The 70,792-nt window shown below is 50.2% G+C and overlaps 1 protein-coding gene and 2 long non-coding RNA genes across 3 annotated transcripts in view; all 3 read right to left on the reverse strand.

Annotated features, from left to right (window-relative positions):
• LOC105464346 (NFAT activating protein with ITAM motif 1) overlaps window positions 1-6,293 on the reverse strand; it is a 49,073-nt gene extending 42,780 nt beyond the window's left edge. Inside the window, exon 1 of the mRNA XM_011712158.3 lies at window positions 6,117-6,293. Coding sequence (XP_011710460.2) covers window positions 6,117-6,240 — 124 coding nt within the window. The 5' untranslated portion in view covers window positions 6,241-6,293. The remainder of the gene's footprint in view (window positions 1-6,116) is intronic.
• Window positions 6,294-17,698: 11,405 nt separating this feature from the next.
• LOC139358960 (uncharacterized) lies at window positions 17,699-22,288 on the reverse strand. Its single transcript, XR_011614455.1, has 3 exons — window positions 21,864-22,288; window positions 20,446-20,581; window positions 17,699-18,762 (listed from the first exon to the last, which is right to left on the reverse strand). It is a non-coding gene; the product is annotated as an uncharacterized lncRNA (long non-coding RNA).
• Window positions 22,289-22,385: 97 nt separating this feature from the next.
• Window positions 22,386-32,348, reverse strand: LOC105464345 (uncharacterized). Its single transcript, XR_976786.2, has 3 exons — window positions 32,067-32,348; window positions 25,551-25,701; window positions 22,386-22,508 (listed from the first exon to the last, which is right to left on the reverse strand). It is a non-coding gene; the product is annotated as an uncharacterized lncRNA (long non-coding RNA).
• Window positions 32,349-70,792: the final 38,444 nt, after the last annotated feature.

Below are 70,792 nucleotides of genomic sequence, written 5' to 3' on the forward strand. Positions count from 1 at the left end.
GTCAGCATTCTGTCTCTTCTGGGCACCCTGCACAGTCCCCAAGCCCTAGAATGAAGCCCCCAGGTGCAACCACTCATCAAATAGACCATCAGCAGCCAAGCACGTCCAAGTCCCAGCCAAGACTCTGCAGCCCCTCCTCTGTGCCTGGCCTAGTGTGCTGGACGCGGCCTCAGAGAACCAGCTTGGGCGGGGCCTGGCCCTCCAGGAGCTCTGTTTTGGCAAAGGCGCCATCAGGGCTCTGGCCTGAGTGTGTCCAGGGACAGTGAATCACCCCTGCCTGCGGGAGAACTGGGGAGGCCATGGTGACCCCTTGGCCTGTGAGGACCTGAGTCTCGGAGTGCAGAGGAGTAGGCAGGGCTGGTGGCTGGGCCCAGAGGAGCCTAGTGGGCAGGACACCCACGACCCATGACCAAAGGTGAGCACTGAGTCCCCTCTCTCGCTGTGCCCTCGAGCCCTGTCCCCAGGGCCAAAGCCTCAAAGACCCTCCCTGAGGGGTCCCAGGTGCCAGGCCCTGAGGCCATCATGGTGCTGGATGTGCCTTCCTGTTGTGTCTGGGAGGATGCTGAGCACCCGGGCAGTGGGGCTCGTGGAGGTTCAGCATGCTCCGGAGACTTGGCCAAAGGCTCCCAGGACCCAAATCCAGGCTGCTCAGACCTCACTGGGAGCCCAGGCGCCCCGCCTGCCAATTTCATGTTCATATCCCTCCCCTCCCTCTCACCAGGCTCACCCCGTCCCTTTCTCTGGCTTCAGCCCCATCTGGGTCCTGTTGCCCATGTCCCCACTAGGGTGCGGCTTTGCTTAGATCCACAAGGAGCAAGCAGAGGGTCAGATCCTGCCTCGAGGTCCACATTTCCCCAGGATGCCTGTGTCCTCTCTACCATTCACTATACACGGGGTCTCATTACCCTACCAATGCTGGAGAGGAGCCAGGGCTCACGGAGGGCAGAGGGAGGGCAGAGGATGACTACCCAGCCCTTCCATCTCCTCCCCCAGGCGCCCCTCCTGTGGTATCGCGTCTCCACCCTGCTCAGAGCTTAATTCATCCTTGATTGTCACCATTTCCTGAGCATCCGCTGGGTGCCGGCCCCGTGCTGGGAGTCGAGGATTAGAAGCCACATGAGTCTGCACAGTCCCTTTTGATTTTTTCAACCACTTAAAAATATAAAAACCATTCATAACTCACAGGCCATACAAGAGGCAGTGGGCTGGGTTTAGCCCACCGGCCGTGGTTTCAACTCTTGCTCTATCTATAGCAACAAAAACGAACTTCAGCCATAATGTGGACTGGATCTACCTTAAAAAACATAATGCTCAATGAAAGAAACGGGTCGCAGGAGAAGACACACAGTATCCTTCAACTATACAAAGTTCACAAACAGGCGAAGCTAGTCCATATGGTTTAGGGATGTGTAGTAATGATAAAACTACAAAGAAATGCCAGGAAGTGATCCCCCGACAAGCTGGGATGGCGGTACCTTTGGTGGGACGAGGAGAGTAGAAGGGGCTCTGAGGCACTGGGATGTTCCCATTCTTGACCTTCTTGACCTGGTGGGAGTCACACAGGACTTTGTTTTCTAGTGCTTACCACGCAACACTGCGTTTTTCTGTGTGATAGTTCACGATGACAGAGGAGACAGCAGTGAGACAGGACCCGCCGGGAGTGTGCCCGGACCCCTACCTGAGGGGCATTTGTGATCCACCCAACCACAGTCTGCATCCCACTGCTGTGTCAGACTTCCCTGTGGTCAAGTTGAGCCTCTCCCGGCCCTCCTGGCCCTGCCTTTTAGGCCCTCAGCCCTCATTCCCTCAGCCACCTCCCGCTCTGTCCCCACTCCCCGGGCAGCCTTTCCAGCACTCCCCTGCCTCTCCCCGCCCGCCTCTGCCTGTGCCTCGAAAGCCCTTTATTGGGATTAGACAAAGATGAAAAACAGAAGCTACTCCTGACAGAGGTCCGGAGCGGCGGGAAGGGAGGCAGGAGGCCTCAGCCTGGAACAGGCAGGCGCTCCTGAACATCTTTTATTTTATTATTATTACTTTTTTGAGACAGAGTCCTGCTCTGTCACCCAGGTTGGAGCTCAGTGGCACGATCTCAGCTCAATGCAACCTCTGCCTCCCGGGTTCAAGCAATTCTCCTGCCTCAGCCTCCTGAGTAGCTGGGATTACAGGCACCCGCCACCTGGATCCAGAACAAACCTTTCTGGTAACTCCCGCCGAGGCTCATGGTCCCACCAGGCTGAGAGTGGGGCCTATGGCTTGTTCACCTCTGGGTCCCTCTGGTGCCTAGAATCGGTCCTTCTCAATGGATATTTGAGAAATAAATACAGCCCAGAGTTCTGGAAAGGCCACAAAGAGAGAGGGGACTGACATTTGCAGAAGACACTAAGGTGCAGAGAGCTTAAGTAATTGCCCGAGGTCACACAGCCGTCACCAGAAGGCAGCAGGCCTGAAACTCAGGTCTGTCCAGCCCCAAAGTCCTTGGGGAGGACTGAGGCCCATGGAACCTGAGTTGCAGCTGCTCCTGGAAAAGCCAAGTCCCCAACAATTCCCCCCTTGGGGAGACCACCAGTGGCTGCCTTTGAGAAAAGCAGGCTTTGCAGAGGGGTCAAGAAGCCAGAGGGCAGGCACAAGTCCTGGCTCAAGTGGGAGGAGGAGGATGGCTGGGAGCAGGAGTGGGCACCCAGGATGAGCTGGAGGCCGTGGGCTCAGCAACTGCACCTCAAGTTTCCATGGCTCTGGCAAGGCTGGCAGGCGGCTGACTCTCACTGAGCACTAATGACAGCATGCTGGGCACTCAGTCCTCAGGATGTGCTATGAGGTGGGCAGTGTTATCACATCCGTTTAACAGAGGAGACAGTTGAGGCACAGCGATAGAAGTAATCTGCCCAGGATGCCTGGGCAAGTAGCAGAGCTCAAATTCAAACTGGGCCAGGCATGGGGGCTCATGCCTGTAATCCCAGCACTTTGGGAGGCCAAGGTGGGTGGATCACCTGAGGTCAGGAGTTCAAGACCAGCCTGGCCAATGCGGTGAAAACCTGACTCTACTAAGAATACAGAAATTAGCCAGGCATGGTGGTGGGTGCCTGCAATCCCAGCTACTGGGGAGGCTGAGGCAGGAGAATCGCTTGAACCTGGGGAAGTGGAGGTTGCAGTGAGCCGAGATGGTGCCACAGCACTCCAGCTTGGGCAACAGAGCGAGACTCCATCTCAAAAAAAAAAAAACATTCAAACTGAAGATAAATGCCCCTGGCCTGTACTCCTAAGCCAGCACCCTATCGCAAGTTCAGGGATACGGTGCAGAATCAGGGACGCTGGCCTTCAGACACCCCTGTGGATGCAGCTGAGGGATGCAAGCTGGGTTGGTACTGACAAGTGGCAGAGCTGGTTGCACCAGGCTGATGGTTAAGGCTGATGGTTGTGGTCACGGGAGGTTTGGAAGATGTGGGAGAGGCAAGATTCCTTCCAGCAAACCCTCAAAGCTCTGAGACCAGAAAGCAGGGGTGTGACGTGGAGTGACAGACAGATGAAGGGAGATGCACGGGGTAGGACAAAGAGCGGGTTGGGGATCAGGCGCAGTGGCTGACGCCTGTAATCCCGGCACTTTGGGAGGCCAAAGTAGGTGGATCACCTAAGGTCAGGAATTTGAGACCAGCCTGGGCAACACTGTGAGTCTCTATCTCTAAAAACAATTTAAAAAATAGCTGGGTGTGGTGGCACATGCCTGTGGTTCCAGTTACTCGGGAGGCTGAGGTGGGAGGATCATCTGAGTGAGGGAGGCAGAGATTGTAATGAGCTGAGATTGTGCCACTGCACTCCAGCCTGGGGGACAGAGCGAGATCCTGTCTCAAAAAAATAAAAACAGGGCGGGCACAGTGGCTCACACCTATAATCCCAGCAATTTGGGAGGCTGAGGCAGATGGATCACCTGAGGCCAGGAGTTCAAGACCAGCCTGGCCAACATGGCAAAACCCTGTCTCTACTAAAAACACAAAAATTGGCCGGGCGCGGTGGCTCAAGCCTGTAATCCCAGCACTTTGGGAGGCCGAGACGGGCGGATCACGAGGTCAGGAGATCGAGACCATCCTGGCTAACACGGTGAAACGCCGTCTCTACTAAAAAATACAAAAAACTAGCCGGGCGAGGTGGCGGGCGCCTGTAGTCCCAGCTACTCGGGAGGCTGAGGCAGGAGAATGGCGGGAACCCGGGAGGCGGAGCTTGCAGTGAGCTGAGATCCGGCCACAGCACTCCAGCCTGGGCGACAGAGCGAGACTCTGTCTCAAAAAAAAAAAAAAAAAAAAAAAAAAACAAAAAAAAAAAAAACAAAAAAAAACCCCACAAAAATTAGCTGGGCATGGTGGTGGGTGCCTGTAATCCCAGCTACTTGGGAGGCTGAGGCAGCAGAATTGCTTGAACCCAGGAGGGGGAGGTTGCAGTGAACCAAGATGGCGCCACTGCATTCCAGCCTGGGTGACAAGAGTGAAACTCTGCCTCAGAAAAAAAAAGCGTGGGTGGGGGTCTGTCTGCTGCTCCAAGGGACTCTGGGACACCATAAGGGTGTTTTCACCTCTTGTGAAAGAGCAGTTTCTCTTTTATGTAATGTTTGTTGCAACACCGGGTGGGAGGGGATGGCGCTGGGAATCTGTTTTTGTTTGCAGTTGAGGTTGTTACAAAAGAGCTTTTCCTCAGTCACACCCCGCAAAGCCTCTTTTACTGCTTGGTTACCAGGGTGGGCTGGGTGTCTTTTGGGGAGGAGGACCCACACAAAGGGAAAGGATGGGAATCGGGGGGGAAATTAAGTTAAAAATGACTGTGAGTTGAGACACACTGACACTAACGGGCTGCGTTTCCGGGGTCTGGCTGTGTTTGCACCAACTGTCTGGGGTGTTGGGGGAGGCATGCATAGGATTAAAGGAGATGGTGTCCTAGGGCTCTGGGCTCCAGCCTGGGGAGGTACACACAGGTCAGCCTTTGCCTCCCCAGGGTAAGTTTCGGTGAAGAACATTCTTTGCAAGTAAGAGGAGCCTCTGAGCCCACTGGCCGAGGGGCCCAGCTCGGGGCTGGCCTCTACTTACCGGCTAGGCCTTGAGCAAATGAACCGGCTTCCCTGGGCTTCCTTTTCCCTGTCCTTAAAATGGTGCAGGTAAGGACAATAGGGACCCCAAGGGGTGCTGTGAGGGTGGCCAGCGTGCCCTGCTAAGGGCTCTATAAAGCCTAATTCGCCGTATTGAGAGGGGGTGCAGCAGGACAGGGTGGGGGAAGCTCCTGGAAGCCTCATAAGCTCTAAGAGAATAGAAAGGAAGGCATCCTGTCTCCACAGTGGCCACCCTTTGGCCAGAGGGAGGGCTGGCTGCTGCCCGGTCAAGGAGGAGCAGAGAGAATCTGGCAGAACACTGAGCCCTGGTGCTGGCAGCCCTGGAACGGGACCCTCCTGGGCCTTCCCTGGCCTAATGAACTGGCCCTGAGGCCACCTACCCCACAGCCTGGCTCGGATCCTGGCCACCCAGCTTTCGAGAGAGCCTGGGACCAGGAAAGGAGCGCCGCTGGCCTGGAAAGACACACTCGCATCCTAAAACACTTGGCCTCTGGTTGTATTTCAGGAACTGGGAGGTGCGACCCTTTCTGGTGACTGACAGTTTTGTGCCTCTGGGCACAGCGCCCTGTGGTTGGCCCTGGTATCCCCCTCTCCCTGGCCAATGCCAGCAACAACCCAGAGAGTAGCCCCGCCACTTGCCAGGTTCAACACAGGCTCCACCGCAGCAGCCACATGAGGTTCCTCAGGTGGGGAGCTGTCCCTCCCCACTGCCCTGCCCCCAACCCCAGCCATACAGTGCCCACCCTCCTTGTTTAAGGGCCAGGAGGCCAGACTGCTGGGGGGAAGCTGTCACAGCAGCGAGGGGGAGAGCGCTGTCCCTCTCCCCTTCAAAAGCCACCTTGGCAAGGTATTAGCTAAACATCTTCTCGGTCCCAGAAGGCTTCCCCTGTGAAGTCTGCAGCGTTCAAACGACAACCAGCAAATCCCCAGAGACAGGTCCCTGGGAATTAGCTGCGCCAGGCGGGATGAAAGCCGCTCTGATGTTCTGGAGCGAGAGAGTAGAGAGAAGGAGGAGGACAGACACTACCTGCCAGTCGTAGGGTCCCGGGCAGCAGCAGCAGCAGGCCAAGGAGGAGCCGGGGGGCTGCAGGGGGCCCAGGAGGGCGTGGGGGGTCCGGCAGGGCCCGCCACCTCGGAGGCTGGCTCTCCATCTGGGGGCCTCCTTGTCCGCGGCAGCTCTTTAGTTCACAGGAGGGACAGCGGGCGCTGACAGCTTCCCCTTTGCTTTCACCACGAAGCTCCTCCCTGGCAGCCCCTGACCTTCCGCTCAGAAGCAAGGCTGGAACAGCCCGGCCGGGTGGCCGCCAGATGAAGAACCTAGCACTGAGACTGGTCCAGGCCACACGGCCAGAAGAAGAGCTGGAGATGGGGACCTAAGCCTCCCCAGTCCAACTCCTGGTGGGCTTCACCCCATCTCGGCCCCTTTCCAGTGGGGACCCCATCCAGCAGACACTGGTAACCATGCAGAGGGGTCACAGGATTTCCACGAGGAACTTCAGGCCTTGGTTTAGCCTCTCACTTCTGAAACACTTTTAAAACGACCACAAGCATGTTCACACAAACTTCTCTAAACTATTCCGAGAATCCCTTAATAATGTGTTTACCAAAGAGTAGGTTTTTGGGTGGGGGGCGGTAGGGAGGCTGGGGTGAAGGGCAGGAGCCTCATGTTCCCAGCCCTAGAGAGGGCCAAACACCCAGGGCGGGTGAAAGGCAGGCTGCCCATCATTCACCCAGCGAGAACCTCTGTGGGTCCCCTGCAGAGGCCCAGGGGACGCCCCCTCCTTGGTCCATCTCTAGCGTCAGCTCCTCCCTTGTGGCTTCCCTAAAGCTTAGCTCACTCAGCCTCCCACCTGTGAGACCCTCGAACTGTTTCCCCATTGGCTGCAAGTCACAGCCCCTGCTCTCACTTCTAGCAGCATCAGCTGGGGACAGGAATTGTTTGCTGCCGGGACCCCCTTCCCCAGCAGACTGGGAGCCTCTCACCCTTGGCACCCTTGGCACCCACACATCTGCCCGCATGTCTGGAGTGGCAGAGGAAAGGGGCTGGGGTGTGGTGATGGCTGGTGGAGCTGGAGGCACCTGGTACGTGGAGGACGCAGGTGGGAAGGTGGCTGAGTTTCAGCGTGTGCTGAGCGCTTACCTCCCTTCTCTGCAGGTGTCCCTTCACTCACCAGATAAATATGATGATCCCAATTGTACAAAAGAGAAGACCTCAGCCCCAGGAGGCAAAACAACTTGCCCAGGATCAGGGCAGGCCCATGGGGTGGGCATTTGAACTGCCCGTGGTGTGATGTCCAAGCCTCCCACTCCCCTGCTGCTTGCTCAGGTGTGTCCGGCCGCAGCCCCTGGTGACGGCATCATGAGGTCCATTTCAGTTCTTTGCACACACACTTTTCCCTGGGCTGCTCCAAACATGAACAATGAAAACCGAAAGACGTTTCCACCAATGCCATGATCACTGCGAGGCTGGCAAGAGCAGGGGCCGCCCACTGGGGCAGGAAGACATATGAACAGGAGACGTTTCCTACCGCACAGGGGGCAGGCGGGGACCCCAGTGGTATTGACTGTTGATCCATCACAGTGATACATGCTCACATATGTCATAGTGAGATGCAGATTGGCTGCTTCACGCTATTCCCTGCTCCTGGGGGTAGCAGGTTGTCTAAGCACCTCGATGCCATGGTGATAGACCTCATGTCAATGCCTCAGGGCACACAGGGAGCACTGGAAAAGCATCGGTCTGTGCCTCCACAAGTCTCGTTACGACTTGGCACTGGGAGGCAGCTGAATGCCAAACTGCCTTGGAACAAGGGAGCTGCTCTTCCAATACCAGTGCTGCCTCTGCTCCTGCCCCTGTGCCAGCTCACTGCCCCTGCCTCTTAGACAAGCCCCTCAGCCCGTCACGGTGCCCCCCACACTCCAGCTCTGCACCCCGGACTCCCGGGAGTTCTGCCACCTCTGAGTCTTGGTCTAGCCTGCTGCACACCTGCTTTCCACGCTTGCCTGCCTGAGTTGGCTATCTGTCTTCCTCCCCTCTCCTCCTTGAGCCTGGCCCAGGGGGTACATGAATGGATGGATGGGTGAGCATAAGGCAGGGCGAGGCCTTCCTCCAGGCTCGATGTGAAGGCAGGTGCCGAACATCACGCTGGTGCACAGGAAGCCTTGGGGCAGGGGTAGGGCTCTGGGAGGCAGGGTGAGAGGAGGCCTGCACACTCCCCAGGCAGGCCCTGGGCGGCGGAGCGCAGACATGACTGGACAAGAAGCGGCTGAGGGTCCCAGCTCATTGCCAAGTTTCTGAGACACTCTGCAGCCGTGCAGCCTCCTGGTGAGAGGCAGGGATAGGCCTTGGCAAGGAGCCCAGCAGCCCTGGCTGTGCTGTCAGGGCCTCATGTCTGGCCCTGATCCTCCTCAGGAGCCAGGGGGATAGAAATAAAACTGCAGTGCATCCAGGAGCCTCATTTCTACCAAAACTTTCTAGCACCTCTCATGTGCTTCCTCTTCTGTGCCCTCAGCCAGAGCTGTGAATAAATAGTAAAGGCCCCAAAGGCTGAAGGCGGAGCAGAGGAATGGAAGGAGGCTCTGTGGGCATCCCAGGGGCAGCTGCAGTGGCACAGCCTTCGAGCTAGGCCTTGGCAGCTGAATTTGCAGGTGAGGTCCCTGGGGGACCACACCTCTCAGACACTGGCTTTTGCCCAGGCCTCCATCCATCCACCCATTTGTCCGTGCATCTGTGCCTCACAGTATACTGAACACCTGCCCTGCCCTGGGCCCTAGCCTCACAGAGGCCGTAGAAGTGAAAGAGCCCAGCCTCCCTGGGAAGCCCGCGCCTGGAGTAGGGGTACAGCAACCTCAGCAGAGTGAAGCAATGACAGAGCAGTTCCGGGCAGCTTTCAAGCGCCTGACACTGCTCCAGGGGACCTGCTCTCCTTGACAGTTTGATCCTCACTGCAGCCCTATGGGGCAGGTACTCTAATCACCTCCATTTTACAGAGGAGAAAACTGAGGAACAGGGAGGTTAAAGTAATTTCTGAGTGGCTGCCCAGGAGGGCTTCATGGAGCAGGTGACAGCCCTGAAGGACGTGGCAGCTGGGTGGGGAAATGGGGGAGACCAGGCATCCCCTGCAGTCCCCAGAGGCCTCCTCCATGCCAAGACTAAGGCTTTCCAAATGAGACCACAGTCACTGGCCTCTGTTTGCTTTTTCTTTTCTTTTCTTTTCTTTTTTTTTTTTGGAGACAGAGTTTTGCTCTTGTTGCCCAGGCTGGAGTGCAATGGTGCGATTTCCGCTCACTGCAACCTCTGCCTCCCGGGTTCAAGCGATTCTCCTGCCTCAGTCTCCCGAGTAGCTGGGATTACAGGCACGTGCCACCATGCCCGGCTAATTTTGTATTTTTAGTAGAGATGGTATTTCTTCATGTTGGTCAGGCGGGTCTTGAACTCCCAACCTCAGGTGATCCGCCCACCTCGACCACCCAAAGTGCTGGGATTATAGATGTGAGTCACTGCTCCCAGCCGGTCTCTGTTTTCAGTTTAGTTCCACAAACACTTATTATGTGCCTACTGCATGCCAGGCACTGGGCAGACAAAACATAAGTCATGGTTTGGCCCTCAAGGCACTCCATGTCTAGGGAGGAAAACAGATCCCCTACCTACTACCACCTCCAAGATTTTCTTTTCTTTTGCTTTTTTTTTTTTTTTTTTTTTTGAGACAGAGTCTTGCTCTATCCCTTCATCGTGCAGTGGCATGATCTCGGCTCACTGCAATCTCTGCCTCCCTGGTTCAAGCGATTCTCCCGCCTTAGCCTCCCGAGTAGTTGGGATTACAGGCGCCCGCCACCACACCCGGCTAATTTTGTACTTTTAGTAGAGATGGGGTTTCACCATGTTGGCCAGGCTGTTCTCAAACTCCTGACCTCAAGTGATCTGCCCGCCTTGGCCTCCTAAAGTGCTGGGACTACAGGCATGAGCCACCACACCTGGCCTCAATCCAGGATTTTCAAATGCCCCAGAGAGCGAGTGGCGGCTGACGGGCCTCCAGTCGGGACACGGTGAGGTCCTGGGCTCTTCGTGGTTCCTTTCTGCACAGGAAGCAGAAGTGCCATGGGAAGGGGACCCCTCTGCTCCCCGCTGCAGCTGCGGAAATCACTTCCTTCCTCCCCAAAGACTCCAGCACCGAGAGGAGTGGAGCTGACTAGCAGGAGGGAACCCTCAGAATGACCCTCTGGTCTGGCTTGGCTGAGGCGAAAAGGGTTGCAGGGTACTCGGGGGCTGATCCATCCTCTCTCTCAAACACCCCCACTGTCAAAAAGGGCAGCCTCCATCCTAGGAGCAGCCAGGTTTGCCTCTGGGGCCATCTTGTGCCCCACAGTGGCCCTGCAGCTGGGTGGTGCTGACCCCACCAGAGGCAGGCAGACCCACCTGGAGGCCATCTGCCCGCAGGCTGCCTGGGCTGGAAGCCTGGCCTGGCTTGTCTCCAGAATCCCCTCTCAGTTCCAGCTGCTTGTATTTTTGGCTCTTAAGCATTTGTTTGATGCCGGACACAGTTCTAAAGGCTTTTCTTGTACTTCGGCCCTCACAGAAACCTTGTATGGGAGGTGTTATGACTGTTCCTGCTTCGCAGATGGGGAAACTGGAGTTCAGAGAACACAAGCCACTTGCCCAAGGCCACACAGCGAGGATGCAGTGGAACAAGGGCTCCAGCTCCCGGGACCTGGCTTTAACCACTGTGCTCTCCTGCAATTCACCTGGTCCTTTAATGAGGGCAGATATTATACACCTCAGCTGACATATTTAGTGAGGGAGAAAAACAGAGTGACTCACCTGCTTGAGGTCACAGACGGGACCAGGGCTTTCCTACTGGACACATACCATGGTCCTCTGCTATACTCGGTTTCCGGGAGGCAGCAAGGAGCTAATGCCCACTCCCCAACCCCGCCACACCAAAAGGAATCTTCAATATGGAAGAAACAAAAAACAAAAGGTGGCATGATTTTTTTTTCTTTTTCTTTTCTTTTTTTTTTTTTTTGACATGGAGTCTTGCTCTGTCGCACAGCCTGGAGTGCAGTGGTGTGATCTTGGCTCACTGCAATCTCCTCCTCCCAAGTTCAAGTGATTCTCCTGCCTCAGCCTCCCAAGTAGCTGGGATTATAGGCGCCCACCGCCACACTCGGCTAATGTTTGTATTTTTTAGTAGAAACGGGGTTTTACCATGTTGGCCAGGCTGGTCTCGAACTCCTGACCTCAAGTGACCTGCCCGCCTCGGCCTCCCAAAATGCTGGGATTACAGGTGTGACCCACCATACCCGGCCGCAATTTTCAACATTTATTTCACGTCCACCATGTGCCAAGGTTCTGGGAGGCTCGGGCCCTTGACACAACCGTGTCCCTGAAAGAGACGAGCACAGAACCAGGAGGCCCTCAGACAGCAGACGCCAGAGCCACCAAATGCCCCACTAACGGGGCCACCCACTTCCCTCCGGCCACGCAGGACAGCCCCAGGGTTGGCCTGTGCTGATGGTGCCACCTGGTGGTAGACATGGGAACGCCCTCACCTGAGATTTCCTCTCCGTGACCCTTTTTCCCCCTGTAGGGCTCCTGGGCTGCCCTGGGGCCACCGCCCAGCAAGATCAGAATAGGTCTTGAGGGGCAGTGGGATAGGGCAGCGGGGGTTCCAGGGGTGTCCGGTGCAGGCAGAACCAGGAATGTGCCGGCGGAGGGCTGTGGGTACGGGGTGCAGGGCGTGGCGGCTGCAGGACCTCAGCTCGCCTCTTTAAATCCCTTCCTGGGCACCCCGGTGGCCCGGCCCTTTCCCCTCATGCTGTTTCTGCTGGGAACGCCGCACAGTCTCCTCTACGGCAGCCTCCAGCGGAGACGGTTATTGGCCGCCAGGCAAGCCAGTCCCATCCTTCCCAGCACCTGGGACTTTCCAGGCAGGGCTCCCCAGCGCGGGTTCAGCTAATTAAGGAAGCAATTAAGCTCCCCTGAGGCTATTCATGCTTCCTCACCCACAGTTCCCAGGTTCTGTGAGACCAGAGCCTCAGTCTCCCGTGGGCAGAGGGTATGTGGCTGCCACTAATCTGCAGACGCTGGTTCCACCCCAAAGAGTTGCAGGGCCAGGAAATCTGCATTTAAACAGACCCTGGCCCTCCCACTTCAGAAACTGCTCGAAGCACCTCCTAAATCTAGGACTGGTTTGATACTCCCTCCCCCTCTCCGTTCCCCCACTTCTCCCTTCTTCGCCCTCCTTCCCACTTCCTCCCTCCTCCCTGCTTCTGCCCCCCACCTGCCCTCCCTCCCTTCCTTCCTTCCTTCCCCACTCCCTCCCCTCTCCCTCCTCCTTGGAGGGTCAGCGCTGTGTCCTGGGAAGGGCAGGGGATCTGGTGTGAGCTGAGTTTGCATCCCAGCCTTGTCTCCTCAGGCATTGGAGTGGGGGGCAGTTTCTGCATCCACAAAATGGGGGTGAAATACCCACTTTGTAAGGGTTTCGTGAAGAACAATGGAAGTAATCGAATTGAGAGCACTCTGCAAACAGGAAGATGTTGATAGAAAAGTAGTTTTAGGCCAGGCGTGCTGGCTCACACCTGTAATCCCAGCACTTTGGAAGGCCGAGGCGGGCAGATCACCTGAGGTCAGGAGTTTGAGACCAGCCTGACCAACATGGAGAAACACCGTCTCCACTAATTAAATACAAAATTAGCCAGGTGTGGTGGTGCACGCCTGTAATCCCAGCTACTCAGGAGGCTGAAGCAGGAAAATCGCTTGAACCCGGAGGCGGAGGTTGCGGTGAGCCATCGCGCTATTGCACTCCAGCCTGGGCAACAAGAGTGAAACTTTGTCTAAAAAATGAAAAAAAAAAGAAGAAGCTTCCGGGAGGAGACAAGAGTGCTCGCAGGAGGGACTGGGGTGTTCCTTCCTGGCTGAGAGGCAGAGGCTGGAGAGGGACCCAGGGGAAGTGGAATGAGAAGGCCTCCCTCCTCACCTGGGTCTCCTCTGATGAAAACTGTCTTCTCTCTCCAGCAGCCACAGTCAGATGCATAAAACCATTTATTTTTTCTGTTCAGAAATTACTGGTATTGCTACTAGTATCGATTTTTACTGTTTTCATTTCACATGTACGGATTTGCAGCTGCATTCAGAGTTCAGAAGCTTTCAGGCAGTTCCTAGTAGCCCGATGTCATTTATAGTCTGGTTTCTGAGTGGGAGCGACTTTCTCCAGGAGGCAGCTCCTTGGGCAGTTAGAGACTTCCTGCACTTACTGGACTGGAAGGTCGTTCTGTACAAAATGCCCCGCAACACTGAAGAGATACTGCTTTGTTTTTGTTTGTTTGTTTGTTAATTTTTTTGAGACAGAGTTTTACTCTTGTTGCCCAGGCTGGAGTGTAATGGCGCCATCTCGGCTCACTGCAACCTCCGCCTCCCGGGTTCAAGCAATTCTCCTGCCTCAGCCTCCTGAGTAGCTGGGAATACAGGCGAGATGTTGTTTTAGGACCAGAAATCTCCCAGGGGCGCGCAGATCAACAATAATCCCAGCCTGTCCTGAGTCATCGGAATAGAATCAGAGGAAGGGAAAATCCGCCTTTGGATCTCTGGACTGTGATCTTTCCAGCAGGTCACACGAAGGCTTCACTTGTCAGAAGCTCCCTCCCCAGGAAACTCCCCTGGGGCAAAAGGAAAGTGTTTTGGGCTTTTTCGTCTGCCTGGAAGGGAGCCTGTGCCTGAGTCACTGTTTCTCTTGGGCTTCCCTTTTCCTTTCTTTCCTCCCGGTGTCTGCTGACTTTGTGTCACACAGGGAGCATGGGGCCAGGCCATCTCTGAGCTGCCTGTGGGATGGGGACTTGGGCACTTGCCAGGAGCAGCTGTCCTAGGAGTGGGCGGGAGGCCCTTGGTCACCCACCCCAGGGCCTGGCTCCAGGTGGCCACAGCCTTCCGACTCCCTTCTGGGCACTGGGCCACCAGCTGCTGGGCATGGCCACTGAGTGAGGGTGAGGGCAAGATGAGGAAGAGGTGGCATCAGGTAGGAAAGAATTACTTGCCAGACACTTGGCTGAGTCTGTTTTCTAAGCCGTGCTGTGAGGCAGGTGCTATTGTGTCTGCAATTTGCGGATGAGGAATCTGTGGCTCAGAGAAGGGAAGTTGCTGTTTCAAGGCGACATGGCCAGTGGAGGTGGGGCTGGGGTTCGAATCCTAGGATTAGGCACACTGCCTGGGGATAACCTCTAGAAACGTCTGTGCTTCCCGGCTAGACAGGAGCTCGCTGCAGCCCCTCACTTGCCCCCGCGACCTGCAGCAGGCCCCCCTTCCTCTCTGCAGGTGCTTAGGCCCAATCCCAGGAATCTCTTGAATGAACACATGAAGGTGGAGTCCTTTCCTTTAATGCGCAGGTGGAAAGGGCACCTCAGTGGATTCTACTAAATTTAATAGAAGATAAGTAGGGCCTGACTTCCACTTTCCACAAGGCCTCCGGCTTGTGGAAAGTGGAAGTCAGAATCTGACAGGCTGCGTTTGGCCCTAGATAGGAAGGTGCTGGCTAGCGGGCAGAGGAAAAAGGGCAGGTGGCTTCAGATCCAGGTTCTCTCTTTTGTTCAACTCCATGAGTGTTAAGGGAGACCCGGGCAAGTGCTGAGAGCACCTGGAAAGAGAAGACCCCGCTGGACCTTCCTATCCCCTTGCTTCGGGCTGCACAGGTGAGGCCCAGCCACCTGGACGCAGGCCTGGAAGCCCAGGAGGCAGGCTAGGGGAAGGAGGGGTTTCCTGGGTCACCAGCCCCTCCCTACAGGGTCCCTGGTTCGCCCAAGGCCCCGCAGCTTGGTCCCCTGACCACTCCCTCTGCTGTGTTCCCCCATTGCCCACAGCCTGGCCTGGTTAACAGCCCTTTCCCTGGGAATTTCTCCCCAGTATCTCTGGTAGGTGTGGATGGGGGTTTGTGGCTGCCCAGCCTCCCCTTCTCCAGGCCAGGACATCCCTGGTCCTGTTTGTCCTCCCAACATAGCTTCCAGACCCTTTTCCATGGGGGATCCCCCAGCTTGCATTCCCTGTGTCCAGATGGAGTCTAACCAGAATGGAGGTTGGTGGAACTGTGGTCCCCTCCCCATGGATACATGGCTCCTGGGAGACCCCTGGCTCCTTTCGGGTCCCCCATTTCCTTCCAGCTGGGGTCAGAGCCAGCCAGCTGCAGGAAGCCCTCTGCTGTGCCCCTTCTGGGCCCCAGGAGGCCCTTCCTTAGTCTTGAGATGTGGGCGCCATCCCTACATGGTTGTCTTGTGATGCTGAACCACCTGTGCCTCCCTCATGGCAAGGCCCTTCCTTCCCCACAGGGACCCATTTGGGGTGACCCTTAGGCAGGGAGCTGTTTTGGAAGACCCCTCGACTGCCCTTCCCCTCTGTCCCATCCTCATCCCAGCACCTTTCTCAGTAGCTGAGATTGTACACTCATTTTGATTTAGAAAAAGACATGATCAGGCTCTGGATCTACTCTCCCCGAGGACACCTGGCCAGGGTAACAGCCCTGCACTGATCAGAAGGCCTGGAGACCACAGGGTGGGCCACAGAGCAGGAAAGATCAAGGGGAGCGGCAAAGAATGACAGAGGTGAAGGACTCCAGAGTCCTCCAGATGCTGCACACACCAGACCTCACAGCCCCCTGTGGAGCTCAGATTATCCCCTTTTTTTTTTTTTTTTTTTTTTTTTGAGATGGAGTTTCACTCTTGTTGCCCAGGCTGGAGTGCAATGGCACGATCTCAGCTCACCACAACCTCCGCCTCCCGGGTTCAAGCGATTCTCCTGCCTCAGCCTCCCGAGTAGCTGGGATTACAGGCATGCGCCACCACACCTGGCTAATTTTGTATTTTTAGTAGAGATGGGGTTTCTCCACGTTGTTCAGGCAGGTTAACCCCATTTTATAGACAAAGAACTTGAGTCTGCAACAAGCAAGTCACCCAGGATTCTCAGGGCGAGGAGGAGGCTGAACCAGGATTTGGACCCAGATATCTCTGGCTCTCAAACCCCCTTTTTTCTATAAACCACCTGTTTACAGCACAGAGGGAGCTGGTCACTGGGGCCAAGCTGGATTTATGGTATCTGAGGCTTACACAGTTTCAAGAGGACTCTCACTTAAAAACAAAACAAAATAAAACAAAACAAAACAAAAAACACAATTACAAAACCAAAATTAGGCATGACAGTGAATTTTTTTGTTTTGTTTTGTTTTGTTTTTGAGATGGAGTCTTGCTCTGTCGCCCAGGCTGGAGTGCAGTGGCCGGATCTCAGCTCACTGCAAGCTCCGCCTCCCGGGTTCACGCCATTCTCCTGCCTCAGCCTCCCAAGTAGCTGGGACTACAGGTGCCCGCCACCACGCCTGGCTAATTTTTTTGTATTTTTAGTAGAGACGGGGTTTCACCTTGTTAGCCAGGATAGTCACGATATCCTGACCTCGTGATCCGCCTGTCACGGTCTCCCAAAGTGCTGGGATTACAGGTGTGAGCCACCACGCCCGGCCGACAGTGAATTTTAACTGCCCATTCTAAGAAGAATACCAATCACACTACAGATTTTAGAAGGCTGGTGAATATCATAAACATCAAACCACTCAGAAACATAACAGGGCATTTTGTATCAACGACTCGACCACCTCTAATATGCATTCCCTATGTTTTTCTTTTTCTTTTTATCTTTTTTTTTTTTTTTTTTTTTTTTTTTTTTTGAGACAAAGTTTCATTCTTGTAGCCCAGGCTGGAGTGTAGTGGTGCGATCTTGGCTCACTGCAACCTCTGCCTCCTGGGTTCAAGTGATTCTCTTGCCTCAGCCTCCTGATTACAGGTGGGATTACAGGTGCCCACACCATGCCCGGCTTTTTTATTTTTAGTGGAGACAGGGTTTCACCACATTGGCCAGGCTGGTCTCGAACTCGTGACCTCAGGTGATCTGCCTGCCTCGACTTCCCAAAGTGCTGGGATTACAGGCTTGAGCCACCGCGCCTGGCTTCCCTATGTTTTTCTATACCCTGATCGCTTCCTTGTACAACAAGGATTTTGTAATGCCATATTCTATAGAGAAAACACAAACTTTGATCAAATTTCTTTGATACAGTAGCAGGAAGAGTTCACGGCATGGCTGTGTCAAGTTTTCTCATGTGGGACCTGACCTTAAATGCTCCTTGGATGGACCACACTGGTTACCAAGCAAGGCTTGATGCTCTCATCACAGAGACCTGTTCTGAGTTTTATGTTGTCTTTGTTGGTGTCAATATTTTATGCCAAATCAGCAAGAAATTTAAATCTTTTTTCATCATGATCATTGTATTCATTCTCCTTCATTCATCGGTGGGAGTGTTCCTGGAAGCCATCTGTACCCTTGGACGGCCAGCAACGACTGAGCTACACATGGATAGCACCGTGAACCACACGAAATACCCCTGAATTCTGAACTATTTCCATGTCACCTTCTCTCAAAATACCCACAGCCAGTTCAACACCATCCAACTGGATGGGAAGGGGGGAAGCGGGGAATCAGAGTGGAAAGAGACTGAACTGAGTTATTTTTACTATTTTTAAAAACCTTATTCATAGACATACATGTATATTTAGAGACGGAGTCTCTCACTACGTTGCCCAGGTTGGATTCTTTTTTTTGTTTTTTCAGAGACAGGTCCCACTCTAACCCAGGCTGGAGTGCAGTGATGCAATCCTTGCTCATCACAGCCTTGAACTGCAGGTCTCAAGCCATCCTTCCACCTCAGACTCCTGAGTAGCTGGGACTACAAGCATGTGCTATGCCACCAAGCTGGCTTGGTGTGACTAACTGATGTCTCACCTTTGCAAACTTTACAGAAACATGACATATGAACACATTGCAATTACATAGTGCAGTTCAGCAGAAAAAAAAAAGACTTTCTTTTTACTGAATGACACTGACTTAGCAGGAACATAGAAGCAAGTGAAGTCTGGGGACCACTTTTGGCTGTTCTAGAGAAAGTGCCCCAAAGAGGGTTCAGCAGCCAAACTCCTGTTAGTTTTATCATCTCAGAGGGCTCAGCCTCTGAAACAGCTGTTCCAGGACTTGGAGGCAGGGGATCTGGGTTAAAGGCCCAGCTCTGCTGCTTCCTAACTGTGGGGCCTTGGACAAGTGCAGGTCCTGTGAGCTTCACCATCCTCATTAGCAAGAACAGGTCATATTCCCCCGCCACAAAAGTGCCGTGTGAACTAGAATAGGGCATGGGCAAGTACGGGGTTAGTCTTGCTAACAGGCCAGTCAGCTTCTGTCTGGGCAATTCCATCATTCAGGGTTTTGCTGAGGTGGCCCCGGGAGCCCAGTTTAGGAGTTCACCTATCTCCCCAGGCATGGAGAAGGGGTGGCGTTTCTGAATCAGGATTCTGAGCTGAACTGCAAACCGGACTGTGTTCCAAGTTTCTTGGACCAGCAAGCCCAGCTTCCAGAGTCCTGCCGCCCTGGCCTGAACCCGCCCCTGCACACCCCAGGCTCTCAGCAGCTGGGCTTGCAAGGAGGAGGCACCGATGAGCCTTCTTGCATTTCCCACTTCAGACTTGATAGATGACAGAGGACTCCTGCTCCAGCTGTGGGGAACTCCAGCCCGCACTTTGCATCCAGCTCGATGGTGCAAGATCCAGCTTCTCTTCATCCTGGCATCAAACGTCTGTTTGATCAGCTTTTCATCCATTTTCTGAAAATGTGGTGATTGAGAGATGTTCTGAATCTTGCAGAATTCTGTGTCGCACCCTGACCACACATCAATGCAGCCCTGAACCTGACCCTGGGTGGACGCCCTGCTCTCTGCCAGCCCCTTTCTCACCCCTGGGTCGCCAGGGCCCCTGGCTCTCTCCCCTCTGCTAGAATCTCGCGCAGGGACTGGGGAGGGGGGTGTCACACACTGGGTGGAGATCTGGTGCCCCCTGGAGGCCGGACAGGAAGGGCTATGGTGGACAAGGTCTTTGAGAACTTTGGCATCCCGTTCCTGACGGCCTGGGTCCCACCGCCCCTCCCCCAGCCTTCCTGACAGCAGAGGAGATTGATGGGGCGCTGCTCGAATGTTCCTCATCTGCGTCTTCAGTAATAAGCTTCCCCATTGGGTAACCAATCCTAGTTTTGCAAAACCGTTTGTCAACCATTTTCTCCCTTGAGCTTCATAAGAACCCCATGGGAGAGAAGAGAGAGGGGGCCCCCAGGGATCTGAAAAGCTGTGCCTCAGCCAAGTTCATGAGTCACTGGGGAGGAGGCCTGCAGGTCAGTGAAGCCTAGGTGGTCAAGAGTGCCCACGTGGGGACCTATGGGCCTCAGGGCCACAGGTTGCTGGGTTGGACCCTGCCTCAGAGCTCAGGATGGAAACCCGGAAACCCAGAATCCCCATAGGCAAAGAAGGAGGCGGAACAGAACAGGGCAGAACCAAGGACCCAGTGAGGGTGGCTGGCGTCAGAGCAAATATCAGAGTTCACCAGGTGAAATAATCCCAAAATCTATACAGAAAAAGCTAATCATTTCCTCCAATCTCTCCCCCAAAAGTGTCTACTCCTGCAGGCTCACCTGTAACCTTTGTCACTCACTCTTCTGATTCTGCAAACATATAAATCATGGAGTCACAGCCAGGAGAATGTGGACTTGTTTTGCCTGAAATAGGATATCCTAAATCCATGGCTCAGCACTGTGCCATTGTCTTTTTTTTTTTTTTTTTTTTTAGGAGTCTCACTCTGTCACTCAGGCCGCAGTGCAGTGGCATGATCTTGGCTCACTGCAAGCTCTGCCTCCCGGGTTCACACCATTCTCCTGCCTCAGCCTCCCAAGTAGTTGGGACTATAGGCGCCCGCCACCACGCCCGGCTAATTTTTTGTATTTTCAGTAGAGACGGGGTTTCACCGTGTTAGCCAGGATGGTCTCGATCTCTTGACCTTGTGATCCACTTGCCTCAGCCTCCCAAAGTGTTGGGATTACAGGCGTGAGCCACCGCACCTGGCCCCCCCCCCCTTTTTTTTTTTTTTTTTTTTTGAGACTAAGTCTCACTCTGTTGCCCAGGCTAGGGTACAGTGTCATGATCTTGGCTCACTGTAACCTCTGCCTCCTGGGTTCAAGTGATTCTCCTGCCTCAGCCTCCTGAGTAGCTGGGACTACAGGCGCACGCCACTACACCTGGCTGATTTTTGTTATTTTTAGTAGAGACAGTGTTTCACCATGTTGGCCAGGCTGGTCTCGAACTCCTGACCTCAAATGACCCACCTGCCTTGGCCTCCCAAAATGCTAGGATTACAGGCATAAGCCACAGCGCCTGGCCTCACTGTACCCTTTTCACTGGCAGGCATTTTAGTGTCCCTATAGACCCAAGACAGGGGATGGGGGAGACATGCTTTGTGCTCACCTGGCTGGCTCATGGGCAGGTGGCCCGGAGGACCCAGCCCTGGCAGCTGTGGGGTAGCTCCAGCCTGGGCCGGACAGGTAAGCGGAATCAAGTTCCTGGTCAGGGTCTGCAGAAAAGCAGGGTTCTGCTGGCTGGCCTGCAGTGGAAAGAAGACAGAGGGACAGGGAACTGGGGGTAGGGACAACCTTGTTCTACTAATGACTTTGAGAGGACGGGAGTTGCCACAGGAAAATCAGGAGGCTGTTCCTGGGGCTGGGGTGGGCTGTGGAGAGGACACTGGACCAGCAGAACCTGGCAGAACCACCCCAGTCATAAAAGGATATGGTTTTTTTCTTTTGCTTGTTTTTGTTTGTTTGTTTTTGAGACGGAGTCTTGCTCTGTCGCCCAGGCTGGAGTGCAGTGGCGTGATCTCGGCTCACTGCAAGCTCTGCCTCCCAGGTTCACGCCATTCTCCTCCCTCAGCCTCCCGAGTAGCTGGGATTACAGGCGCCCACCACCACGCCCAGCTAATTTTTTGTATTTTTAGTAGAGACGGGGTTTCACGTGTTAGCCAGGATGGTCTCAATCTCCTGACCTCGTGATCTGCCTGCCTCGGCCTCCCAAAGTGCTGGGATTACAGACGTGAGCCACCGCACCTGGCCAAGGATATGTTTTTGTCGAGACTTTTCTAAACCCATTATCATCTCCCTCCCATGTCTTGGTTCAGCTTCTTTCATCGCAGGCACCACCAGGGACATTGCTGGGAGGAAGAGGAGGGGGGAAGCGATGGGCTTCATTAGGAACAGTGAGTTTGTGACTCTGCTGCTAAGTGGCAGCTCCAGCTCACCCCCCCAGCTCCCTCCCACAGGCCACGGCTGGTCATGGAGAACTGGTGACTTCAGAGGCCTGGACAGAGGAGACAGGGGAGAGTGAGGGGCTGCCCTGCCTGAGGTCCGAGGTGACAGCAGAGGACGGCAAAGGAGTGCAGGACCAGGTTGCCTTGCCCTGTCTAAGAGAGTCTTACTGGATGTAGGGGTTGAATTGTGCTCCCCAAGAGATATGTTCACATAGTCCCATCTACTCAGGAGGCTGAGGCGGGAGAATGGCATGAACCCAGGAGGCGGAGCTTGCAGTGAGCCGAGATCACGCCACTGCACTCCAGCCTGGGCAATGGAGTGAGACTCCATCTCAAAAAAAAAGAGATTCCCTCTGCTGTTATGTTCAGGGTGGGATGAAAATAAATATAATGTTTCATGCAAAGCAAAAAATAGGATATAATAAGGATTTTGGGCTGGGCTGGGTGGCTCACACCTGCAATCTCAGCACTGTGGGAAGCCAAGGTAGGAGGACTGGTTGAGCCTAGGAGTTTGAGACTAGCCTGAGCAACATAGTGAGACCCTATCTCTTTAAAAAAAAGGTGGATTTTTAAAAAGTCTTACTTGACCATTACTGTTGATTCCCCATTATTCGAGATTCGATCATCCAGTTTGAGGACCGTTGAAGCCTTTCCTAGGCTATTTTGACTCATCTTTTCATTCTTTCACTAATATTGGCATTTCCTAATATTCATGAAAATGAAAGGAAATGAGAGTAAAACGAATTTACTTTCCTCGATGAGTTTCTGAGGGAAAAGGAATGGACAGGAGCAGGTTGGGTGACCAGCTGGCATTCGCCCCTTCATCAGGTGACCTCGACATCCCCGCATTGCAGAAAGGACCATGAGAGCTGAGCATGCCTGTGAGCATCTCCCCAGCCAAACCTCTCAGCAAGTCTGACTTACAAACCACTAGAAACCCAATCGGCACCCAGAAACCCCACTCCCACGTATTCACCCAAGAGAAGTGAAAACTTCTATTCACACAAACACGTGTGCATGAATGTTACAGCAGCTTATTCATAATCATCAAAAACCTGGAAATCGCCCACATCCTTTACCTGGTGAATAGATAAATAGACCACAGTCCATCCAGACAGTGGAACACTACTCAGCAATGAAAAGGAACCGTACGACAATGTGGGTGAACCTCAAATCATGATGCTCAGCGAAAGAACCTGGACTCGCAGGATTCCACTTCCAGGACTCGCTGGAAAAGCAACGGGAGAACAGAGCAGTGGTTGCCGGGGCAGCACGGGGCGTTCTGGGAGTGATGGGATGTTCCCTATCTTGGCTGTGGTCATGGTGATAGGACTCTATGCATTTGAACTATATACCAAAAAAAAAAAAAGAGTGAATTTTACTGTGTGTACATTTGAAAGTATTTTTTAACCATTAAAAAAGAAAAAATGGAGGCCGGGTGCGGTGGCTTATGCCTGTAATCCCAGCACTTTGGGAGGCTGAGGCGGGCAGATCACCTGAGGTCAGGAGTTCGAGACCAGCCTGGCCAAGATGGTGAAACCCCATCTCTACTAAAAATACAAAAAGTAGCTGGGTGCGGCAGCTGGCACCTGTAATCCCAGCTACTCAGGAAACTGAGGCAGGAGAATGAACCTGGGAGGTGGAGGTTGCAGTGAGCCGAGATTGTGCCACTGCACTCCAGCCTGTGTGACAAGTCTCAAAAAAAAGTTACTTCAATTTTTCCTCCTCCTCCTCTTGGCTTGTAAAATGGTTGCCCCTGTGTGGCTTCAGAGTGTTTAAAATTGCTTACTTCTTCTTGAGGAGGTTCAACATTGTTTCTTTTTTTTTTTTTTTTTTTTTTTTTAGACAGTCTTGCTCTGTCACCCAGGCTGGAGTGCAATGGCACGATCTCGGCTCACTCCCACCTTCACCTCCCAGGTTCAAGGGATTCTCTTGCCTCAGTCTCCCGAGTAGCTGGCATTACAGGTGTGCGTCACCACACCCAGCCAATTTTTGTATTTTTGCTGCCCAGGCTGGTCTTAAACTCCTGGACTCAAACAATCCACCCACTTCAGCCTCCCAAAGTGCTGAGATTACAAGTGTGAGCCACTGTGCCAGGCCTCAATATTCTTTCTAATAAGCTCACTTGGGTTTTATTCAGTATATTCATTTTCCCAGGTTGCTGTAACAAAATAACATAAACTGAGTGACTTAAGACAACAGAAATTGACTTCCTCCCAGTTCTGAAGGTGAGAAGTCCAACACCAGGGTGTCGGCAGGGCTGTGCTCCCTCTGAAGGTTCCAGGGAAGAATCCTCCCTCACTTCTTCTGGCGTCCAGTGGCCACAGGCATCCTTTCCTTGGCTTGTAGCCTCACCACTGCCATCTCTGCCTCCATCTTCCTATAGCCCTCTTTCCTCTGTGTCTCCTCTGCTGCTGCTGCTTCTTTTTTTTTTTTTTTTTTTTTTTGAGACGGAGTCTCGCTCTGTCGCCCAGGCTGGAGTGCAGTGGCGCGATCTCTGCTCACTGCAAGCTCCGCCTCCTGGGTTCACACCATTCTCCCGCCTCAGCCTCCTGAGTAGCTGGGACTACAGGCTCACGCCACCACACCTGGCTAATTTTTGTGTATTTTTAGTAGAGATCGGGTTTCACCGTGTTAGCCAGGATGGTCTTGATCTCATGACCTCGTGATCCGCCCGCCTTGGCCTCCCAAAGTGCTGGGATTACAGATGTGAACCACTGTGCCTGGCAGCAGAGGGAATTTCTAAAGGCAAAGACTGTTCCTGAATTAGGCGAAGGCGTGGCAGCTTCACCTCTTACTGCCTGAAGTTGGGTAGTTCTCTGCAGAGCAATTATCAAGGAGATGTCTTAGCTTGACTTGCCCCAAAATAGATGGGGAGCGAGTCCCATCTGCCCCATCTAATTACCCTGAGCCCTGCTTCTACCTAAATGCAGCCCTGACTCAGCTCAGGCTGAGAAATCCCAGGATCTGCAGTCAGCAAGCAAAAGAAAACCAGGAGAGCCAACAGTGTCATTGCAGTCCAACTCCAAGTTCAAAAGGAGGAGAAGACCAGTGTCCCAGCTCAGCTCATAGTCAGGCAGACAGAGCGAATTCTATCTTACTTTTTCTTTTTCTTTTTTTTAAGATGGAGTCTCGCTGTGTCACCCAGGCTGGAGTGCAGTGGTGCAATCTCAACTCACTCCAACCTCCACCTCCCGGGTTCAAGCAATTCTCCTGCCTCAGCCTACTGAGTAGCTGGGATTACAGGCACGCGCCACCATGCCCAGCTAATTTTTGTATTTTTAATAGAGACAGAGTTTCACCGTGTTGGCCAGGCTGGTCTCGAACACCTGACCTCAGGTGATCCACCAGTCTTGGCCTCCCAAAGTGTTGGGATTACAGGAGTGAGCCACTGCGCCCGGCCTTTTTTTTTTTTTTTTTTTTTTACCCTAGAGACAGGCTCTTGCCCTGTTGTCCAGGCTAGGGTGCAGTGGTGTGAATGTGACTCACTGTAGTCTTGATTTCCTGGGCTCAAATGATCCTCTTGCCTCAGCCTCCTGAGTAGCTGGGGCTACAAGTGTGCCTCGCCTGGCTAATTTTTTTTTTTTTTTAATTTTTTTGTAGAGATGAAGTCTTGCTGTGTTGCCCAGGCTGGTCTCGAACTCCTGGGTTCAAGCAATCCTCCTGCCTCAGCCTGCTGTGTAGTCGGGACTACCAGCGTGCATCACCGCACTCAGCTTACTCTGTCTTTTGTTCTCTTCAGGCTTTCGATGGATTGGACTAGGCGCATCCACACTGGAGAGGGCCACCTGTTCTACTCAGTCAACTGATGCAAATGCTTATCTCTTCTGGAAACATCTTCACGAAGAGACAGACCCAGAATAATGTTGAACCAAATACTGGGCACCTCATGGCTCCAACAAGTTGATGCAAACAATGAACCATTGTGGAAAACAAAGAACAGTCACCAACTCCCACCCAAGCGGCTGGCTCATTTGCTGGGCTGCCCTCCTCAGAAGGTGGCACAGGAATCCCTGCCTTGGCAGGGAGGAGGCCTGGGGTGTGTGCAGGTGCCCCTGGGAAGTTTCTTTGCCATGGGGAAAGCCAGAGCGACCCCTTGCTTGAACACGAGAGGCGGAGGTTGCAGTGAACTGAGATTGCACCATTGCACTCCAGTCTGGGCGACAGAGTGAGACTCTGTCTCTAAATAAATAAATAAATAAATAAACAAATAAATAAATAAAATAAAATAAATAGAATTTAATGTAAATAACTAGAAATTTTTCAATACCTTGCATCTCTGCAGGTTACCTCTGGAAGCGTGGGGCTTTGTCTTTTTGGGTTAACTCAGAAATTAGACCTTCAGAAACACCATCAGCTCTGATTCTCTACACCCTTGATGCTGCTGGTGGGGACTGATGCTTCCTGATGGAAATCTAGACCTGAACATAAGTCACAGAAAAATGCAGACTTGAGTTAGAGCTAAGCTGAGTCAGGTATTTGGAGATCTATAATCTGAGCGGGGAGCAGAGGGATTCCAAGATATTTGCGTTCAGTGGCTTTTGCATACAGCAGAGCCTGTGCTGAGGGCATTTCTAGGGTCATTACTCATAATCTGCAGTGTTTCCTTCCAGGGTTCCAGGCATCTTACCCCAGAGCTGATTTCCAGATTTCAAGAAAAACCCAGGATTTAGGGCTGGCACGGTGGCTCACGCCTGTGTTCCCAGCATTTTGGGAGGTCAAGGCGGGTGGATCACTTGAGGTCAGGAGTCTGAGACCAGCCTGGCCAACATGGTAAAACCCTGTCTCTACTAAAAATACAAAAAAATTTAGCCGGGTGTGGTGGTGCATGCCTGTAATCCCAGCTACTCAGGAGACTGAGGCAGGAGAATCACTTGAACCTGGGAGGCAGAGGTTGCAGTGAGCTGAGATTGTGCCATTACACTCCAGCCTGGGCGACAAGAGCAAAACTCCATCTCAAAAAAAAAAAAAAAAAATCCAAGATTTAGATCCCCTCACTGCAGCCCCCTCATGGCCTGGTAGCCTTAGCAAGACCTCCTCCTCCTCTCCTTCCTCCTCCTCCTCCCTCCTCCTCATCCCCCCCTTCCTCTTCTATGTACAGAGGATGAGCAGTGGCTTCCCCACACCATCCCCTGCAGCAGAGGCCCCTCTTCCCTTTATTCCCCACTCTGCACGGATGCTATGGGAGCTTCAGGTTCCACACTCAGGACCCCAGTCCCTGAAACATAAAGCTGAGTAAGACAGAGTCCCTGGGCTGAAGGGGCCACTGTTGGCCATGGCGGCAGAGTAAACAGAGTGGCGCTGATGTAAAGGTGAGCTGGGGTGCAGTGGAGGCACAAAACGGGCAAGGATGGGGCCCTGGGTGACAAGGTGGGGCAGACAGGCAGAGCTCAGACTGGGTCCTAGGCAGGGGGGAGTCACCATTTTAGAGCAAGGATGGATGTGGTCAGATCTGGGCTTTAGAAATCCAGCTCTCTAGCCTAGGCAATATAGTGAGACCTTGTCTCCGCAAAAAACTTAAAAAAAATTAACCGAGTGTGATGCCACATGCTGGTAGTCCCAGCTACTCAGGAAGCTGAGGATCCCAAGTGGAGGGATCACTCTAGCTCCGGAGGTCGAGGCTGCAGTGAGCCATGATCGTGCTGCTGCACTCCAGCCTGAACAACAAAGCGAGACCCTGTCTGAAGAAAAAGAAAGAGAGAAAGAAAGAAAGAGAGAAGAGAGAGAGAGAGAAAGAGAGAGAGAGAGAAAGAGAGAGAGAGAGGAAGAGAGAGAAAGAAAGAAAGAAAGAAAGAAAGAAAGAAAGAAAGAAAGAAAGAAAGAAAGAAAAGAAAGAAAGAAAGAAAGAAAAAGAAAGAAAGAAAGAAAAGAAAGAAGGAAGGAAGGAAGGAAGGAAGGAAGGAAGGAAGGAAGGAAGGAAGGAAGGAAGGAAGGAAGGAAGGAAGGAAGGAAGGAAGGAAGGAAGGAAGGAAGGAAGGAAGGAAGGAAGGAAGGAAAGAAAGAAAGAAGAAATCCGGCTCTGGGGCTGCCTGGGACAGGGTTGGGGAGTCTCCTGACTAGCTGCCAGTGAATGTTTACCTTCTGTGGCCAGGCCTTGCCTGGGCGGGGTGGACAGGGCTGAGCGAGGCAGATGGGGCCCCTGCTCTCAGACTGCTTTTTCGAATGTCATCTTGACGCTGCTTAGGTTTGGATTTTGGTTTTCATGGAAGTCAAGTATGGTCCTGACATGGCCACCTCTGCCTGAGCTGATGCACGGCCTAGGGAATCCTATGGTGCTTCACCAGGTGGCAGGGCTCAGCTGCACCTGCCCAGGCCCCAGTGCCACCTGCCACTCCTCCTCCTCCCAGGCTGGGGTTGAGAGTGGGGCCTGGAGCCAGGCTGCTGGGTGGACTCCCAGCTCTATAGTTGGCCAGCTCTGGGGCCCTGGGGAGATGCCCACCCTCTCTGTGCTTTAATTTCTTTACCTGTGAGGTGGGGATGGTAATACCTCCCTCACGGGGTGGCTAGGGCTGTGAAATGAGGTAATGTCTTGGTGTTAGGCAGCTTCCAATATGGCTCTCCAAGAGTGCCTCCTGGCCTTCATAGCCTTGTGGAACCCCGTGCCCTGTGTATGGGTTGGACTCACTGGCTGCTTCCACCCGAGAACAGGGCACAGTTGATGGGGGTTGCTTCTGAGACTAAGCGATCAAGACTGGGGCTTGCTGGGTCTCTCTGTCTCTGACTCTGTCCTCCTCTCTCTCCTGCTCACTTGCTCACCCTAATACTATATCAAGAGCTGCCCTAGAGAGAGGCCCCGTGGCAAAGAACCAAGGGCACCCAGCAACACGAGTGAGGGTGGAAGTGGCTCTTTCCCCAGTCCAGCCTCGCGGTGACCACAGCCCTGGCTGACACCTCGATTGCAGCCTGGTAAGAGACCGCAGCCAGAGGACCCTGCTAAGCTGCACCCAGGCTCCTGACCCACAGAAACTGTGAGATGATAAATATGTACTGCGTAAGCTGAGATTCAGGCTAATTTATTATACAGTCATAGACATCATTTTTTGTTGTTGTTGTTTTTTGAGACGGAGTCTCACTCTGTCGCCCAGGCTGGAGTGCAGTGGCACGATCTCGGCTCACTGCAAGCTCCACCTCCCAGGTTCAAGCAATTCTCGTATCTCAGCCTCCTGAGTAGCTGGGATTACAGGCATCTGCCACCATGCCTGGCTAATTTTTTTGTATTTTTAGGAAAGCCAGGGTTTCACCATGTTGGCCAGCTGGTCTCAAACTCCTGATCTCAAGAGATCTGCCCACCTTGGCCTCCCAAAGTGCTGAGATTACAGGCATGAGCCACCGTGCCCGGCCTGTTACGCAGTCATAGACATCTATAAAATACTCAGCACGGTGCTGGCACATGGCAAGCACTCAGTTACTGACCATGGTGACCCTTCTGTGTACACCAGGGGGACTCAAAATACTCAGGAAATCTAAGTATATAAACCTAGTCACCAGGCTGTCAACATGACCCTTCACAATGAACCTGTGTCTTTTGCCACCTCATGACATCATAGAGGAAGAGCAGCATCAATGTTAAGAGTCTGGAGGAGGGACTGGGTACTGTGGCTCACACCTGTAATCCCAGCACTTTGGGAGGCCGAGGCGGGTGGCTCCCTGAGGTCAAGAGTTCGAGACCAGCCTGGCCAACATGGTGAAACTTTGGGTCTACTAAAAAATACAAAAAATTAGCCAGGCATGGTGGCATGTGCCTGTAATCCCAGCTACTCAGGAGGCTGAGGCAGGAGAATCTCTTGAACCTAAAATCTAAAAAATAAGACCACACCAAGGGAAAAAATCAGTAACAGTGTAGAGGGGATAGAAGCAGACCTCTTTAATACACCTTGTTCTTCAGTTTTGACTTTGCCATCATGTAAATGCTTTATTTCGTTCTAAGTCAAATTTAAATTGAAAAAAAAAAAAAAAATTCCCAGGCCAGGGCAGCGGCTCACGCCTGCAATCCCAGCACTTTGGGAGGCTGAGGTGGGCAGGTCAACTAAGCCCAAGAATTTGAGACCAGCCTGGGCAACATGAAAAACCCCATCTCTACAAAAAATATAAAATTAGCCAGATGTGGTGGTGTGCACCTGTGGTGTACAGGTGCTTGGACGCTACTTGGGAGGCTAAGGTGGGAGGATTACCTGGGCCTGAAAGGTGGAGTTTGCAGTGAGCAGTGAGTCGATACTGCAGCACTGCACTCCAGCCTGGGTGACAGAGTGAGGCCCTGTCTCAAAAAAAAAAAAAAAAAAAGTATTTCCCGGTTGATTTTTGTTCAACTTCAATTATTCATAATTTATTTTCTTCCTTTCTTTCCTTTCTTTTCTTTCTCTCTCCTTCTTTCCTTCTTCCTTTCTTTCCTTTCTTTCCTTTCTTTCTTTCTTTCTTTCGAGACAGTCTCCTCTGTTGCCCAGGATGGAGTGCAATGGTGCAAACTGCAACCTCTGTCTCCTGGGTTCAAGCAATTATCCTGCCTCAGCCTCCTGAGTAGTTGGGATTACAGGTATGCACCACTACACCTGGCTAAATTTTGTACTTTTAGTACAGACAGGGTTTCACCACGTTGGTCAGGCTGGTCTCGAACTCCTGACCTTGTGATCCACCCACCTCGGGCTCCCAAAATGTTGGGATTACAGGCGTGAGCCACTGTGCCCCACCAATCACAGTCTACCTTTAAGTGATAATATAGTCCTTTTTTTTTTTTTTTTTTTTTTTTTAGACAAAGTCTCACTCTGTCCCCCAGGCTGGAGTGCAGTGGCGCAATCTCAGCTCACTGCAACCTCTGCCTCCCACGTTCACACCATTCTCCTGTCTCAGCCTCTCAAGTAGCTGGGACTACAGGTGCCCGCACCACACCCGGCTAATGTTTTGTATTTTTAGTAGAGATGGGGTTTCACTGTGTTAGCCAGGACGGTCTCGATCTCCTGACCTTGTGATCTGCCCACCTCAGCCTCCCAAAGTGCTGGGATTACAGGGTGAACCACTGTGCCCACCCCAATATACTGCTTAATATAAAACATAAGAACCTTGGCCAGATGCGGTGGCTTATCTCTGTAATCCTAGCACTTTGGGAGGCTGAGGAGGGTAGATTGCTTGAGCCCACAATTTTGAGACCAGTGACACCCCATCTCTACAAAAAATGTAAAAAATTAGCTGGGTATGGTGGTACATGCCTATAGTCCCAGCTACTTGGGATCGCTTGAGCCCAGGAAGTCAAGGCTGCAGTGAGCCATGATTGTGCCACTTCACTCCAGCCTGGGCAATAGAGCAAGACCCTATCCCCACTCCTCCCCACAAAAAAGAGCCTAAAAGTAGTGTATTTCTGATTCTCCACACACACACTCCACCATCTATTTTAAAAAAACTACAATAAATACAATGAGTTCAGGCTGGACACGGTGGCTCATGACTTTGTAATCCCAGCACTTTGGGAGGTGGAGGCTGGTGGATCGTGCCACTGCACTCCAGCCTGGGTGACAGAGCGAGACTCTGTCTCAAAAAAATAAATAAATAAATAACAAAATAAAAAGTAAATGGTCTAGGCCTGACCAACATAGTGAAACCCTATCTCTACAAAAAATATAATATTTAGCCGGGCGCGGTGGCTCACACCTATAATCCCAGCACTTTGGGAGGCCAAGGCGGGTGGATCACCAGGTCAGGAGATCGAGACCATCCTGGCTAACGCGGCAGAACCCCATCTCTACTAAAAATACCAAAAATTAGCTAGGCGTGGTGGCAGGCGCCTGTAGTCCCAGCTACTTGGGAGGCTGAGGCAGGAGAATCACTTGAACCCAGGAGGCAGAGGTTGCAGTGAGCTGAGATCGCACCATTGCACTCCAGCCTGGGCTATACAGTGAGACTCTATTTCCAAAAAAAAAAAAAAACAATATTTAGCCAAGTGTGACGGTGTGCACCTGTAGTACCAGCTACTGGGGAGGCTGAGGCAGGAGGATCACTTGACCCCAGGAAGTGGAGGCTGCAGTGAGGCACAATTCCGCACTACTACACTTCAGCCTGGGTGACAGAGTGAGACCCTTTCTTAAAAAAAAGCAAAGAAAAGGTCTAAATTTAACGGCAGATATTTTTTGTATTTTTAGTAGAGACAGGGTTTTGCCATGTTGGCCAGGCTGGTCTCGAACTCTTGATCTCAGGTGATCCACCCGCCTCAGCCTCCCAACGTGCTGAGATGACAGGCTAGAGCCACCGTGCCCAGCCCAATTCTTGAGTATTAAATGCTTAACTGCCTTGTTATCCCTCCTATACTAAGAACACTAAAAAGGTAGAACATTTAAGACAAGAAACCTAATTAAAAAAACAAACAAACAAACAAAAACAGTTCCAAAGCATTTGGGAGTGATTCAGAAAACCACAGCTCCGGAACTATCCTCTCTGAAGATGCAGGGCCTGGACCTCTCTGCATTCCCCCATCAGTGTCTGCTGAAGACAAGCATCTGGAGAAATCGCAATCTATACACGGGCCGGGCTCACTGAGACTGTTCCTTTTCCCTACATCCTGGTGATGGGCGCGCAGATGCCTGAGGCGTCCACGCTCTCAGGCACTGAACTCGCTCCCGTGTCTTTATGTTTCACGATCGTATATGAGAGAGGGCGCATGGCCTGGAACTGTACACGAAACGTGACTGTAAACTGCCTCTCGCTGTTTCCAATTAAACAACCTGCTCGAGCCTCCGGTCTCTCTCCACCACTTCCTGTCTCAATCTCACTGACATCCTCTTTTTTAGCAAAACGCACTTACATTTCAAGCAGAAGATCAATGGTTACATTTTAAAACGCTAAATATCTTCTCTGCACGGCCGAATGGGGGTGTTTCTCCCATCCTTCCTCTCTGCACGTCTTGTCATCTTAAAGCGATGGAATTGAGCTCTGTGAAATCCGATCTGGTTTTTAAGCTCTGATTTATAACAAATTACCTGTGTGGCACTCAAGAAGGAACTTGTATGTCAGATAACACTGGAGTTTGATTTCACCACCCTGCTCCCAAACCTGTTTATTCATTCATGGTGGGGAGAGATCCAGAGGGCCGGAGCAATTTCATCAGCCCTGGAATTCGCGCCCGGAGCCTCCTCTCCCCAGACCATCCTGCTACCATAAATAGACGTCACGTGGCCTCCTTTTATGATAAGGTCAGAGGAAACGAGTGCATAGGGAGAGGCCGTTAGGAGAGTCGGAGCTCTAAGTTTCAGGTATAAAACCTGAATAGTACCAGTCCTCTTGCCTGGGGCCGGATCAGACAGGAGGGACGAGGTGGAAGGCAACGGTTCCACCTGCCGAGGTGATTCCTTTGGAGGCCTGAGCGATTCCCTGGCTCCCAGCAGCGAACTGTGTTAGGGCTGCAGCCTTCCCTCCCTACCCTGCCTTGCCAGGCTTTGTGGCTCCCCCAGCTCATTTTCTGATAGAGCTGTCAGTTTTTATTGCTGATAGGAGAAATCATTTTCTTTCTTAGCTGAATGTTAATTGGCTCCCCTCCCCCATTCACTTAGTACATACAGTCCCCTAGTTTTTTACCCCAAGGAAAAGGTACCTTAGCAGAGACACATTTTGGAAAGACAAGGAAGGTGGTTCTTGATAAATTGCTAATTGGTAACTGTGAAATCAGAGGTTAAGAAAAAGCTAAAGAGGAGGGCGAGGAAGGAATTAGGACCACATGTTTCTGTAGCTCCAGGTGAGCTGGCGCTGCCTAAACGCTCCTCGGATGCAGCACCTGCAGGCTCAATGTTCAATAGAGAGACCTACGAGATCAGCTGGGGCCAGTTGAGCAAACATGGACATCTTGGAGGTACCAGGCACCAAGACAGGTCCTAGAGAGGCAAAGGTGACTAAGACCCTTTGACAGTCCTAGGGGACAAACTGTCAATTTGATGTGATGGGAGCAGTGGCAGAGGTAAGCCAGGATACTGTGGAACTCACTGAGGGTCACAGAAACTTCCTGGAGAAAGAGAAGTTGGAGCTAGGCTTTGCACGATAGCTAGGAGTTGGCTAGGAGATGGTGGCGGCAGTAACATCCCAGGTAGATGAGACAGCTTGTGGAAGGTCATGGGCGCCGTGGAGCATGGTGGTGCCTGAGAGGAGCAGAAAGAAGTTTGCTATGGCTAGCGATTAAGGTCACATGGAGGACCAGCTCCAGCAGGGCTTGGGTGCCCTGCAGGTTTTCTCCCTATAATTCTCATGCACTTAAAAAGCAAACAAACAGACCAAGCATGGTGGCTCACACCTGTAATCCCAGCACTTTGGGAGGCCGAGGTGGGAAGATCACCTGAGATGAGGAGTTCGAGACCAGACTGGCCATGATGAAATCTTGGCTCTACTAAAAATACAAAAATCAGCTGGGTGTAGTGGCGTGCACCTGTAATCCCAGCTACTTGGGAGGCCAAGGCACGAGAACTGCTTGAACCCGGGAGGCGGAGGTTGCAGTGAGCCGAGATTGTGCCATTGTGCCATTGCACTCCAGCCTGGTTGACAGAGTGAGACTCCGTCTCAAAACCAATAAACAGCTTTATTTAGATTTAATTTACATACTGTAAAATGCACCTGCTTAAAGTATGCAAGTCAATGGGTTTTAGTATATTGACAGAGTTGTGTCACCATCACTAACTTTAGGACATCCCACAGAAAAGCCCTTCTGAGGAGGGTTTTTGACAGGGTCATGGCCTGCCCAAATTACGTCTCTCACCAGTTTGGCAGCACAGCAGAGACGGGCTTGGAGGGGACAAGTGTGGGCCCTCATCGAGCCAAGAACATGAGCAATTGCACAGCAGTGATTGTGCACAAGGGCTAAAGATTTATAGCAGTGATGGGGGAAATATACTCCATCTCTTAGATTCTTCTTTGCCAGGAAAAGAACTAGGTTATGAAGACGCAGGTCATTTTTTGCTGGCTGGCTATTTAGTGGCAGTTCTACAAATCAGTATTATGGATGATATTGCTTATTTACAAAGAAAAAAATGACAGAGCGGCCATATCACAGCGAAATCCAGAATGCTGAAGTTTCTGCAAAATGGGAGCAAGACAGAGCACTGTCCAGCAAGTTTCGTGCAGCCAGAACCGCAGCTGGTCTGGACCAAATAAAGGGCACGGGCTCCGTCCTCAAAGGCTGCATTCAGACTGAAGTGCTGAGTCACCTGTGAATCCTGGGTTGTGAGCAGGCCTGCCTCTGTCCAGTGCAAGCGCAGGCTCCTTAGCGACGAAAGGCTCAGAGAGAGACAGGTGCAACTCTACAGCAGTTTTGCTGTCTGGTGGGTCTGATCTGAGCCTGTTGCTGCAATCACTGATCAGTTAGGTTTTTTAAATTGCAAGGAAGAAATAAAACCAAATTAAACTGGCTTTACCAATGAAAGGAACTCCAGTCTGACATCGTATTTGACTAGGGTCATGGAAGAAACCTCTCCCTACAAAAACATAGAAATTCATGATAAAATCTCAGTAAATAAATAAAGTGCCAGTGTGTGGATGAGTTAGCAAGAAAGAAAGGAATATCCCCAGGGGCCCAAAACAAAGAGAGAAAAGCCAGAATGGTAAGCACAGGGTTCTGTCCCACAGCTGCCTCCAGGAGGCATGTAAGAGAAGGCAAGGGTTATCAGAGCCAGCAACCAGGGACCTTGGTTCTGGTGGCTATGTTGAGGCTGGAGATAAGATCTTCAGCTGACAGGAGTAGAGAGTTGAAACTATGCCTCCTTGCAAAAGCCGGACTCCTCTGAGGGCAGATCTCTCAGTGAAAGATGGGCTAGAAAAAAACCTACCCTCTGGCACAGGGAGATAACAAGAAAGCTTGTTTATCATAGCAGGGGCATAGAGCAGTGGAAGCCTGGGGGACATGCTACAAAAGGATCCCTTGAAAAATCCAAGCCTCATATCTGTGCTTTGAGAGGGTTTGAGGTCCAAATTTGTACTTCATGCATGGTCTGGGATTCCTATCCCAGAAGAAAATTGGTACCAGGCTGGCAATAACCCTGGGCCACCTGATGAAGCAGCTGCAAAATGGCTCTTGAGGGGCATTTTTACAACTCCAGCAGCAGGAAATTCCCACGCGAAAAACATGCTCCACTGAAGATGAGCTCACAATCAAATCTCAGTACACACAAGGAAAGGGGTCACCTGGAGCACATGGACAGACGGTACACACAGAAGGAATAGAGGCCAAGACTCTGAGATAACAGAATAGCAGGCCAAAAGAGAATATCGAAGAAGAATGTTTGTGATGATTAAAGGCCGAAATAAAAGACTCAAACTCTCAAGATAGACATCATGACACCAAGAATAGACCATTTTTTTCCTTTTTTTGAGGTGGGGACTTGCTCTGTCACCCAGGCTGGAGTGTAGTGGTGCAATCTCGACTCACTGTAACCTCTGCCTCCTGGGCTCAAGCGATCCTCCTACCTCAGCTTCCCTAGCAGTTGGGACTACAGGCGCATGTCACCATGCCCAGCTAATTTTTTTTTTTTTTTTTTTGAGACAGAGTCTCACTCTGTCACCAGAGCTGGAGTGCAGTGGCATGATCTTGGCTCATTGCAACCTCTGCCTCCTGAGTTCAAGTGATTCTCCCGCCTCAGCCTCCCGAGTAGCTGGGATTACAGGCGCCTGCCATTATGCACAGCTAATTTTTTGTATTTTTAGTAGAGATTGGGTTTCACTGTGTTGGCCAGCCTGCTCTTGAACTCCTGACCTCGTGATTCACCCGCCTCGGTCTCCCAAAGTGCTGGGAGCATAGGTGTGAGCCACTGCGCCCAGCCGCCCAGCTAATTTTATGGATTTATTTTTGAGATAAAGTCTCAATCCGTCACCCAGGCTGGAGTGCAGTGGTGCGATCTCAACTCACTGTAACCTCTGCCTCCTGGGCTCAAGCGACCCTCCCACCTCAGCCTCCCAAGTAGTTGGGACTGCAGGTGCAAGCTACCAACACCTGGATAATTTTTGTATTTTTTCTAGAGACAGAGTTTCGCCATGTTGCCCAGGGTGGTCTTGAACTCCTGAGCTCAAGCAGTCCACCCACCTCAGCCTCCCAAAATGCTGGAATTACAGGCGTGAGCCACCACACCTGGCTAGAATAGACGGATTTGAAAAATACTTATGGATGAAATGATGTGGTGTCTGAGATTTGCCTCAAAACAATCTCAGAGTGGGGAGCTGTAGGAAGGATCATGGATGAAACAAGATGAGATATGGGTCGATACTTGTTGAAGGTGAATAATAACTACACAGGGCCAGGCACCATGGCTCACACCTATAATCCCAGTGCTTTGGAAGGTCAAGGTGGGAATATTGCTTGAGGCCATCAGTTCGAGACTGCCAAACTCTTTTTTATAGAGATGTCATCTCTATAAAAAATAAATGAATAAATAAGAAAAAAAGGTTAATAAATACAGAAGTTTATTCCATTGTCTCTAATTTTATATACATTTGAATTTTCTATAATAAAAATTATGAAACAAAACATAAAGCTCCAAACAGAGCTTCTAGAAATGAACAATATCAATAATGAAATTTAACACTTAGGACAGGCTTAATGGCAGATTGGACACAAATGAAGAGATAATTGATAAACTAGAAGATATGAAAAAAAATATCTAGGCCAGGCACAGTGGCTCAATGCCTGTAATCCCAGCATTGTGGGAGGCCGAGGTGGGTGGATCACCTGAGGTCGGGAGTTCGAGACCAGCCTAACATGGAGAAACCCTGTCTCTACTAAAAATACAAAATTAGCCGGGCGTGGTGGCACCTGCCTGTAGTCCCAGCTATTTGGGAGGCTGAGGCAGGAGAATCACTTGAACCTGGGAGGCGGAGGTTGTGGTGAGCCGAGATCCGAGACTGTGCCATTGCACTCCAGCCTGGGCAACAAGAGTGAAACTCTGTTTCAAAAAAGAAAAAAAAAAAAAAATATCCAGAACGCAGAGTGGAGACAGAAATATACCAAAAAAAAAAAAAAAAAAGTCAAGAGAGATTAAGAGACACAGGGAATAAATCGAAAGGCATGCTGCTCATTTAATAGGAATTCCAAAAGAAAAGGAGATAGGCGCAGTGGCTCACGCCTGTAATCCCAGCACTTTGGGAGGCTGAGGCGGGAGGATTACCTCAGGTCAGGAGTTCAAGACCAGCCTGGCCAGCATGGTGAAACCTCATCTCTACTAAAAATACAAAAAAATTAGCCGAGCGTGGTGGCACATGCCTGTAATCCCAGCTACTCTTGAGGCTGAGGCAGGAGAATTGCTTGAACTGGGGAGGCAGAGGTTGCGGTAAGCCAGGACCACACCATTGCACTCCAACCTGGGCAACAAGAGCCAAACTCTGTCTCAAAAAATTAAAAAAAGAAAAAAAAGAAAAGAAAAGAAAAGAAGAAAAAAGAAAAGGAAGAAGTGAGATTCAAAGAAATCATAACGGACAGTTTTTTGAGAATTGGTGGAAGACCTAACTCGTCCAGTTCAAGAAACAGAAACGGCTCTGAGCAATAAGTAAGAATAAATTTACACCTCGGCTCGCTATAGAGAAACTGTAAGCTACAAAAGACAAAAAGATGAGCCGGGTGCGGTGGCTCATGCTTGTAATCCCAGCACTTTGGGAGTCTCAGACGGGCGGATCACCAGGACAGGAGATCAAGACCATCCTGGCTAACATGGTGATGCCCCATCTGTACTACAAATATTTTTTAAAATGAGCCAGGCGTAGTGGCAGGTGCCTGAGGCAGGAGAATGGCCTGAACCCGGGAGGCGGAGCTTGAAGTGAGCCGAGATTGCACCACGGCACTCCAGCCTGGGCGACAAAGTGAGACTCTGTCTCAAAAAAAAAAGACAAAAAGACAACCATAGGAACAACTAGAAAAAAAAGGCACCTCACCTACGGGTAACAATTCTGCTGACAGAAGATTTCTCAACAGCAACCAAAATCTCTGAAGGCAGCTAAGCAGTGTTTTCAAAGGAATTGTCGACCTAGAATCCTATGCTTAGCTTAATTATTGTTCTAGGATGAGGGCAAAAATATATATATTTTAGAATGAACACAGAGGCTGTTTGCCATGCTCACTGAAAGTGCTGTACTGGTAAAAATGTGCTTTATGAAAGAGAAGAGTCAACCCAGAGAAAGAAAAGACTTGGAAACAATAATAATAAGTCTCATTTATTGAGTGGTTGTTGTACACCAGGCACTGTTCTAAGGTTTTCTCTACAAAAAATTTGAAAATTAGCCGCGAGTAGTGGTGGTGTGCACCGTTCCTTAATTCTTTCTTTTTTTTTTTTTTTTTCCGAGACAGAGTCTTGCTGTGTCGCCCAGGCTGGAGTGCAATGGAGCAATCTCAGCTCACTGCAACATCTGCCTCCCAGATTCAAGTGATTCTTCTGCCTCAGCCCCCTGAGTAGCTGGGATTATAGGTACTCACCACTACACCCAGCTAATTTTTGTATTTTTAGTAGAGACTGGGTTTCACCATGTTGGCCAGGCTGGTCTTGAACTCTTGACCTCAGGTGATCTGTCCGCCTTGGCCTCCCAAAATGCTGGGATTACAGGTGTGAGCCGCCACGCCCAGCCTCTTATTTATTTAATTCTCATGTTAACCCTTAGAACTGGGTGCAATTACTATCATAGTCCCTTTACAGATGGGGAAACTGAGTCACAGAGGGGTTAAAACTTGCCCTGGTCACAGGTCAAGGTTTGGCTACAAAAGCCCACATTCTTAAACACTATGCTATACCAGCTGGAGAAGCAGTAGTGGAGAGCCAGGTGTTGTGGCTCATGCCTGTAATACCAGCACTTTGGGAGGCTGAGGCAGGAGGATCATTTGAGGCCAGGAGTTCCAAGACTAGCCTGCATAGCATAGTGAGACCCCATCTCTACAAAAATTTGAAAATTAGCTGAGCATGGTGGTGTGCACCTGTAGTCCCAGCTACTCAGGAGACTGAGTCAGGAGGCTCCCCTGAGCCTGGGAGGTTGAGGATGCAGTGAGCCATGCATTGTGCCACTGCACTGCAGCCTGGTCAACAGAGTGAGACCCTGTCTCAAAAAATTATGACATTGGCCGGGCGCGGTGGCTCAAGCCTGTAATCCCAGCACTTTGGGAGGCCAAGACGGGCGGATCACTAGGTCAGGAGATCGAGACCATCCTGGCTAATACGGTGAAACCCCGTCTCTACTAAAAAATACAAAAAACTAGCCGGGCGCGGTGGCGGGCGCCTGTAGTCCCAACTACTCGGGAGGCTGAGGCAGGAGAATGGCGTGAACCCGGGAGGCGGAGCTTGCAGTGAGCTGAGATCCGGCCACTGCACTCCAGCCTGGGCGGCAGAGCGAGACTCCGTCTCCAAAAAAAAAAAAAAAAATTATGACATTACTGCAGCTCTCTTTTGACAGAAAAAAAACATTTTTAATAGAAGCAATAGTGTGCTTTTCAAGTAAGCAGTATTGCCTCAAGTGGATAAAACTGTTTCCAAATTCTGACAGATACTAAACTTTAGGATTCAGGAATAAGAAATCAGAATTCCCAGGAACTCTTGGGAATTCCCCAAATCATAAGTTATTCCTAAAATGCTTCCAACATGGTTCATACTCTTTTTTTTTTTTTTTTTTTTTTTTTTGAGACGGAGTCTCGCTCTGTCGCCCAGGCTGGAGTGCAGTGGCGCGATCTCGGCTCACTGCAAGCTCCGCCTCCCGGGTTCACGCCATTCTCCTGCCTCAGCCTCCCGAGTAGCTGGGACTACAGGCGCCCACAACCGCGCCCGGCTAATTTTTTTTTGTATTTTTAGTAGAGACGGGGTTTCACCGTGGTCTCGATCTCCTGACCTTGTGATCCGCCCGCCTCGGCCTCCCAAAGTGCTGGGATTACAGGCGTGAGCCACCGCGCCCGGCCACATGATTCATACTCTTAACCCAATCACCTAAAAATGTATTTAACAAATAAGAAACATTAAACTTAATACTATTTATAAAGAACTATAGCCTATAGGGCATATTACAACACAGGAAAAACCAGTGACTACTGTTGAGCGAGATTCAAATAATGTAATATTTGGATTTCCTAGCAAGGTTAATAGTACTTCATGAGTCACTGCAAATAACACTTCATATGTCAAAATTTTCAATTTTAAGACTTATTTTGATTCCCAAACTTGTTCTTGGAACACTATTGATATGATAGAGTTTATATAAAGTATATTATGCATATAGACAAGTTAATAATTATTTTATTTGCAAGAATGACTTACAGCAGCAGACAGGGCCATCCATGTTCACAACACGGGAACAGTTGTGAGAAAGATGACTTCTTTTTTTTTTTTTTTTTTTTTTTTTTCTGAGACAGATTCTCACTCTGTCACCCAGGCTTGAGTGCAATGGCACAATCTTGGCTCACTGCAATCGCCACCTCCCAGGTTCAAGTGATTCTCCTGCCTTAACTTCCCAAGTAGCTGGGAGTACAGGTGCATGCCACCATACCTGTCTAATTTTTATGTTTTTTTTTGTTTTTTTTTGTTTTTTTTTCGTTTTTTTTTTTGAGACGGAGTCTGGCTCTGTCGCCCGGGCTGGAGTGCAGTGGCCGGATCTCAGCTCACTGCAAGCTCCGCCCCCCGGGTTTACGCCATTCTCCTGCCTCAGCCTCCCGAGTAGCTGGGACTACAGGCGCCCGCCACCTCACCCGGCTAGTTTTTTGTATTTTTTAGTAGAGACGGGGTTTCACCGTGTTCGCCAGGATGGTCTCGATCTCCTGACCTCGTGATCCGCCCGTCTCGGCCTCCCAAAGTGCTGGGATTACAGGCTTGAGCCACGGCGCCCGGCCAATTTTTATGTATTTTTAATAGAGACGGGGTTTTGCCATGTTGGCCAGGCTGGTCTTGAACTCTTGACCTCAGGTGATCTACCCACCTCAGCCTCCCAAAGTGCTGGGATTACAGGTGTGAGCCACTGCACCTGGGCAATTTGTTTTGTTTTTGTTTTTTGAGACAGTCACTCTGTTGCCCAAGCTGGAGTGCAGTGATGTGATCTTGGCTCACTACAACCTCCACCTCCTGGGTTCAAGCAATTTTCCTGCCTCAACCTCCTGAGTGGCTGGTATTACAGGTGCCAGCCACCACACCCAGCTAATTTTAGTATTTTTAGTAGAGACAGGGTTTCACCATATTCGCCAGGCTGGTCTTGAACTCCTGATCTCAGGTGATCCTCCCGCCTCAGCCTCCCAAAGTGCTGGGATTACAGGCGTGAGCCACTGTGCCCAGCCTGAACCAGAAACATTTCTATTTTGATTAAGCTTTAATTCTCATAGGGTTTTGTAATCCTTTTCCCCAATTTCTCAATTTATTTTTCTTGGGTTTCAGCATTTGAAAAAAATATAAATTTGTGAAAAAATGTTGAGAAGGAATTCCCAAATGAAAATAGTAGTGAGCAAAGACACTGAAAAAAAAGTGAATGGACCCAAACAACCGCTGACCCCATCAAACAATACTAACAGCAACAATTAGGGTATAAAAACAATGGCAGTATTCAGTACATGATATTGGGACTATTTGTTTTACAAATGGGAGAAAATAAAATTGGATTTCTGCTTCATACCATATACATAAAAATATCAGAGGCTCAACTGTGATCAATCTTTTTTTTCTTTTTGAGACAGGGTCTTGCTCTGTTGCCCAGGCTGGAGCACAGTGGCACAATCAAAGCTCACTGCTACTTCAACCTTCTGGGCTCAAGCGATCCTCCTGTGTCAGCCTCCTGAGTAGCTGGGACTACAGGTATGCACCACCATGCCCAGGTAATTTTATTCTATTTTTGTGGAGATGGGGTCTCGCTATGTTGCCCAGGCTGGTCTTGAACTCCTAGGCTTAAGTGATCCTCAACCACTCAAATTGCTGGGATTACAGGCAAGAGCCACCATGCCTGGCCAGGATAAATTTTTACAACTTTGGAGGAGCAACAGATTTCTTAAAGAAGACACTAAAAGCACAAGTTGTAAATTAAATGAGTGAAAAATCTGACTATATTTACATTTTAAAAAAACCTTTCTGCCTCAATTACAAGATAAATTTAACAAACCATTGATTAGGAGAAGATAGAACACATATGTAACAGACAAGGAATTCATTTTCAATATACACAAATAATTCACAGAAATAAAAAGTCAAACAGTTTATTAGAAAAATTGGCACGGGATAACAAAAGCCAAATTACAGGAAGGAAATCTTACGTGGCTAATGAGAAGATGAAAAGATGTTCCACTGTGTTATGGGAACCTAGGAGGGTCACTTCACCAGCTGGAAATCTCCATGGCCAGTGGTGCCTCTGACCAAGTTTTGCTCTGGCCTGCTGGGCGCACTTGGCCTGGCAGGCTGCACTAAGCTGACACTACTGGCCTGGATTCCATGCTTGCCAAGGGGTGTGGGAGCGAACAAGTGTGGAGTCCAGCCACTGCACACAGCTAGGCATTCTGGCTGTGGTGGGGCAGGCAGTTCCAAGGGTTGGCATGGGTGCCAACTTCCTGTGAGGCTGCGGCTGGATCAGGCATACCTCAAGCAGCTTCCACGGCTGACACTGGGGAACACAGTGGCACCTGGAAGCTTGGAGATGTCAAGAACCACAGAGCCCCAAAGAGAGTGTCACAGCCCTGGCCTGGGGAGCTCCTAGGTCTGGGATCCCTGAAGCATTGCAGTTCTTCTCTCTTTCTTGTCATCCACAACATGATGAGCAAGGGGCATGTTTCTGCCCTGTTTTGTGTTATAGCTCTTTCAGCCCCGCCATTTGGCAGGTCCCAAGTTCTTGTCCCGTGCCCAGGAAGAATGAGGTATGCAGACAAGTGGAGGGTGAGCAAGATGAACAGGAGATTTACTGAGGAATAGAACAGCTCAGAGGAGGCTTGCGGTGGGTAGCTCCTCTCCACAGCCAGGGTGTCCTAATGAGCATTCAGCTCTCAGCAGAGAGGAAACCCTGGAGTGGGTAACCCCTCTTTGCAGGTAGGTCTTCCTGTTGTCTCCTGGAGTCTGGCTGAGTCTGGGGTTTTTATGGGCTTCAGAGGGGAGGAATTGCATGCTGATTGGTCCATGGGCGGCTATAGGCGGGCCTGGAAAAAGCATTGTAAGTTCCCATTCTGGTCCATCAGCCCAGCCCAGAGGGTTCAGGCCATCCCTGGCTTGAAGGTGGGGCTTCACCAGGGACCCTCCCCTTTCTGCCTAGAAGCCTGTCTGCCTCCTGCCATCACCCAGGCTTTTTGTGATGAGACACATCTCAGCACCCTGCTGCCCTTAGCACCCCGCTTGGCCTCCCTCTCATGCTTGTTGGTGTCCAAAGTCTGGAAGGGGCCCAGGTGGCAGGGGGCTGGTGTGTAAGTGCTGCCCCAAGCATGTGTACACCTGGCTGGTTGTGACAGCCTCTGGGCTTGGCCTCAATTCTGCTCTAAGACTTGAGCGGGTGCTGGGAGCAGGGAGAGGCCAGGCAGTGGCAGCAGACACCTCCAAGCCTGCAGGGACAGGGGAGGCTTTCCTGAGCCCCAAGAGTGCAGAGATGCCTGGGTCTGCAGCCACAGCTGGGTGGCCTCAGATGTGCCTGGGAGGGTGGGACTCCTGCCTGCTTCCAGCCCCCAAGAGCACAGGGATGCCCAGGTCCGCAGCTGTGGCTTGGACAGCTGCAACTGTGCCCAGGGAGCCCAAGGCTCCCGGCCTGCCCATTCAGAAGGGGCTTCCACCCATTCCCAGCTCCTGCCAGTTCCGCTGAGCATGCAGCCCTGGCCGTGCTTCCCCCACTGTGGCTGGCGTCATGGCAGTGGCTGCTCTAGACAGGCCACTGGTGCCATCAACTGCACTGATATTAGAGGAAATGAACATTTAAGCGACAACAAACAGGCTGGGCACCATGGCTCACACATGTAATCCCAGCACTTTGGGAGATGGAGGCAGGCAGATTGCTTGAGCTCACGAGTTTGAGACCAGCCTGGGCAATATGGTGAGACCCAGTCTCTACAAAAATAGAATAAAGTTTCCTGGGCATGGTGCATGCCTGTAGTCGCAGCTACTCGGGAGGCTAAGGTGGGAGGATTGCTTGAGCCTGGGATGTCAAGGCTGCAATGAGCCATGATCACGCCATTGCACTCCAGCCTGAGTGATACAGTGAGACTCTGTCTTCAATAATAATAATAATAAGCTGGCCTGATGCAGTGGCTCACACCTGTAATCCCAGCACTTTGGAAGGTCAAGGCAGGCAGATTACCTGAGGTCAGGAGTTCAAGACCAGCTGGCCAACATGGTGAAACCCCATCTCTACTAAAAATACAAAAATTAGCTAGGCATGGTGGTGCACGCCTGTAATCCCAGCGGCTTGGGAGGCTGAGGCAGAAGAACCACTTGAACCTGGGAGACGGAGGTTGTAGTGAGCTGAGATCGCGCCATTGCACTCCAGCCTGGGTGACAAGAGCAAAACTCCATCTCAAAAACATACATACATACCTACATTAAAAGCCACAATAAGATAGTATCAGATTGTCAAAAATATCAGAGCCTAATATTACCAAGTATAGGCAAAGATATGGAGACAAGAAAACCCATATCTATGCTAGTTGTGTGTAAATAAGGACAATCACTGTAGAGAGCAATTGGACATTTTTTGTATTGAAGATGTACATGTGCTATGACCTAGGAGTTTTATTGCCAGGCAAGTATCTTAAAGAAACTTTTGTATATGAACACCATGTTCTATGCATAAGAACGTTTACAGCAGGCTGGGCGCGGTGGCTCATGCCTGTAATCCCAGCACTTCGGGAGGCCAAGGCGGGCGCATCACCTGAAGTCGGGAGTTCGTGACCAGCCTGACCAACATGGAGAAACCCCGTCTCTACTAAAAATACAAAATTAGCAGGACACATGTGGAGGGTGAGCATGCAGGTGGGGGTGCATGCCTGTAATCCCAGCTACTCGGGAGGCTGAGGCAGGAGAATCGCTTGAACCCGGGGGGCGGAGGTTGCAGTGAGCCGAGATCACGCCATTGCACTCCAGCCTGGGCAACAAGAGTGAAACTCCGTCTCAAAAAAAAAAAAAAAGAAAAGAAAAGAAAGCATAGTCTGGCCGGGCGCGGTGGCTCAAGCCTGTAATCCCAGCACTTTGGGAGGCCGAGACGGGCGGATCACGAGGTCAGGAGATCGAGACCATCCTGGCTAACACGGTGAAACCCCGTCTGTACTAAAAAAATACAAAAAAAAACTAGCCGGGCGAGGTGGCGGGCGCCTGTAGTCCCAGCTACTTGGGAGGCTGAGGCAGGAGAATGGCGTAAACCCGGGAGGCGGAGCTTGCAGTGAGCTGAGATCCGGCCACTGCACTCCAGCCCGGGCTACAGAGCGAGACTCCGTCTCAAAAAAAAAAAAAAAAAAAAAAGAAAGAAAGCATAGTCTACAGCAGCATTATATGCAATAGAGAAAATTTGGAAATAAGTGAAGTGTCCTTCAGTGACAGAGCAGATAAATAGATTGTATTTTATTCACATAACAGGTTAATATAAAGCAGTAAAAGTAAACTGCAACTACATATATCTACATGAATAAACCTCAAAAACATAAATTGGAGAGGAATACTTCAAAACAACTTTAAAGTTGAAAAAATATAGAACAAACTATGTATTGTTCAGGGGCATAGACACTTAATAAAGTGTGCTATTAAGAATTAGGAGGATTATTATATACAATAATGGAAACAATTCATCAAGAATATATAAGAAGTAGAGCTTTTATGTACCCCAAGATATGTCAAGAATTGTCAGAATTGCAAGAAGAAATGGACAAATTCCCTGTGTTAGTTTGGATTTCAAGAAATAAACACCAAGACGGCACTAGATACACAAGAGATTTGGCGAGGGATGAAGGGGAGAGAGTGCAGAAGCAGGCTAGGGGCTGGGCATGGTGGTTCACACCTGTAATCCCAGCACTTTGGGAGGCCAAGACAGGAGGATTGCTTGAGGCAGGGGGTTGAAACCAGCCTGGGCAACATAGGGAGACCCCATCTCTATGAAAAATAAAATAATTAGGCATCGAGGCACATGCCTGTAGTCCCAGCCACTTGGGAGGCTGAGGCAGGAGGATCACATTGAGCCCTGGAAGTTGAGGCTGCAGTGAGCAGTGATCATGCCACTGCCCTCCAGCCTGGGAGAGAGAGTCTCACTCTGTCTCAAAAAAAAAAAAGAAGCAAAGAAGTAGCAGGCTGGGAGAGCCTTCAGCCCACAACAGCAGGCCTCCCGAGTAGCTGGGATTACAGGCAGGCTCCCCCACCCGCATGATCACCTTCCACATGTGTCCTGCTAATTTTGTATTTTTAGTAGAGACAGGGTTTCTCCATGTTGGTCAGGCTGGTCATGAACTCCCGACCTCAGGTGATCCGCCCGCCTTGGCCTCCCGAAGTGCTGGGATTACAGGCATGAGCCACCGCGCCCAGCCTGCTGCAAACGTTCTTATGCATGGAACATGGTGTTCATATACGAAAGGAGGGAGGGAGGGAGGGAAGAAGGAAGCCTCAGGACTCTGAGCAACTTGGCCAGGCAGATGGTGAGTCTCTGAGCAACGACTCCTCATCAGAGTCTTGCACCAGGCAAATGTGGTCAGGCTCCAGCACTCCCTTGGTGATTAGTCATTGACTGGGAGCAACTGGGGTCAGAGGGACAGGAATGTGGTTTTGGCTTGAATACCACAGTGTTCTGAAGGCTGTTGGCCAATCACACTCCCTGCAGCAGGTCCCTTTGAAGGGGAATCCGAGCAGTGTAAATCCATGGCCACCACATGTAATATTACAGTAGAAAGCCATAATCTGCATCCTATCCATCTCTCAGGAATTGATAGACCAAGCAGGCAAAAATGGAGATATTCTCCTAAATATGAATGGGCAATAAGAGACTCCTATACCCAAGAATTAGAGACTGTATCTTTCCAAGCACACATAGTACTTTTACAAAAATTGTACATGTTGTCTTTGAAGAAATAATTTTAAGACTGAAATTTTTTTAAAAGTTTTTTTAGACTGCATGTGTAGCAGGTTGCAGTGTCACACTCAACACGTACAATAAATTGGTAGTTGGCTACAATGCAGTCAGGTTAGAAATAAATTATAAAACGATTTTTTAAACCCATATATTTTAGAATTTAAATTAGTGGATTGCCTAACATAAAAGTTAAAGAAGATATCATACGGGAAATCAGAAAATATTTAGAACTGGAAGATAATTAAGTCACTGTGTGATAAATCTCGAAGGATACCACTAAAGGAGTATATAGAGGGAAATTTATAGCCTTAACTGTGCACATCGGAAAATAAGAAGATTCAGCTAGGCATGGTGGCTCACGCCTGTGATCCCAACACTTTGGGAGGCCAAGATAGGTAGATTGCTTGAGCTGGGGAGGTCGAGGCCAGCCTGAACAACATGGCGAAACCCCATCTTTACAAAAATTAGCTGGGCATGGTGGTGGACACCTGTAGTCCCAGCTACTTGGGAGACTGAGGCAGGAGGATCATTTGAGCCCAGGAGGTGGAGGCTGCAGTGCACTGTGTTTGTGCCACTGCACTCTAGCTTGGGTGACATGACAGAGTGAGACCCTGTCTCAAAAAAAAAAAAAAAAAAAAAAGGCTGGGCATGGTGGCTCACGCCTGTAATTCCAGCACTTGGGGAGGCCGAAGTGGGTGGATCACTTGAGGTCAGGAGTTCAAGACCAGCCTGGCCAACATGGTGAAAGCCCGTCTCTACTAAAAATACAAAAATTTGCCAGGTGTGGTGCCTGTAATCCCAGCTACTCGGGAGGCTGAGGCAGGAGAATGACTTGAACCTGGGAAGCAGAGGTTGCAGTGAACTGAGATCACGCCACTGCACTCCAGCCTGGGTGACAGAGTGAAACTGTATCTCAAAAAAAAAAAAAAACAAGAATAAGATTTGGCCGGGCGCGGTGGCTCAAGCCTGTAATCCCAGCACTTTGGGAGGCCGAGACGGGCGGATCACGAGGTCAGGAGATCGAGACCATCCTGGCTAACACAATGAAACCCCGTCTCCTGGCCGGGCGCGGTGGCTCAAGCCTGTAATCCCAGCACTTTGGGAGGCCGAGACGGGCGGATCACGAGGTCGGGAGATCGAGACCATCCTGGCTAACACGGTGAAACCCCGTCTCTACTAAAAAAATACAAAAAACTAGCCGGGCGAGGTGGCGGGCGCCTGTAGTCCCAGCTACTAGGGAGGCTGAGGCAGGAGAATGGCGTGAACCTGGGGGGCGGAGCTTGCAGTGAGCTGAGATCCGGCCACTGCACTCCAGCCTGGACGACAGAGCCAGACTCCGTCTCAAAAAAAAAAAAAAAGAAAAAGAAACCCCGTCTCCACTAAAAATACAAAAAAATTAGCCGGGCGTGGTGGCGGCGCCTGTAGTCCCAGCTACTCGGGAGGCTGAGGCAGGAGAATGGCGGGAACCCGGGAGGCGGAGCTTGCAGTGAGCCGAGATCGCGCCACTGCACTCCAGCCTGGGCGACAGAGCGAGACTCCGCCTCAAAAAAAAAAAAAAAAAAAAAAAAAAAAAAGAATAAGAAGATTCCCAGTTCATGAGCTAAGTGTCCAACTCTAAAAGTAAGAAAAAGAGCAGAATAAAACAACAAAAACAAAAGTAGAAGGAAGGAAACAAGAAAATCATAAAGATAAAAACAGAAATTAAAGAAAAAATGAATAGAGGATACACAAAACTGCAGCTGGATCTTTTTTTTTTTTTTGAGACGGAGTCTCGCTCTGTCGCCCAGGCTGGAGTGCAGTGGCGCGACCTCGGCTCACTGCAAGCTCCGCCTCCCGGGTTCACGCCATTCTCCGGCCTCAGCTTCCGGAGTAGCTGGGACTACAGGCGCCCGCCACTGCGCCCGGCTAATTTTTTTCTATTTTTAGTAGAGACGGGGTTTCACCGTGGTCTCGATCTGCTGACCTTGTGATCCGCCCGCCTCGGCCTTCCAAAGTGCTGGGATTACAGGCGTGAGCCACCGCGCCCGGCCAGCTGAATCTTTAAGACTCATGAAATAGGCAGACCTCTGGCAAGAGCAGCAGAGCAAATGCAAGAGAGAGTATGGGCTTGTTAGGAAAGAACAGAAGGAACTGAACACAGCTAAAGTAGAGATTCAGAAATAACGATAGCTCACATTTATGAGTCAGTTTCATGCCTCATTCTATAATGCAATATTTATTTACAGTTTAGGTTAAAATACAAATCCTTTCTACAGAATCCTTTGCTTATGTATGTTAATAGTAATGGGCTAGCATTTACCCAGAATTTACTAGGAGCCATTCCCTGCTCCTGTTAGGAACTCTCTTGCCTCCATACCTTTGATTAGGCTGTTTTTTCAGCTCCAAATGCCCTTCCTCTCCTTTGCACCCTGTGAGGTTTGGTTAAAATGCAACCTCCTTTGGCTGTTACTGCCAAGAGCATAGCCAGTATCCATTCTGCCCCCACTTCCTTAAGAATAGAACCACAATTTTGTTCTAATATGGTCCTTTTAAAATGACTACAACTATTGCATTATATTCCCAGCTCCCTCTGTATCTCAGGGCGGCCAAGTGACACAGTTTTGGGCAATGAGATACAGGTAGAAGTTTGCTAGATTTATTAGTTATCTATTGATGCATATCAAAGTATCCAAAAACTTAGTGGTTTAAAGCAGTAGATGTTTTTATTATCTCACAATTTTTGTGGGTCAGGAATTTGGGAGTGGCTTATCTGGGTGGTTCTGGTTCAGGATCTTAATGAGGTTGTAGTCAAGGTGTCCACTGGGGCTGCAGTCATCCGAAGGCTTGACTAGGTCTGGAGGATCTTCTTCCAAGGAGGTTTACTCACATGGCTGTTGGCAAGAAGTCTCCTGTGGTCTGGATGCAAGTCATGGTACACGTAAGATGCTTTAAGAGTTTTTATTGTTGGCATCAGGGAAAAAAATATGACCTCTCCCTTTGCCTGTCTCCAATCCCTTTTATCCCCATTTTATTTTCCATCTGTCCACCCAGATACCCATCCAACACCCATCTACCCACCCACCCATCCATCCACCCACCCATCCATCCATCCACTCATCCATCCAGACAACAACTCACTCATCCACCCATCCACTCATCAACCAACCATTCACCCACCTACCCACCTATCCACTTACCCATCCACCCATCCATTCACCCATTCACCCATCCTTCCACCCATCCAGCCACCCACTCACATATCCATCCATCCATCCACCATCCACCCACCCTTCTACCCGCTCATCCACCTATCCATCCATTTATCCATCTATCCAATAATTTCTGAGAGCATATAAAGTGCCAGGCACAATATTTAGGCACTTGACATAAAAAGTGAGTAAGATTTGTGCCCTTCCTTCGAGTAATTCCTCTCTATTTAGGAAGACAGATATGGAACAATTCTAGTACGTTTGTGACAAGTGCTATGCTACAGGTAAAAAAGGGATACTATCTTTTTTTTTTTTTTTTTTAAATTTCAAGACAAGGTCTCACTCTGTAACCCAGGCAGGAGTGCAGTGGTGCGAACTTGGCTCACTGAAACCTCCATCTCCTAGGTTCAAGCGATTCTCGTGCCTCAGCGTCCTGAGTAGAGGGGATTATGGGCGTGCGCCACCATGCACCATGCCTGGCTCTTTTTTTTTTTTTTTTTTTTTTTTTTGTATTTTTAGTAGAGACACAGTTTCACCATGTTGGCCAGGCTGGTCTTGAACTCCTGACCTCAAATGATCCACCCACCTCAGCTTCCCAAAGTGCTGGGATTACAGGCATGAGCCACCGCACCCGGCCAGATACTATCTTAAACTATTAATATTTTTTCCTTCTCTTATTCAATCAGAAGCTTCTGTTGGCCTCAAGGATAATTATGATTTTCATAGTAGGAAGGTGATGAGAAAGAAGGGGTCTTAAGTATTAAGACTGACTCCAAGTGCATGTGATTCGATAGTCTTGAAACCGAGCTTTCAGAGAAGAAACAGATTTTCTAAATTTCAAAGGCTCTGCTTTAATACATAAAGAACAGAATTCTGGACTTGGATTATAAGCAGTGCACAGGGTCAGAAGGTGTGACTTAGGGAAGTTCCCATCAGTTAGGAAGACACAGGAGATCAGATGTCAGTATCCCGATTCCCTCCTCGAGGTTAACACAGTGGTGGCAAGGCCCATGGTGAGCATGGCAGCAGAACGACACGGGTTGCTCGGGCATGGTTTGGAAATGGCCAGGAAAGGGTCTAGGCGGGTGGCCTGGAAGGTAGCCTCACAGATCCTACAGTCTCCAGCGTGGAGTGAGAAAAGCAGCCCAGGCCCTGATGAATCAGAAGACTGAGGGTAGGGTACAGAGACCAGACTGGGAGCCCTGGGCTGGAGCTTGAGAATAATGCATGATGGTATCACCTTGTGGGCACCAGGACGGAAGGCCCAGGAACCGCCCTGGCCATGGCTGAGAGGCAGGAGCCAGGAGGGTGCCTTAGTTCCCCCGCACCTCAGCAGCATCTCAGAAAGGAGCAGGGAGAGACACTTGATGGGAACTTGAACCTGAACTTGAACTTCAATCTTGACGCGTTAACGAGGAAGGGAGTTTTTGAAGACTGAAGAGGCTGAGTTAGCTCTGATGAGCATGTTCCTGGCGTTACTTCCTTTCTCTCTTTTGCCGTTAGCAAGAGTGGGGACTTGCAAGCTCAAGGGAATCAGTTATAGACCATTTTTAGTTCTATTTCTGCGCACATCTGCCTGCATATAGCATAAAGATTTTTTCCTCGGTTGAGGCATGCACAGGATGCTGGGATTACAGGCATGAGCCATCGTGCCCAGCTGACCCTAAATTCTTTTTGGTTCCTCCAATCCAACTTTCTTCCACAGAATACTAAGAATGGGAATTGCTCTGTTTCTAAGGCACTGTAAGTTGAAACTAAATGAATTTAAAGGGATGAGTCTTGTGTGTGATATACGAACCACATAGATACACGAACCACATAGAACGCTCACTGGACTGCCCCATGCCATGAGCAGAGACACTGTAACTGCAAACCAGGACAAGAACTTGATGGCTTCATGCTGTGGGTGGCTTTTCCCAAGACAACAGAACAAGAGTCCCCATCATGAGCCTCTTGTCCCTCTTAATTTGTCCCTGCTTATGCCAATTTTTTCCACTTGGCAGGATAATGATGCAAGTGAAACTTCACAATCAGTAGCTTCTGCTGGTAACTTGACAGAACCTGACCTAAGAGATCCTTTAGGCCACCTAGTGGATGACTTTGGCAACATCCCTAATAGAACTGTTGTTCACTCGGCTTTAATTCATCCCAGTCATGGGATACTAGATGATGAATTTGCTCTATATTATTTATTGGTTGGATAAGGAAATGTCTGTGCTATTGCTAATACTACATGCCATACCTGGGTAAATTTATTTGGGGAAGTTGAGACCCAAATACACAAAATAAGAAAACAAGCCACTTGGTTACGACAGGTCTCATCTAGTTCTCCATGGTCATTTGATTTATTCAATGTATTCCCTTTAAGTCTAGGTTCATAGCTCAAAACCATTATGCAAACGAGGGTTATATTACCATTTATTTATTTATTTATTTATTTATTTATTTATTTTTATTTTTTGAGACGGAGCCTCATTCTGTCGCCCAGGCTGGAGTGCAGTGGCATGATCTCGGCTCACTGCAACCTTCACCTCCTGGGTTCAAGCGATTCTCCTGCCTCAGTCTCCCGAGTAACTGGTACTACAGGCACCCACCACCATGCCCAGCTAATTTTTGTATTTTTTGGTAGAGATGGGGTTTCACCATATTGACCAGGCTGATTTCAAACTCCTGACCTTGTGATCCGCCCACCTTGGCCTCCCGAAGTGCTGGGATTACAGGCGTGAGCCACTGCACCTGGCCTATTTATTTATTTATTTATTTATTTATTTATTTTTTAGATGGAGTCTCGCTCTGTCGCCCAGGCTGGAGTGCAGTGGCGCAATCTCGGCTCACTGCAAGCTCCGCCTCCCGGGTTCACGCCATTCTCCTGCCTCAGCCTCCCGAGTAGCTGGGACTACAGGCGCCCGCCCCTGCGCCCGGCTAATTTTTTCTATTTTTAGTAGAGACGGGGTTTCACCATGGTCTCGATCTCCTGACCTTGTGATCCGCCCACCTCGGCCTCCCAAAGTGCTGGGATTACAGGCGTGAGCCACCACGCCCGGCCTATTTATTTTTGAGACAGAGTCGTGTTCTGTCACCCAGACTGGAGTGTAGTGACACGATCTCAGCTCACTGCAACCTCTGCCTCCCGGGTTTAAGTGATCCTCCTGCCTCAGCATCCTGAGAAGCTGGGACTAAAGGTGTGCACCACCACGTCCAGCTAATTTTTTTGTATTTTTTGTAGAGACAGGATTTCACCATGTTGCCCACGCTGGTCTCAAACTCCTGGGCTCAAGAGATCCACCCACTTCAGACTCCCAAAGTGCTGGGATTACAGGTGTGAGCCACTGCACCTGGCTATCCCTTCTCTGTGAAAGATGAATCAGTCCATTCAGTAAATTTAAAAGGTGACTGGGGCTGGCCATGGTGGCTCACATCTGTAATTCCAGCACTGTGGGAGGCTGAGGCAAGTGGATCACCTGAGGTCAGGAGTTCGAGACTAGTATGACCAACATACTAGTTATTATCTACTAATAATACAAAAATTAGCCAGATGTGGTGGTGCACAACTGTAATCCCAGCTACTCTGGAGGCTGACACAGGAGAATCGCTTGAACCCTGGAAGTGGAGGTTGCAGTGAGCCGAGATTGCACCAGTCACTCCAACAGAGTGAGATTCTGTCTCAAAAAAAAAAAAAAAAAAAAAAAATGACCTTATGAATGAGTAGCAATTGCCTGTGTCTTAGAGCCAGATCTCAAATAGCTTCATGAAAAAAATCTACAAGAATCGCACATTGTTAAAACACAGCCACCTCACACACAGAATCAAGCTTGTGTTTGACAATGGCATGGAAATCACACGAATTATGATGACCTAGGTTGGGACAGAAAACCAGCGCACCTGCAGTGTCTGATCCCAGCCTCCCTCTGAGCCTCACCTGGGGTCACTCTTGCCCTTAGTGCGCTGTAGCCACTCTAGATCCCGCCTGCTCCTAAACACACCTATCTCTTCTCTGCCCTGGGGCCTTTGCACGTGGCACTCCCTCTGCCTGAGAAGCTCTTCTGCTACTTGAGGTGGTCAGCTCCTTCTTATGCTTCAGATCTTCCTTTCAATGCCAGCTACTCAGAGAAGCTCTCCCTGACCACCCTGTTCAAAGTAGCATCCTCACTGTGGTAGCAGGATGATGCCTCCCCCAAGATGTCCATATCCTAATCCCTGGAACCTGTGAATATGTTATGTTACATGGCAAGAGGGAATGAAGTCAAAGATGAAATGAAGTTTGCTAATTAACGGACTTTGTTTCATTATATTTTAGTTTTTTTGCGAAGGAGTCTCACTCTGTCGCCCAGACTGGAGTGCAGTAGCGCAATCTCAGTCAACAACGACTCTAACTTCCCCCTCTGCCCTATCTGTGTAAAAGCTGTGTAAAAACTGGCCATAAAGAAATTCTCTGGCCTACTTTGTTTGACTGTAGGCCATAAGACCCCCGTTCCAGGCCAGGCACCGTGGCTTACGCCTCTAATCCCAGCACTTTGGGAGGCTGAGGTGGGTAGATCACCTGAGGTCAGGAGTTCGAGATCAGCCTGGTCAACATGGTGAAATCCCATCTCTACTAAAAACACAAAAACTAGCCAGGCGTGGTGGTGTGCACTTGTAATCCCAGCTACTCAGGAGGCTGAGGCAGGAGAATCACCTGAATCCAGGCGGCGGAGGTTGCAATAAGCCAAGATCGTGCCATTGCACTCCAGTCTGGGTGACACAGCAAGACTCTGTCTCAAAAAAATAATAATAATAATAAGACCCCATTCCAGAGAGGGTCCTCCCCACACCCAGAAGGAAGGAACTCGGCTCAGACAGGCCAGGAGGAATCTAGCCAGACAGGCCCTGCTGGGTTCCCCACTCCATCTGCTAGCACTGGATCAGATCGCTTTTGTCCAATGCTATGTCTCCACAGCTGCCCATGCTGTGTTGAACCTCAGCATGAAAATGGACAATTTCCTCTATATCTTTGGGTCTTCATTCCGAAGGCTCCTGTGACAGGTAAAACTATAATCGAATAAATGCACATCGTTTTCTCCTATTCATTTGCTTTTTGTGAGTTGATTTTCCGTGAGCCTTCAGAGGGCGAAGGGGAAGTTTTCCCTGCACCCCTGCACGGTAAACCTGAGTAAGTGCTCCCCCGAGTTCTGAGCCTCTCTAGCAAGTGAATTGAACCCAAAGAGAGGGCTGTGGGAACCCCAATTTACGGCTGGTTGGTCAGAAGCAAACACAAAATAGGCCAGGCACGGTGGCTCACTCCTGTAATCCCAGTACTTTGGGAGGTTGAGGTGGGTGGATCCCTTGAGGTCAGGAATTCAAAACAAGCCTGGCCAACATGGTGAAACCCCATCTCTACTAAAAATGCAAAAATGGGCCGGGCGCGGTGGCTCAAGCCTGTAATCCCAGCACTTTGGGAGGCCGAGGCGGGCGGATCACAAGGTCAGGAGATCGAGACCACAGTGAATCCCCGTCTCTACTAAAAATACAAAAAATTAGCCGGACGCGGTGGCGGGCGCCTGTGGTCCCAGCTACTCAGGAGGCTGAGGCAGGAGAATGGCGGGAACCCGGGAGGCGGAGCTTGCAGTGAGCCGAGATCGCGCCACTGCACTCCAGCCTGGGCAACAGCGTGAGACTCCGTCTCAAAAAAAAAAAAAAAAAAAAAAAAAATGCAAAAATTGGTGTGGCATGGTGGCACAGGCCTGTAGTCCCAGCTGCTGGGGAGGCTGAGGCAGAAGATTCGCTTGAACCTGGGAGGTGGAGGCTGCAGTGAGCCAAGATCATACCACTACACTCCAGCCTGGGCAACACAGTGAGACCCTGTCTCAAAGAAAAAAAAAAAAAGGAGGAAGAGGAAGAAGAGGAAGAGGAGGAAGGGGAAGAGGAGGAGGAGGAAGAGGAGGAGGAGGAAAAGAAAGAGGGAGAGGAGGAGGAAGAAAGAAGAAGGAAGAAGGAAGAAGAAGAAGAAGAAGGAGGAGGAGGAGAAGGAGAAGGAGAAGGAGAAGGAGAAGGAGAAGGAGAAGGAGAAGGAGAAGGAGAAGAAGACTCAAAATAACCTGGGCTTGGGATCAGCTTTGGGAGTGGGGCTCAGGTCTTGTAGGACCAAGTCCTCAACCTGTGGGACCTGAGGACATCTCCAGGTAGACAGTGTTGGGACAGTGGAAGCAAAGGACCCCCAGCTGGTGTCTATCACAGAACTGACTCTGCAGGAAGTCCGTGCAGGAGTCTCCCCCGCCTGCAGAGGCTGCACGGGGATGGTGCCCGTGTCCCTGGTGGAAGAGGGAGGAGGCACGAGGAGGAAAGGAAACCCTTAGGTGACCACGGCCAAGGGTGCGAGGGGCAGGTGTGTCCCCCAGCTCACTCTGGAGACTTCTTCCTGTGCTTTCTACCACAGCTAAAGTAAAAAGACCATGAACTGGGTGGCTTAATACAACAGACTTTATCCTCTCACAGTTCCAGAGACCAGAAGCCTAAAATGAAGGTGTCACATCAAGGAAGGGATCCTTCCTCGCCTCTTCTAGCTTCTGGTGGTTCCTGGCTGTTATGAACCGAGTGTTTGTGTCCCCATAAAATTCATCTGTTGAAACTCTAACCCCCATTTAGGTATGGTATTAGGAGGTGAGATCTTTGGGAGGTAACTAGGGTTAGATGAGGTCATGTGGGTAGAGCCCCCTGATGCCATGATGGGATGAGTGCCTTTATAAGAAGAGACGGGGGACACCGGGTGTGGTGGCTCACACCTGTGATCCCAGCACTGTGGGAGGCCAAGGCAGGTGGATAACTTGAGGTCAGGAGTTTGAGACCAGCCTGGCCAACATGGCAAAATCCCATCTCTACTAAAAATACAAAAATGAACCAGGCATGGTGGGGGGTGCCTGTAATCCCAGCTACTCAGGAGGTTGAGACAGGAGAATCATTTGAACCTGGGAGCCAGAGGCTGCAGTGAGCTGAGATCAGATCACTGCCCTCCAGCCAGAGTGAGACTCTACCTCCAAAAAAAAAAGAAAAAAGAGACAGGGGATCTCTCTCTCTCTCTTTCTGCTCTCTGTCCCTCCCTGCTCTCTCCTCTCTCTCTCTTCACCCCCTCTGCCATGTGAGGTCTGAATTAGGAAGGCAGCCATCCTTAAAACCAGGAAGAGGCCCTCACTAGATTGACCCGAATCTTCCAGCACCTTGATCTCGAACTTCCCTGTTTCCAGAACTGTGAGAAATGAATGTCTGTTGTTTGAGCCTCCCAGTCTACCGTATCTTCTTTAGCAGCCACAGCAAAGACAACTGCAATCATTGCCAGTGCCAGGCTTGTGGGAGCGTCGCTCTGACCTCTGCTTCCGTCTTCAGGTGGTCATTGCCCCTCTGGGGCAGTGTCTCTGTGTCCAAATGTTCCTCTTCTAAAGATGCCAGTCATTGAATGAGGGTATGACCTCATCTGAACTTTATTACACTGCAAAGACCATATTTCCAGATAAGGTCACATTCACGGGTACCAGGTAGCCATGAATTTCTTGGGGGCACTTTCCAACTCAGAGCACCTGCTGTTCCCTAGGCCTCCTCCCTGGTGCAGCCTCCCCCACCCACCCTCACCCGCTCTCTTTGAGCTCCATGAACCCGGACCCAACTTCTCAGACCCGCTTTGCTTGACCGTGGTTCTGCATGCGAGCTGCCCTCCTCCTCATTGCCTGCCAGCCCTCCCACAACCTGCGATGGCAACTGGAGCCATTTTTACCCATACACAATTTCAAAGCAGACCGAATGCCGTTAAAATCCTCCAGATACTTCCTTTCAGGTCCACGTCCCTCTGTAAGTGCTCGTCTTAGAAACCCTGGGTAGAATGTGAGTTTGATCTTTTTTTTTTTTTTTTTTTTTTTTTTGACACAGAGTCTTACTCTGATACCCAGGCTGGAGTGCAGTGGTGTGATCATGGCTCACTACAGCCTTGACCTTGACTCAAGTGATCCTCCCGCCTCAGCCTTCTAAATAGCTGGGGCTACAGGCATGCACCACCATGCTCAGCTAATTTTTTTTTTCTTTTTTTGTAGAGACGGTGTTTCACCATGTTGGCCAAGTTTGGGCTCAAGAGATCCACCCCTCCTCAGACTCCCAAAGTGCTGGGATTAAGGCATGAGCCACCATGCCTGGCCTTGATCTTTATACCAACCAATTGACCCACATACAAGCTCATGCTATGAAATGGTATTTCACACTGTGTGCTGCTTTGCCTGAGGCTCCCTAAAACTTCATCCTCCCCAGAGGACCCTCGCTGCTGTGGCCTGTGGCCCTATTCAAAGAGCCCAAGGAGGCCACTAGGGGCACATTTGGAAAAGGAGGTAGTTGGGACCCTGAAAGTTTACAGGACTTCCTCAAGGCCACAGCAGGTATGTGAGAAAAGGAAGATGGCCAGCCTGCCTCCACTTCTCTTTCCAATCTACCACTTCGCCTGAGCTAAGCTCAAGCTCAGGGCCACCCACGTCTTGGAAGGGCTTCCTACCAGCTGGTCTTGTGAGATGAGAGCTGCCCTGCATATCATGCTTGTCATAGCCAAGGACCCCAGGCTCCAGTTAGCTCAAGTCCTAGGAAACGTGCCAGCTACATAGAGCTATGCAGGGTGTGGCCAGAGGCATGTGGGATGTTATTGCCCTTGGGATGGGAAGCAGAGATGAGGGGAAGAATTGGCTGGATCTTAAAATTATGTTGCACCCCTTCAAACACTCTAGCATCTTTGCCTCTGTCGTTCAGTATTAGTCTTTTCCTATCTTCTAAACTTGCAAATGAACTTGCATGGCAATAAATCTCTGCACACTAAAAGCCATGATTTCCTCAGCAGGTGGATGCAGAATGCTCGGAGACCTATAATAATCAGCCTTTGGCAACAAGCACTTTTTCTCCCTACTCATTATTGCAGCGTTTTCAGAGGAGAAGGAGCAACTGCTCTCACAGGGCTACAGAGACACGGAAACACGCTGGGGAGGCTGCTCTGTCACCAGGAAAGACAATGGAATCCATTTAAAATGTCTTATTATCCCTTGCTCTGCCAAGCAAAAGCATCAGAACCCTTTGGGGAATTCACTTTACAAGGAAAGAAAATGAGGCCCCACGTCTGCAGCCTGTCCCTCCCCACCACGTGCACCCCTTCATCTGAGCTCCCCAGCTCTGCAGGGACCGAGCGGGTGGCACCTGTTCCCGGTGATGGCATTGTTGAGACCTGCTCACAAAACACAGTTGTTCTCTGCAGTAGCTCATTTCCCTTTCTGGGTTTGCCTTTTTTGTTTTTGTTTTTTTATGGTTTTTTGGGGGGGTTTTGTTTGTTTGTTTGTTTGTTTTTGGAGACAGGGTCTTGCTCCATAGCCCAGGCTGGAGTGCAATGGCACAATCTAGTCTCATTGCAACCTCCGTCTCCCAGGTTCAAGCAATTCTCATGCCTCAGCCTCCCGAGTAGCTGGGATTACAGGTGACCACCGCATCGGGTAAGTTATGTATTTTTAGTAGAGATGGGGTTTTGCCATGTTGCCCAGGCTGGTCTCGAACGCCTGACCTCGGGGTGATCCCCCTGCCTCAGCTTCCCAAGGTGCTGGGATTACAGGCATGTGCCACCATGCCTGGCCTCCCTTTCTCTTTTAAAGGCACCTCTATTTATTCCCGTTGAACCTGCCCTTTGCAGAGAGGATGGACACGATTACAAAGCTCTGAGAGCTCTGTCCCTCACTCCTCTTTTGTCTTCACTGGGTTGGTCCTTAAGGCTCTGTCATACCTTTAGGGCACAGCATTGGCAACCCCCACCAGTGCTTGAGGGGTGGATACCTACACTGTCTCCAGCATGAAGTTCCCAAGGGAACAGAAGTCACCAAAGGGTCCAATCAGCAGAGATTACAGAGGTGGAGAGCTTGAATTACTTGCTCTGAACTTCTTGCTAAGACAGCAGGGTCATTCAGATCTCTGATCTGCAACCCAACTGGATTAGGAGTCAATGCCTGGCCTAGTGCACCGGGCAGGTTACAACAGTGACAGAAAATTGGGTCAATTCGGCCCATTTGGCAGGAAGCTAGACTGAGTCAGTGACAAGCCTGAATTAAAGAAACTGTAATAAAATATAACTTCAAAATCTTTTTACAATGTTCTTTTAAACTACTGCATACTATAAAGAAAAGCTTTTCTTAAGATAAATTTGGGGCCAGGCACGATGACTCACACCTGTAATCCCAGCACTTTGGGAAGTCAAGGCAGGAGGATCACTTGAGGTCAGGAGTTCAAGACCAGCCTGGCCAACATGGTGAAACCCTGTCTCTACCAAAAATACAAAAATTAGCCAGGTGTGCTAGCACGTGCCTGTCATCCCAGCTACTTGGGAGGCTGAGGCAGGAGAATTGCTTGAACCTGAGAGGCAGAGGTGGCAGTGAACTGAGATTGTGCCATTGCCCTCCTGCCAGGGCAAAGCAGCAAGACTCCGTCTCAAAAAAAAAAAAAAAAAGGCCGGGCGCGGTGGCTCACGCCTGTAATCCCAGCACTTTGGGAGGCCGAGGCGGGCGGATCACAAGGTCAGGAGATCGAGACCACGGTGAAACCCCGTCTCTACTAAAAATACAAAAAATTAGCCGGGCGCGGTTGTGGGCGCCTGTAGTCCCAGCTACTCGGGAGGCTGAGGCAGGAGAATGGCGTGAACCCGGGAGGCGGAGCTTGCAGTGAGCCGAGATCGCGCCACTGCACTCCAGCCTGGGCGACAGAGCGAGACTCCGTCTCAAAAAAAAAAAAAAAAATTGGGGCAGGTCCTTGTCTACCAGATTTGAATGAAATGTTTTTTTGACTTTTACTATAAATATAATTGGAGACTGGCCGGGCGTGGTGGCTCACGCTTGTAATCCCAGCACTTTGGGAGGCCGAGGTGGGCAGATCACGAGGTCAGGAGAGCGAGACCATCCTGGCTAACATGGTGAACCCCGTCTATACTAAAAATGCAAAAGTTAGTTGGGCATGGTGGCACTCACCTGTAGTCCCAGCTACTCAAGAGGCTGAGGCAGGAGAATGGTGTGAACCTGGGAGGTGGAGCTTGCAGTGAGCCGAGATCTCGCCACTGCACTCCAGCCTGGGTGACAGAGCGAGACTCCGTCTCAAAAAAAATAAAAAATAAAAAATAAATATATATACACACACACACACACACACACACACACACACATATATATATGTATATAATTGGAGACCAAAGTAAATAAATTTTTTTTTTTTTTGAGACGGAGTCTCACTCTGTCTCAGCCCAGGCTGGAGTGCAGTGGCGCAATCTCGGCTCACTGCAACCTCTGCCTCCCGGGTTCAAGCAATTCTCCTGCCTCAGCCTCCTGAGTAGCTGGGATTACAGGCACCCACCACCACACCCAGTTAATTTTTGTATTTTTAGTAGAGATGGGGTTTCACCATGTTGGTCAGGCTGGTCTCAAACCCCTGACCTCGTGATCCACCCACCTCGGCCTCCCAAAGTGCTGGGATTACAGGCATGAGCCATCACGCCTGGCCCAAGAATTTCTTTTTTTTTTTTGAGACAGAGTCTCGCGCTGTCGCCCAGGTTGGACTGCAGTGGCCGGATCTCAGCTCACTGCAAGCTCTGCCTCCCGGGTTTACGCCATTCTCCTGCCTCAGCCTCCCTAGTAGCTGGGACTACAGGCGCCCGCCACTTCGCCCGGCTAGTTTTGTTTTTTGTTTTTGTTTTCTTTTTTTGTATTTCTTAGTAGAGACAGGGTTTCACCATGTTAGCCAGGATGGTCTCGATCTCCTGACCTCGTGATCCACCCGTCTCGGCCTCCCAAAGTGCTGGGATTACAGGCTTGAGCCACCGCGCCCGGCCAATAATTTCTACTTCTATCAATACCCAGGAGGAATAAAGATGAAGTATTTATTATCAGACACTCAAGTGAAGAAAAACTTTTTGGCCGGGCACGATAGCTCATGCTTATAATCCCAGCACTTTGGGAGTCCGAGGTGGGTGGATCACGTGAGTCCAGGAGTTAGAGACCAGCCTGGGCAACATGTCAAGAACCCGTCTCTACAAAAAACACAAAAAATTAGCCAGGCATGGTGGTATGTGCCTATAGTCACAGCTGCTTGGGAGACTGAGATGGGAGGATCACCTGAGCCCGGGCGGTCGAGGCTGCAGTGAACTGTGATCACAGCACTGCATTCCAGCCTGAGTGACAAGGTGAGACACTGTTTAAAAAAAAAAAAAAAAAAAAAAGGCCAGGTGCAGTGACTCACACCTATAATCCTAGCACTTTGGGAGGCTAAGGCAGGTGGATTGATTGAGCCCAGGAGTTCAAGAACAGCCTGGGCAACATAGTGAGACTATGTCTCTATGTAAAAATATTGTATTGATTTTTAAAAATTTGAAAAATTAGCCTAGTGTGGTGGCAGTGCCTGTAGAATTAGCTACTCAGGAGGCTGAGGCAGGAGGATCACTGGAGCCCAAGAGGTAGAGGCAGCAGTGAGCTGTGATCACACCATTGCACTTCAGCCTAGGCAACAAACCAAGACGCTGTCAAAAAAAAATGTGGCCAGGCATGGTGGCTCACACCAGTAATCCCAGCACTTTGGGAGGCTGAGGTGGGTGGATCGCCTGAGGTCAGGAGTTTGAGACCAGCCTGACCAACACAGTGAAACCCCGTCTCTACTAAAAATACAAAATTAGCTGGGCGTGGTGGCACATGCCTGTAATCCCAGCTACTTGGGAGGCTGAGGCAGGATGGGAGGCTGAGGCAGGAGAATTGCTCAAACCAGGGAGGCGGAGGTTGCAGTGAGCCAAGATCGCACCATTGCACACCAGTGTGGGTAACAAGAGTGAAACTCCGTCTCAAAAAAAAGGAAAAAAAAAAAAAGAAAGCGAGGCTGGGCATGGTGGCTCACACCTGTAATCCCAGCACTTTGGGAGGCCAAGGTGGATCACCTGAGGTCAGGAGTTCAAGACCAGCCTGGCCAATATGGCGAAATCCTGTCTCTACTGAAAATACAAACATTAGCCGGGCGTGGTGGTGGGCATCTGTAATCCCAACTACTCATGAGGCTGTCAGGAGAGTCGCTTGAACCTGGGAGGTGAAGGTTGCAGTCAGCTGAGGTCATGCCATTGCACTCTAGCCTGGGAGATAGAGCCAGACTCCGTCTCACAAAAGAAAAAGAAAAAAAAAAAAGAAGAAGAAAGAAAAAGAAAAGCTTTTCTTCTATTAACTAAACTTTTAAAATAGTAAGATCTACAAAAAGATGTCCAATGGTAAAGAAAACTATTTAGAAGTCAAGTGTCCTTCCAAAACCAGAATATAAGGTTCCTAACTCCAGAAAAATCACCGTAATCATGTCTTCCTAATCCCCTTTGCAGCTACAACTTTCTGAGAGTGTTTAAATCTGGACCTAACTTGTATGATTCAGAGTTCTGCAGGTTTGTCAGGGTGGAGTCAGGCCTGAATTAAGACCAGGACCCTCACCAAGGCCGAGCTTCCCACTATGAGTTGTGAAATATTTGCTAAGTACCTTTGAGAGAAAACCATTAAGCCCACTGATGTCATGCACAGTAGACAACCTATACAAGGCATATGTGGTTTTTCATTTCTTTTTAATGTTCAGATGCAAAATCTTTGTGCCTAATAAAGAATCCTTGTGCCTAATAACTGTAATTACAGAAAATGTGGGGCAACTGGTAATAATTTAAAATTATTACCTTTGGCCGGGCGTGGTGGCTCACGCCTGTAATCCCAGCACTTTGAGAAGCCGAGGTGGGTGGATCACGAAGTCAGGAGCTCAAGACCAGCCTGACCAGCATGGTGAAACCCCGTCTCTACTAAAAACACAAAAATTAGCCAGGCATAGTGGCACGCGCCTGTAATCCCAGCTACTTGGGAAGCTGAGGCAGGACCATCGCTTGAACCTGGGAGGCGGAGGTTGCAGTGAGCCGAGATGGTGCCATCGCACTCCAGCCTGGGCGACAGAGCGAGACTCTGTCCCAAAGTAAGTAAGTAAGTAAATAAATAAATAAATAAATAAATAAATAAATAAAATTATTACCTTTGAGGCCTGGCACGGTGGCTCATGTCTGTAATCCCAGCACTTTGGGAGGTCAAGGTGGGTGGATCACTTGAGGTCAGGAGTTTGAGACTAGCCTGGCCAACATGGTGAAACCCCATCTCTACTAAAAATACAAAGAATTTAGGCCGCACTCACGCCTGTAATCCCAGAACTTTGAGAGGCTGAGGCGGGAGGATCACTTGAGGTTAGGAGTTTGAGACCAGTGTGGCCAACATGGTGAAGCCCTGTCTCTACTAAAAATACAAAAATTAGCCAGGTGTGGTGGTGTGCACCTGCAGTCCCAGCTACTTGGGAGGCTAAGGCAGGAGAATCACTGGAGCCCGGGAGGCAGAGGTTGCAGTAAGCTGGGATTGTGCCAGTGCACTCCAGCCTGTGTGACAGAGTGAGACTCTCTTTAAAAAAAAAAAAAAAATTTCCTCTTCCTCCAAGGTTGAAAAATCATATAAATGTACCTTCCTCTCAATTATGCTGCGAACCTAAAACTGTTTCCCCAAAATAGTCTTTTTTAAAAAATCAAGACTACAATAGGCATGGTCTAGAAGAAGAATGTACAGGTTGCAGGCAGGAGACACCAAGCAAATCATTTCATATCTGGAGGCCTTCAATTATTGCTCCACAAGGTTAAGAGTTCAACTTACACCAGGGTCTATGATCTAACCTTTCACCAGGGCATTCTGTTCAAACCTTGGGCCTCACTTCATAAAAGTCCATGAAATTACTCTCCTTTTCTGTTTAGACTCGGTCTTATGCCACGGGTCTCCTGGGCAGGTGCCATCAACAGGCATCATCCTGAATAGGCATCTACCTGTTCTTTCTTTCTTTCTTTTTTTAGAGATAGGGTCTGGTTTTGTCACCCAGACTGGAGTACAGTGGTGCAATCATGGCTCACTGTAGCCTCAAAATCCTGGGCTCAAGCGATCTTCCCCCTCAGTCTCCCAAAGCGCTAGATGACGGCTGTGAACCACTGCGCCTGGCCGGCTCGGCTATTAAAAAGAACGTTTGTCACATGTTGACAGTGGTTCATCTTTCCTTATTTTTATTTTTATTTTTTTTGAGACAGAGTCTCGCTCTGTCGCCCAGGCAGGAGTACAGTGGCGTGATCTTAGCTCACTGCAACCTCCACCTCCCAGGTTCAAGCGATTCTCCTGCCTCAGCCTCGCGAGTAGGTGGAGTTAGAGGTGCCCACCACCATGTCTAGCTAATTTTTGTATTTTCAGTAGACACAGCGTTTCACTACATTGGCCAGGCTGGTCGCAAATTCCTGACCTGAAGTGATCCACCTGCCTCAGCCTCCCAAAGTGCTGGGATTACAGGCGTGAGCCACCGCACTCAGCTTTCCTATCTTTTATTTACCCATTAACATAGTTTGTAATATCCTATTTGGAGCTGAGGCAGAGTTTTCTAGGAGCAAAGGAGAGAGGAAAAAGCCCATTCTGCTATCTATGTATGTGCCTCTACTGACACCTAGGCTTGTTGTGAAACCAGCACCCTGGGTCCAACCTTGGCTGGCCACAGGGATTGTAAAGTCAGCACTTGCACTGGCTGCCTATGGGAGGCACATGAGGAGCTGTCCTTAATAGGAAAAGGAGGTATGCCAACCACTGAGCAAGCCTTAAATAAAAGTTCCCTCCCGGCCGGGCGCGGTGGCTCAAGCCTGTAATCCCAGCACTTTGGGAGGCCGAGACGGGCGGATCACGAGGTCAGGAGATCGAGACCATCCTGGCTAATACGGTGAAACCCCGTCTCTACTAAAACTACAAAAAACTAGCCGGGCGAGGTGGTGGGCGCCTGTGGTCCCAGCTACTCGGGAGGCTGAGGCAGGAGAATGGCGGGAACCCGGGAGGCGGAGCTTGCAGTGAGCTGAGGTCCGGCCACTGCACTCCAGCCCGGTGACAGAGCGAGACTCCGTCTCAAAAAAAAAAAAAAAAAAAAAAAAAAGTTCCCTCCCCATTGTTTCTGGTCTGCATCTGAGTTTGTAGGTGTCTTTTAGGAGAAGAACATACTAGCAGCCTCCACTGTGCCCGTTCAAAAGCTGTAAAGTGGGAAAGGAATTAATTATGTTGAAAGCAGAGTCACAAACCCTCCACAGGGACAGCAGTAGGGGAGCAGGATGATCTATTTAGGCTCAAACAGATGCCTTCAACCTTCCTTCTAAAACTTCATATGGGCTGCGCATGGTGGCTCACGCCTGTAATCTCAGCACTTTGGGAGGCCGAGCTGGGCAGATCACGAGGTCAGGAGATCGAGACCATCCTGGCTAACACTGTGAAACCCTGTCTCTACTAAAAATACAAAAAATTAGCTGGGCATAGTGGCGGGAGCCTGTAGTCCCAGCTACTGGGAAGCTGAGGTAGGAGAATGGCATGAATCTGGGAGGTGGAGGTTGCAGTGAGCCGAGATCATGCCACTGCATTCTAGCCTGGACAACAGAGCGAAACTCCATCTCAAAAAAAAAAAAAACTTTATATGGACAACCACCACTTTAAAAAATTGCAATAACAGGCCGGGCGTGGTGGCTCATGCCCTTAATCCCACCACTTTGGGAGGCCGAGGCGGGAAGATCACCCATGGTCAGGAGTTCGAGACCAGCCTGGCCAACATGGCAAAACCCTGTCTCTACTAAAAATACAAAAATTAGCTGGATGTGGTGGCACATGCCTATGATCCCAGTTATTCGGGAGGAGTAACTGAGGCAGTTACTGAGGCAGGAGGATCGCTTGAACCTGGGAGGCGGAGGTTGTTGTGAGCTGAGATCACACCACTGCATGCCAGCCTGGGTGACAAGAGTGAGACTCCATTTCAAAAAAGTAAAATAAAATAAAATAATAAAATAACAACAATAACAGCCCAGGTGTGGTGACTCATGTCAGTAATCCTGGCACTTTGGGAGGCCAAGGTGAGAGGATTGCTTGAGGCCAGGAGTTCAAGACCAGCCTGGGCAACACAGCAAGATCCCATCTCTACAAAAATAAATAAATAAATAAAAATAACCAACAGCAAGGTTGGTCCAGGTGTTCTAGAAGTGGCACTTAGGTAGGATGCTACCGCCTTGCAATTGATTGCTGACACGAAGACTCACATCTCAGCACTGCCCATTCCCTGGCTGGCAGCCAGTGTCCCAGATGGGCACCAGTCCTGGTGTCAGCAAGTCTCTTTCTCCCACACAGCCGAAATGCCCCAGCCTGTCCTGCCTCTTGTCCTCCTGAAGCTCTGGCCGTGGCAGGCCTGGTGCTCACCCATGCTGCCATCTCAGTGGACAGAGCTGGTCTGTTGCTTTTGCAATCCTTTCCGGAAACCTCCCCATGGAGTCCGAGAAGGCTCTCCAGCCGGAAGAGGATGAAGGAAATCAGAGAAGGGGTGACGGCGCCACACACTCGAGCTAATGGGCAGTGGTGGTGGCAGTGGCATTGGCCACAGTAGGAGTCCCAATGTGTGGGAAGCTGGGTGAAGGCGTGGGGGTGCGATGGGACTCATGCCCACCCCCAACCCACCTCCCCTGAGCATCTCTCATCACCATTTGTCGAAGGACGAAGCGGCCCTAAACACAGGTGTATCTGTGCTCAAGACCGAGGGCACTACAACTCTCCCAGGCTCGCAGAACAGTGGACACCACAGGCCGTGGGCCACCTACCAAGAGGTGCCGGCGTGCACATCCGCACAGGCCTGGTCCTTCCAAGTAGTCCCAGGAGGCTTTGCGGTGATGTCAGCGGCAATGCCACTGACCAAACTTTTGGGAGTTGTTTTTGGAACATAGGGTGCATATTCTGGGGAGTTCTTTGCCTTGTCTTTAAACTTTATTTGCGTATCATTTAGGTGGCCGGGCTGGTGGCTCATGCCTATAATCCCAGGAGGCCAAGGCAGGAGGATCGCTTGAGCTCAGGAGTTTGGACCAGCCTGGGTAACATAAGAAAACCCTGTTTCCACAAATAATTTTTTAAAATTAGCTGGGCATGGTGGCACACGCTGTGGTCCCAGCTACTCATGAGGCTGAGGCAGGAGAATTGCCTGAGCCTGGGAGGTCGAGGCTGGAGTGAGCCATGATTGCCCCACTGCACTCCAGCCTGGGCAACAGAGCAAGACCATGTCTCAATAAATAAATAAATCTCTGTCTGTATCTCTCTCTATATATTCTATTGGTTCTGTTTCTCTGGAGGACCCTAATACAGATGCCATCATAGGTGAAGTGATTGTGCTTTCAGAGCCAAAATTAAGACATGTAGTCTGAAAAATGCAAGTCTACTTTCCAGAACAAACCAAAACAATGGCCATCCACCCATGCGTCTCACATTGGAATGTGTGTGTAAATTACTTGAGCATCTCGTTAAAAGGCAGATTGCACTGAGTGGGTCTGGGATTCTGCATTACAAACAAGCTTCCAGCTGAGACGGATGCTGATCCTGCCTGACCACTGTGGGGATAGTTGAGTAACTGGAACTGCACTGTGCAAAACAGTGGCAGTTAGCCACGCGTGGCCATTAAGCTGTGAAATGTGTTTGGTCTGAATGGAGATGTGCTGTAAGTGTAAAATACCAGATTTCAAAGACTTGACATGAAGGGGAAAAAAACGATGTAAAGCATTCCAATACTTTTTATATTGATTGCATGTTTAAAAGATAATGTTTTTTGCTGGGTGCAGTGGCTCATATCTGTAATCCCAGCACTTTGGGAGGCCAACGTGGGTGGATCACGAGGTCAAGAGAACGAGACCATCCTGGCCAACATGGTGAAACCCCGTCTCTCCTAAAAATACAAAACTTAGCTAGGTGTGGTGGCTTGCACCTGTGGTCCCAGTTACTTGGGAGGCTGAGGCAGGAGAATCACTTGAACCCAGGAGGCAGAGGTTACAGTGAGCTGAGATCCTGCCACTGCATTCCAGACTGGCAACAGAGTGAGACTCCGTCTGAAAAAAAGGAAAAAAAAAGATAATGTTTTTGAGGCGGTCGGATCACCTGAGGTCAGGAGTTCAACAGTAACCTGGCCAACATGGCGAAACCCCGTCTCTACTAACATACAAAAATTAGCCAGACATGATGGCAGGTGCCTGTAATTACAGCTACTCAGGAAGCTGAGATGGGAGAATCACTTGAACCTGGGAGACGGTGGTTGCAGTGAGTGGAGATCGCGCTACTGCACTCCAGCCTGGGTGGCTGAGAGAAACTCTGTCTCAAAAAAAAAAAAAATGTTTTGGGTAGGTTGGGTAAAATAAAATACATACATTATTAAAATTACTTTCACCTGTTTCTTTTTATGAGGGTTTTTAAACGAGGGTCCTAGGAAATTTTTAATTGCATTTGTGGCTTATATTGTATTTCTGTTGAACAGAGCTGCTGCAGAATATTAGAAACTGAGACTGTCTAGGAAGAATCTGGCCCCCACCATTATTGCAGCTGTAAGTTTGGAGATGGCATTTGCCAGGACAGGTGGTATTAATAGGAGTGTATTAACAGATTGATGGGGCCAGGAGCCTGACTTTGGAGGACAGAGGACTCTGGTGACTTGCTGTGTGTGTGTGTGTGTGTGTGTGTGTGTGTGTGTGTGTGTGTGTGTGGATGCGCATGCACGGGAATGCTTGTGTGATAAAACAGGGTACGGGCCAGACATGGGGGCTCACGCCTGTAATCCCAGCACTTTGGGAGACCAAGGCAGGCAGATCACTTGAGGCCAGGAGTTTGAGGCCAGCCTAGCCAACATGGCAAAAAACCATCTCTACAAAAAATACAAAAAAAAATTAGCCAGGCGTAGTGGCACACGCCTGTAATCCCAGCAACTTGAGAGGATGAGGCAGGAGACTCGTTTGAACCTGGGAACTATCATACCAAGGGCTCATGGGCTTTGCTGATCTGAGACCAGGAGGCAGAGGCCACAGGGAGCTGAGACTGCGCCACTGCACTCCAGCCTGGATAAAAGAGCAAGACTCTGTCTCAACAAAAACGGGGGGTTATGAAGAAAGAGGTAAAGAATTGTACCAGCCGAGTGCAGTGGCTCACACCTGTAATCCTAGCACTTTGGGAGGCCGTGGCGGGTGGATCGCAAGGTCAGGAGTTCGAGACCAGCCTGGCCAACATGGTGAAACTCCATCTCTACTAAAAATACAAAAATTAGCCAGGGGTGGTGGTGGGCACCTGTAATCCCAGCTACTCGGGAGGCTGAGGCATGAGAGTCGCTTGAACTCGGGAAGCAGAGGTTGCATTGAGCCAAGGTCATGCGCCATTGCACTCCAGCCTAGGCAACAGAGCAACAAGACTCCATCTCAAAAAAAAAAAAGTACCAGCCCCTAAGAGTCACCAAAGGTAGC

This window comes from Macaca nemestrina, chromosome 15, assembly GCF_043159975.1.
Source record: "Macaca nemestrina isolate mMacNem1 chromosome 15, mMacNem.hap1, whole genome shotgun sequence".
NCBI classification, from domain to species: Eukaryota; Metazoa; Chordata; class Mammalia; order Primates; family Cercopithecidae; genus Macaca; species Macaca nemestrina.